At 45.5% G+C, this 72089-nt stretch overlaps 1 protein-coding gene across 2 annotated transcripts; it reads left to right on the top strand.

Annotated features, from left to right (window-relative positions):
• Window positions 1-26366: 26366 nt before the first annotated feature.
• ADPRH (ADP-ribosylarginine hydrolase) lies at window positions 26367-50821 on the top strand. Of its 2 annotated transcripts, none has more exons than XM_069733529.1 (4): window positions 26367-26408; window positions 39811-40165; window positions 45654-46014; window positions 47161-50821. In XM_069733529.1, the coding sequence occupies exons 1-4, from the start codon at window positions 26373-26375 to the stop codon at window positions 47546-47548; spliced, it is 1140 nt and encodes a 379-aa protein (XP_069589630.1). In that variant the 5' UTR covers window positions 26367-26372; the 3' UTR covers window positions 47549-50821. The 2 variants fall into 2 exon arrangements, with proteins under 2 accessions (XP_069589630.1, XP_069589631.1); XM_069733530.1 differs by having other exon boundaries at window positions 26396-26479; window positions 47161-50039.
• The last annotated feature ends 21268 nt before the right edge of the window (window positions 50822-72089 follow it).

Here is a 72089-nt window from a genome sequence, read left to right as displayed (position 1 = left end):
ACCTTTGTAAGGTGACATTAAGCCGACTTAGTAATGGAGAGGCGTCAATAAGACACCTATCCATTACTAATCCTATAGTTGTGAAAGGATTACTAAAACACACACATGCAGAACAAAGTATTTTAATGAAATAAACCACCACAGTTTTGTCATCTTTATTATACTGGTAATCCAAGGGAAGCCATCGATCTTCTGAAAAAAATAAATAAACCAACAGTATACTCCCTGATTAGTCGTAGTCCTGAATAACGAGTGTCCCATGACGAGTTCAGCTCTGCTACATCTGGATGCCTGACATCCAGACATAGCAGAGCTTGTAGATGATCACCGGAGATAACTCTCCAGCGATCACATACACTGCATCGTTCTCACAATCGGCTGACCGTGAGAACCAGACTAGTGACCGGAGATAACCCCCGGTCACTTGCACGGTAGTTCTCGTGGTAAGCTAAGTTATCGCGAGAACTGCAGTGGACGAGGGACTTCCGGCGGCGGGACAGGTAAGACCTTACTTAAATTTGTAGACATGCGTAGTAAGCTGTGTTTACGCAGTTATTACGCATGTGACTAATCATTAGATGCGGTTTTACTGCATCTAATGATAGTCTATGGTAAATTTACGGTGCGGCGACGGAGCGTCACCGCATTGTAAACAGACATGCTGCATTCTGGAAAGACGTGCCGCATGTCCATTTATGCGGGTCTGCCGCCTGCGTGTTTTACCGCATAGTGGAGACTGGATTTCAGGAAATCCCCTCCACTATGTTGTAACATCTGAACGCTGCGTGTTTGACGCTGCGGCTCTACGCAGCGTCAAACATGCAGCATTTCCTGACCGTGGAAACACATCCTTAGAGTGTCCATCTTTTTAGCAGAAACAAATGTGCAGCATGTTGTACCTGTTCTAGTGAATATGATGAAACTTACTACTGAGCCTCCTAAAAAATACAACACAAAGGTGTACCTAGCCTGGGTGCTGAAATTTAGAGTGGGCCCCTGGAGTCGGTTTCACTGGTGGGCCCTAGGCACCCCAGTCCGACACTGGTCCCAAGTCATGGCAGTTATCACTTGTTTGAGCACTAAGGTTGGCGGGGGTGCTAATGGTTAAAGTGTCTTCAGCTACCGGGGCAGTGAATATATCTGTCTCACCGGTGCCAGGATCTTGTTTTTCCATCGCTGGGGTCTGGATGTATGGTTGCTGCGCCTGGTCCGTGGGCTTCAGGGCCTGGTGCTGTGGCGTGGTCATCTCGGTTGTCAGCATCTCGCTTTCCGGCTGGGCCTCACTTTCCGGCTCCGTTGGGGGAGCAGTCGCGAGGTCCAGGTTTTCCATCGGCGGTGTTGTCTCACGTTCCGGCAGTGTCTTGCTTTCTGGCTCTGTCAGTGACGTAGGAGCGGGCTCTGGATCTCCTGCCTGTGGCCTCATCTCCTCCATCAGCGAGTCCTGTCTGGCTCCACTGAGGTCGACGATGCAGGCTCCTTCAGGGCTGGGAACATGGCTGGTAAGTGTTGGCGTGGTGGCTAGGCGGTCTTCATTCTCCGGACCAGGGAATCTTTCCAGACGGCCACCGCTGTCTTCTCGGTCTTCATCAGTTGCTGGGCCAGCTCCTCCATCTCTGCAGCGAGGAGTTCCGGGTCCAGGATACTTTGCAGGTCCGAGGTTTCTTGCTGCTGCAGACCGGGGACATCTTCTGGGGTTTCTCTTAGTTCTGGCAGCGTTTCTTCACTGTTTACCAGGGTCTTGACCAGGTTACACGCAGCCATCCTGCTGCCGTGCTGTTCCCGTGCTTCGTCTTTCTGTGCCTCACGCACTTTCCTGCCAGCTCCCTCTGGGGGCGGACCCGTCCTGGTGATGGACATTTTTGTTTAGCATTAGAGTCCCTGTGGCGGACTCAGACTGAAGAGGGACCCTGTGCAAGGACAGTTCAATGGCCACTTTATATGTCTGTGACAGCAGCTGCTTGCTGTTTTGGAGGTGTACCCCTTTATTTCTTAGGCTCTTATGCAGCTGCACAGGTTGCACCAATAGTACATCTGCTGCTGTTCTCAGTGTTTATATGTGCAGATTTGTATTATTTGTATATGAAAGCAATGTGTTTTTACAGGATGCATAACTATTTGTAAGATGAAAGTTGAAGTGAGTCACTGGGTGAGAAGATAAGAAGAGGGAGCTGTGGTCAGGACTTGGGAGAGAGGAGGCTGCCTGGGTATCTAATCCTGTTATGTGTGAAACTGTCTGCTGAGCTGTGACTCTAATCCTGCTATGTGTGGTATTGCCTGCTGAGCTGTGTATCTAATCCCATCATGTGTGATACAGTCTACTGAGTCGTGTATCTAATCCTATCCTGTGTGATACAGTCTGCTGAGCCATGTATCTAATCCCATCATGTGTGATACTGTCTGCTGAGCCATGTCTAATCCTATCCTGTGTGGTACTGCCTGCTGAGCTGTGGATGCTGAGCTGAGTATCTAATCCCATCATGTGTTATACTGACTGCTGAGCTGTGTATCTAATCCCATCATGTGTGGTATTGCCTGTTGAGCTGTGTATCTAATCTCATCATGTGTGATACTGACATCAGTTTGATCAGTATTTTAGATCAGTATTTGTAAGTCAAAATCAGGAATGGAGGAATCATAGGAAAACTATAATAGAAACATATGCACCACTTCTTTATCACCCACTCCTGGTTTAGGCTTACAAATACTGATCTAAAATACTGACCAAATACTGCTAGTGTGAACGTGGCCTGATACTGTATGCTGAGCCGAATCCTATCATGTATGGTATTGCCTGCTGAGCTGTGTATCTAATCCCATCATGTGTGATACTGACTGCTGAGCCATGTATCTAGTCCCATCCTTTGTGATACTGTCTGCTGAGCAGTGTAACTAATCCCATCCTGCATGATACTGGCTGCTGAGCAGTGTATCTAATCCCATAATGTGTGGCACTGTCAGCTGAGCTGTGTATCTAATCCCATCAGCTGTGGTACTGTCTGCTGAGCAATGTATCTAATCACATCATGTGTGGTACTGTGTGCTGAGCCATGTATCTAATCCCATCATGTGTGGTACTGCCTGCTGAGCTCTGTATTTAATTATTATTATTATTTATATACGACCATTAATTCCATGGTGCTGTATATGAGACGGGGTTACATCAAAATACAAATATCACTTACAGTAAACAAAACTAACAATAACAGACTTATACACAGGGAAGAGGACCCTGCCCTTGCGGGCTTACATTCTACAGGATTATGGGGAAGGAGACAGTAGGTCGAGGGTTGCTGTAGCTCCGATGGTGTTGAGGTGGCCGTGTGGTCGTTACAGGTTGTAGGCTTTCCTGAAGAGGTGGGTTTTCAGGTTTCTTTTGAAGGATCCAAATGTGGTGGATAACCGGATGTGTTGGGGTACAGAATTCCAGAGAATGGGGGATATATTCGGGAGAAGTCTTTGAGGCGATTGGGTGAGGAGCGAATAAGCGGGAAGAAGAGGAGGTCTTGGGAGGACCGGAGATTACGTGAGGGAAGATATCGGGAGATTAGTGTGGAAATATATGAAGGAGAAAGGTTATGGATGGCTTTGTAGGTCAGTGTTAGTAGTTTAAACTGGATAATCTGGGAAATTGGGAGCCAGTGAAGGGATTTGCAAAGAGGAAAAGCAGGAGTATAGCGAGGAGAGAGATTAATTAGTCGGGCAGCAGAGTTAAGGACGGACTGAAGGGGTGCGAGAGTGTTAGAAGCTAGGACACAGAGGAGGATGTTGCAGTAGTCGAGGCGGGAGATGATTAGGGCACGCACAAGCATTTTGGTAGAGTGAGGGTTGAGGAAAGGACAGATTCTGGAAATATTTTTGAGCTGGAGGCGACAGGAGGTGGCGAGAGCTTGGATGTGCGGTTTAAGGCCGGTTTCACACGTCAGTGGCTCCGGTACGTGAGTTGACAGTTTCCTCACGTACCGGAGACACTGACACACGTAGACACATAAAAATCAATGCATCTGTGCCAAACACGGAGACATGTCAGTGTTCGTGGGAGCGCACGTATTACACGGACCCATTAAAGTCAATGGGTCCGTGTAAAACACGTACCGCACACGGACGTTGTCCGTGTGCTGTCCGTGTGCCGTGCAGGAGACAGCGCTACATTAAGCGCTGTCCCCCCACTGGTGCTGAAGCCGCGATTCATATCTTCCCTGCAGCAGCGTTTGCCGCAGAGAAGATATGAATAAGTGTGTTTAAAATAAAGATCTATCTTCCCCCCCGCCCTCCCACCCCCTGTGCGCCCTCCCCCCCCCCCCCCCGGTGTTCTGAAAATACTCACCCGGCTCGCTCCCTCGCCGGCGCTGCTTCCTCTCCTGGCCGCATCTTCTCCTATATGCGGTCACGTGGGGCCGCTCATTTACAGTAATGAATATGCGGCTCCACCTCCCATAGGGGTGGAGCCGCATATTCATGACTGTAATCGGCGGCACCACGTGACCGCATACAGGAGAAGATGCGGCCAGAACAGGAAGCAGCGACAGCCAATGAGGGAGCCGGGTGAGTATTTTCAGAACAGCGGAGGGGCGCACAGGGGGTGGGAGGGCGTTGGGCACATAGATCTTTATTTTAAACACTATTATTCATATCTTCTCTGCAGCAAACGCTGCTGCAGGGAAGATATGAATCAAGGCTTCAGCACCAGATGCTGGTACGTGTGGCACCCAGCATGGTGCGTGTGGTACCCAGTGGGCAGGGTTACTCCGAGGCAGTGGATTTTGGGGACAGGGAAAAGTGTGATTTCATTTATTTTGACAGATACAGTTAGGTCCATATATATTTGGACAGAGACAACATTTTTCTAATTTTGGTTATAGACATTACCACAATGAATTTTAAACAAAACAATTCAGATGCAGTTGAAGTTCAGACTTTCAGCTTTCATTTGAGGGTATCCACATTAAAATTGGATGAAGGGTTTAGGAGTTTCAGCTCCTTAACATGTGCCACCCTGTTTTTAAAGGGACCAAAAGTAATTGGACAGATTCAATAATTTTAAATTAAATGTTCATTTTTAGTACTTGGGTTGAAAACCCTTTGTTGGCAATGACTGCCTGAAGTCTTGAACTCATGGACATCACCAGACGCTGTGTTTCATCCTTTTTGAAGCTCTGCCAGGCCTTCACTGCGGTGGTTTTCAGTTGCTGTTTGTTTGTGGGCCTTTCTGTCTGAAGTTTAGTCTTTAACAAGTGAAATGCATGCTCAATTGGGTTGAGATCAGGTGACTGACTTGGCCATTCAAGAATATTCCACTTCTTTGCTTTAATAAACTCCTGGGTTGCTTTGGCTTTATGTTTTGGGTCATTGTCCATCGGTAGTATAAAACGACGACCAATCAGTTTTGCTGCATTTAGCTGGATCTGAGCACACAGTATGGCTCTGAAGACCTCAGAATTCATTCGGCTCCTTCTGTCCTGTGTCACATCATCAATAAACACTAGTGACCCAGTGCCACTGGCAGCCATGCATGCCCAAGCCATCACACTGCCTCCGCCGTGTTTTACAGATGATGTGGTATGCTTTGGATCATGAGATGTACCACGCCTTTGCCATACTTTTCTCTTTCCATCATTCTGGTAGAGGTTGGTCTTGGTTTCATCTGTCCAAAGAATGTTCTTCCAGAACTGTGCTGGCTTTTTTATATTTTTTTTTTAGCAAAGTCCAGTCTAGCCTTCTTATTCTTGATGCTTATGAGTGGCTTGCACCGTGCAGTGAACCCTCTGTATTTACTTTCATGCAGTCTTCTCTTTATGGTAGATTTGGATATTGATACGCCGACCTCCTGGAGAGTGTTGGTCACTTGGTTGGCTGTTGTGAAGGGGTTTCTCTTCACCATGGAGATTATTCTGTGATCATCCATCACTGTTGTCTTCTGTGGGCGCCCAGGGCTTTTTGCATTGATGAGTTCACCAGTGCTTTCTTTCTTTCTCAGGATGTACCAAACTGTAGATTTTGCCACTCCTAATATAGCAGCAATTTCTCGGATGGGTTTTTTCTGTTTTCGCAGCTTAAGGATGGCTTGTTTCACCTGCATGGAGAGCTCCTTTGACCGCATGTTTACTTCACAGCAAAACCTTCCAAATGCAAGCACCACACCTCAAATCAACTCCAGGCCTTTTATCTGCTTAATTGAGAATGACATAACGAAGGGATGTCCATGAAATAGCCTTGGAGTCAATTGTCCAATTACTTTTGGTCCCTTTAAAAACAGGGTGGCACATGTTAAGGAGCTGAAACTCCTAAACCCTTCCTCCAATTTTAATGTGGATACCCTCAAATGAAAGCTGAAAGTCTGAACTTCAACTGCATTTGAATTGTTTTGTTTAAAATTCATTGTGGTAATGTCTATAACCAAAATTAGAAAAATGTTGTCTCTGTCCAAATATATATGGACCTAACTGTAGATCAGGTAGGGAAGATATGCAAGATGGAGGAAAGATAATTAGTTCAGATTTGTCCACATTGAGCTTGAGGAAGCGAGAGGAGAAGAAGGAGGATATGGCTGATAGACACTCCAGCATTCTGGAGAGCAGAGAGGTGACATCTGGGCCAGAGAGGTAGATCTGAGTGTCATCAGCATATAGATGATCTAATCCCATCATGTGTGATACTGACTGCTGAACCATGTATCTAATCCCATCCTGTGTGATACTGTCTGCTGAGCCATGTCTAGTCCTATCCTGTGTGGTACTGCCTGCTGAGCTGTGTATCTAATCCCATCATGTGTGGTACTGTCTGCTGAGCCATGTATCTAATCCTATCCTCTGTGATACTGTCTGCTGAGCCGTGTATCTGATCCTATCCTGTGTGATACTGTCTGCTGAGCTGTGTATCTAATTCCATCAACTGTGGTACTGTCTGCTGAGCAATGTATCTAATCACATCATGTGTGGTACTGTGTGCTGAGCCATGTATCTAATCTTATGTCTGGTACTGTCTGCTGAGCCGTGTATCTAATCCTATCCTGTGTGATACTGACTGCTGAGCCGTGTATCTAATCCTATCCTGTGTGATACTGACTGCTGAACCATATATCTAATCCCTTCCTGTGTGATACTGTCTGCTGAGCCATGTATCTCATCCCATCATGTGTGGTACTGTGTGCTGAGCCGTGTGTATAATCCCATCCTGTGTGATACTGTCTGCTGAGCTGTATATCTAATCCCATAATGTGTGGTAATGTCTGCTGAGCAGTGTATCCAATCCTGTTATGTGTGATACTGTCTTCTGAGCCGTGTATCTAATCCCATCCTGTGTGATACTGTCTGCTGAGCCCTGTATCTAATCTTATGTGTGATACTGTCTGCTGAGCTGCATATCTAATCCCATCATGTGTGGTACTGTCTGCTGAGCTGTGTATCTAATCCTATCATGTGCTGAACGGTCTGCTGAGCTGTGTATCTAATCCTATCCTGTGTGATACTGTCTGCCGAGCCATATATCTAATCCCATTATGTGTGATACTGTCTTCTGGGTCATGTATCTAATCCTATCATGTGATACTGTCTGCTGAGCCGTGTATCTAATCTTATGTGTGATACTGTCTGCTAAGCCATATATCTAATCCTGTTATGTGTGATACTGTCTGCTGAGCCATTTATCTAATCCTGCTATGTGTGATTCTGTTTGCTGAGCTGTGTATCTAATCCTATCCTGTCTGGTACTGTCTGCTGAGCAGTGTATCCAATCCTGTTATGTGCCATACTGTCTGTTGAGCAGTGGATCTAATCCTGCTATGTGTCATTCTGTTTGCTGAGCCATTTATCTAATCATATATGTTATACTGTCTGCTGAGTCGTGTATCTAATCCTATCCTGTGTGATACTGTCTGCCGAGCAGTGTATCCAATCCTGTTATGTGTGATACTGATGAGTGGTGTATCTAATCCTATCCTGCGTGATACTGTCTGTTGAGCCGTGTATCTAATCCTTTTCTGTGTGATCCCGTCTGCTGAGCCATGTAGCTAATCCTGATGTGTGATACCATCTGCTGAGCTGTGTATCTAATCTCATCATGTGCAATACTGTCTGCTAACCTGGTATCTAATCCTATCCTGTGTGATTACGGTCTTCTGAGTCCTGTATCTATCAAACACAACCATGAAGAGCAAGGAGATCTCCAAACACCACCTTGAAGACCAAGGCGATCTCAGACCAAGTCACGACAAAGTGGTTGAGAAGTACAAGTCAGCAGGGCCGCCATCAGGGCATTACAGCCATTACATGTGTAAGGGGCCCGGTGAGGAGAGGCAAGGAGGGAGGGCCCGGACTGACCAGACTCGCAGTCAGCATGTCTCATACACTTTGGGCCCCACCTCTTTTCCTGCTGGTCTGGAGGCATTATGAGGTGATCATCGCTCCTGCCTGATGTGGCCGCACTCACTGCAGCACACGCTGCACAAGGACCTGGGCTTTTGCTCTGTGCAGAGCTCGGTGCCGCCTCCAGCAGAGGCTCCGCCTCCATCATCTCTCACCCTCACCTAGTCCAGAACATAACAGCAGCAGTGACCGGAGCTCTGCAGGAAGAGATTGAAGCCAGGAAAGGTCAGTAATCCTGTGCTGCTGCCTCCTAGTGGCTCCAGAACTAGGGCTTCTCACTGGGCTGCAGGAGGGACCCCGGGGCCCCACTATTCCTGTGGGATCAAGCTGCCGGCACTAGGCTACACTTCTGTCCCTCCATAACACCAGTGCTAGGAAACTGCTGTGTAGGAAGTCTCCCTGTACTCATCACTTGCAGTCGGGACCGGGGGAGGGGGTGACCAAGAGTTTGCACTGGAAGAGGAAGCAGCTGCTCTTATTATAGTCTCCTGCTGTGCTGGGGGCTCCTATTGACTTCTGCCCTGGCTGTCTGCTGGCCTGGGATAATGGTGCAGGTGGTGAAGGCCCTGCAGCATAGGTAAGTATATATAATACTATGTGTATATAGTGTATGTAATATATAGTGTAGTGTGCAGTATATGTATTTTCTTGTTTGTAAATAAGTGTATGGATATACTGGAGATGATCCTTGTATATGTAATAGTGTATCTGCAGTATATAGTGTAGTTAATGTATAGCGTACAGTGTGTGTATATATATGATCCTTGTATCTGTAGTATATAGTGTACGTAATGTATAGTGTACAGTGTGTGTGTGTATATATATATATATATATATATATATATATATATATATATATATATGATCCTTGTATCTGTAGTATATATTGTACGTAATGTATAGTGTACAGTGTGTGTGTGTATATGTGTATGTATATATATTATAGTTCTATCAGTGTAGAGATGCCATGTCTGCAGAGGAGTGCTGCACCCTGTACCCTAATGCCAGCACACAATGCATGTGTGTATTTTTATGAATTATCTTTAATAACACACCTCACCTATAATGCGTGAGAAGACGTCATATACTGGTATACTGTATGTATATATGTGAGCATTTTACAGGACCGCCATCAGGGCATGACGGCCGTGACTGGCTTATGGGGCCCGGTGGGCAGAGGGGGCCCGCATCGGGCCCCGTCTCATCTGCTCACCGGGCCCTACCGGCAGCCGCAGGCTGAACCGGGCCCTTAGCGCCGACGCTGCAGCTGTTCAAAGCTATTGACGTGCGGGTGCGGGCCCTCACGTCAATAGTTAACAGCCGCCAGCCAATCTGAGGCTGGCAGCTGACGTCAGCCGCAGCGTGCGTGCATGTCGCCGGCGTCTGACATCATTGTCAGTCACCGGCGAGTGCACGCTGCAGCTGTGTGGAGACTTCGCCCGCCGCAGGAGCATGGCCAGGTAAGAAGAACTTTTTTTTTTTCCTTGAGAGCGGAGATCCGGGGGGCCCAGGGTAGAATGCTGGACAGAGATGGGGCAGAGTGCTGGACAGAGATGGGGCAGAGTGCTGGACAGAGATGGGGCAGAGTGCTGGACAGAGATGGGGCAGGATTGGAAACAGATGGGGCAGAGTGCTGGACACAGATGGGGCAGAGTGCTGGACAGAGATGGGGCAGAGTGCTGGACAGAGATGGGGCAGGATTGGAAACAGATGGGGCAGAGTGCTGGACACAGATGGGGCAGAGTGCTGGACAGAGATGGGGCAGAGTGCTGGACAGAGATGGGGCAGAGTGCTGGACACAGATGGGGCAGAGTGCTGGACACAGATGGGGCAGAGTGCTGGAAACAGATGGGGCAGAGTGCTGGAAACAGATGGGGCAGGATTGGACACAGATGGGGCAGAGTGCTGGAAACAGATGGGGCAGAGTGCTGGAAACAGATGGGGCAGAGTGCTGGAAACAGATGGGGCAGAGTGCTGGACACAGATGGGGCAGAGTGCTGGACACAGATGGGGCAGAGTGCTGGACACAGATGGGGCAGGATTGGAAACAGATGGGGCAGAGTGCTGGACACAGATGGGGCAGAGTGCTGGACACAGATGGGGCAGAGTGCTGGACACAGATGGGGCAGAGTGCTGGGCACAGATGGGGCAGAGTGCTGGAAACAGATGGGGCAGGATTGGACACAGATGGGGCAGAGTGCTGGAAACAGATGGGGCAGAGTGCTGGAAACAGATGGGGCAGAGTGCTGGACACAGATGGGGCAGCGTGCTGGACACAGATGGGGCAGCGTGCTGGACACAGATGGGGCAGCGTGCTGGACACAGATGGGGCAGCGTGCTGGACACAGATGGGGCAGCGTGCTGGACACAGATGGGGCAGCGTGCTGGACACAGATGGGGCAGCGTGCTGGACACAGATGGGGCAGCGTGCTGGACACAGATGGGGCAGCGTGCTGGACACAGATGGGGCAGAGTGCTGGACAGAGATGGGGCAGAGTGCTGGACACAGATGGGGCAGGATTGGAAACAGATGGGGCAGAATGGAGACAGATGGGGCAGGATTGGAGACAGATGGGGCAGGATGGATACGATGGAGACAGATGGGGCAGGATGGGGAGATCATATGGGGCAGGATGGGAGAACATATGGCTGACGCCAGGAATGAGACACACGGGGGCTAGGATGGCGAATATTACCATAGGGGCTAATTAAGGGATATTATTATTGCAGTGATGCATTTATTTTATTTTTTGAGTATACTGTTTTAAATGGGGGTCGTTCCTGTTACTGTGTAGAGTGATACTATGTCGCCTTCTTCATGTGGTGTAATGTAGAGGCTGGGAAAATTAAGTAATGTGTTCTACAAGCAGAACTCGAGATAACTGTGTTATTTCCTGCAGAGACGAGTCCTGGCTGGATGAAGTAATGGCGGTCTGTGCTGGATGAAAGATGAAGGACTTCACCTAGAGACGTCACTGGTGAGTCAGTGTTACCTATACACTGACACTATACACTGTATACTATATACAGAGGTCCTGTGTACAATGTCACCGGTGATCACTGTATTACCTATACATTATATACAGAGCTCCTGTGTACAATGTCACCGGTGATCACTGTATTACCTGTACACAGACACTGCATACTAAGTACAGATCTCCTGTGTATAATGGCACTGATGGTGATAGTATTGTGGGGTTTTTTTTTTTATTACTGATCAGTATTGTAGTATTCAGTCATTGGTGGTAATATGCAGTCTGGTCATGGTGTAGCGGTATTTGTTCCTTGTATTTTATATTATTCGATCACTGTGGTGGTAATATGTGGTCTGGTCATAGTGCTGTGGTATTTGTTCCTTGTATGTAGTATTATAGGTCATTTTAAAAATTGAAAAATAAATAAAAATATACCTAAATTGTATTGCATATTTTAACAAATATTTAATAGGTTACAGCAGAGTAGGGCCTGGCCAAAAGTGTCTACCGTGTTATGGTGGCGGCTTAAAAAATCTTTTGGCCAAAACAAAAGCTGCCGGCTATATGTGTGATCTGGTGATGGGAACTGTCAATGTGTGATAGGTGAGAAGTGGAGATTTTCCAAGAGAGGTGGGACTGCGGACAGTTCGAGGGGTGGAGCCTGGACGGTGTTTCAAGGGGGCCCCGAAAATTTTGCCAGTATGGGGCCCCGAAATTTCTAGTGGCAGCCCTGCAAGTCAGGGCTGGGTTATTAAAAAAATATCCCAAACTCTGATGATTCCTCCGGAGAACCATCAAATCCATTATCATCCAATGGTAAGAACATGGTACCACAACAAACCTGCCTAGAGAGGGCACCCACCAAAACTGTCAGCACGGGCAAGAAGGGTATTAATCAGAGAAGCAGAAGAGACCAAAGGTTATCCTTGAAGGAGCTGCAGAGTTCCCAAGCAGAGACTGCTGGAGTAACTGTCCATATAACCACAGTAAGCCATACACTCCTTAGAGTTGACCTTTATGGAAGAGTGGGCAGAAAGAAAGCCTTTACTGACGCACAAAAACTGTAAGGGTCATTTTGAGTTTGCAAGAAGATGTGGAAGACTCCCCAAGCGTATGGAGGAAGGTGCTGATGCCAGATGAGACCAAAATTGAACTTTTTTTTGCCACCAAACCAACACAGCTCATCACCCCAAGAACACCATCCCCACAGTGGCCGCATCATGCTGTTGGGACATTTTTTGGAGCAGGGACCCGGAAAATGGATGTTGCAAGATACAGGGATATTCTTGAGCAAAACCTGTTTCAGTCTGTCAGTGATTTGAGACTTGAACGGAGGTTCACCTTCCAACAAGGCACTGACCCAAAGCATACTGCTAAATCAACACTCGAGTGGTGTAACGGGAAACATGGAAATGTTCTGGAGTGGCCGAGTCACAGCCCAGACATTAATCCAATGGAGAATCTGTGGTCAGACATGAAGATTGCTGCTCACCAGTGGAAATATCTAACCTGAAGTTGCTGGAGCAGTTTTGTCTTGAGGAATGGGAAAAATCCCAGTGGTAAGATGTGGAAATCTCATAGAGACTTATCTAGAGGACTAATAGCTGAAATTGCGGCAAAAGGATGCTCTACAAAAGTACTGACTTTAGGTGGGGGGGGGGGTGAATAGTTATGCACACTGAAGTTTTCAGTTATTTTTTTCCTATTTGTTGTTTGCTTCACAAAAAAGGGATGATGTATAGTATGCACAGCACTGGTTTTTATTGGTATATTAATTTGTGTCTTTTGTATAGTTTTTCTACTGCCCAAGACCTTGAAGTTCTACCTGGCAAGAGGGTTTGTTGAACTATTTTCATTGTTAAGGCCCAGCTGTTGATTTCTGAAACTGAAACCATACAGTGAGTAGTATTCTTAAAATCCTTTAAGATTGCGGAGACCCGTGTCGTAAACAGAGCCTTCCCCCCTCCCACCAGTCCCGTAGAGACAATGCAAACAGGCCTAGATGGGTTGAACAGGTCGGTCACAGTTTATTAATTTAGCAAACAGAGAGTGGCAATTACATTTCACACCGGGCTCACAGCCCTGTCTGCGATCGACAGGCGAGCAGCCGATGAGCGGTTACGAACCTTTGCCCCTCTCTACACTTCCGCCACGGAGGATCCTGTGTATGCCCTACACAGGACTCTAACCCTCACCCATCAGTGTTAAGACCTGTTCAATTCCATCCTGCAAACCTGACAGAAATATGTCGAGCCCAATGTCTGTGAGATGAATACCGTTGGATCTCAATAACGCTGACTTGTCACCTTCCAATTGGTAGTTGCAAACTACGATGCTGTATTTTCCTTTTACGAATTTCGCCACTCTCAGGTTGACCTTTTTTCTTGATCTCTCTATGGCTTTTGTGTCCTTAGCTCCGTGCCAGACAGCTTGTTGCACCATTTCCGACCACACCAATATCATATCCGGTAAAAGAAAAATCGCTCAATATCATCTCTGTTTACACAGATCGTTGCCGCTGGCGTGTAAGACTAATATCACTGGCCCTTTGGCCCTCTTAGCGATGTCGACTATCTCAGGAAAGATCTTTTGCCACTGGAGTCCTCTGATCCCTCTCCAATTGACCTCCAGGTTCGGGAAGCCAAAATTTAAACCGCCCAGCTGAAGTTCGGCCTTTTTCTTAGCCTAATAGACGTACGAGTGTCCAACCACCCAAACTGCAGGCTTATGGATGCCTGAAAAAGTCAAAATGTGTTACTTGAGCAAGTCATGTCTTATATATCTGGCGAAGCATGCAGATTTCCAATGACCCATTCTCTGCACTTCGGCCTCCAAAACACCAGCCTTGGCTGCTTTGGTGACGGCCCCTATCCAGAAAGAATGTGTCCCGTACTCCTTTGGATTGACACCGACTGCTTCTAGACCATGGGTGTCAAACTGCATTCCTCGAGGGCTGCAAACAGGTCATGTTTTCATGATTTCCTTGTACTGCACAGGTGATAATTTAATCACCAACTCATTATTTGTGTAGGTGATTAAATTATCACCTGTGCAGTACAAGGAAATCCTGAAAACATGACCTGTTTGTAGCCCTCGAGGAATGCAGTTTGACACCCCTGTTCTAGACACTGTTTAAAAATTGCATACAACTGATATTTAGTAAGAGGGGACCCATCCGTATGTGACAGAAAGAATATGCTTGCGTGTCTTATTACCATATAGCATCTGACTATGTTAAATGGGCATACGGGACCATTTGACGAATTAACAAGGACCCACGTCCCTCTACCGGTGGGATCGCATTTGGATTTACGCACTCTAATGCGCAGAATGTCGCTGCAATGCCAAAAAAGGCATTAGCGAACGCAGAAGATACTAGGATTGACTCGTATTGGGACTTGCACACCAATGGAAAAATTGCGATAATATCGTGCAATAGACGGCAACATTCCTGGCTAGGTTGTTGCCTTTTCCAGCCTTTAAAAGCGTGTTATGTCCGCCCACCCCATTTGCTGGAAGAAAAAGGCTATTCCAGATAGATGACCCTGCGCTGATGTACCCGACGCGCCTCTGTGCTTGAGCTGATTCAAGAGTTCTTCCGCCATCTCGCATCTCGCCCAATCGCACCTATTGACTGGTCTTCCCTGAATTAATGAGCACCACTCTTTCTACGCCTTACTGTAAACCTGCCATGTAGCCGGTGTAACCAAAGCACGGATTAATGGCATCAGTGATTGGCTATCATGACTAAAAGAGATGTTGGACACTGGACACCTATGGTTGAGCTCTGGGGAGGAGGACTTTGAAGGCCTGCCAATTGGAAGATAACAGAGAGTTAGCAAGCTTATCATCAACAGCCAACATTAATCTGGCACAACACCAGATGTTGTGCTTTAGGCATAGTAATGCTAGGCGGCGCAAAAGAGCAAGTAAAGGCGAGGATGCAGAAGACATGCTGTTTAAGCTCTTTGGGGTTCCCACGTATTTACCCCCCGTATATACTCGAGTATAAGCCAACCCGAGTATAAGCCGACCCCCCCAATTTTGCCACAAAAAACTGGGAAAACTTAATGACTCGAGTATAAGCCTAGGGTGGGAAATGCAGCAAATGTCAAAAGTAAATGTCAAAAGTAAAAATAGATACCGTATATACTCGAGTATAAGCCGACCCGAGTATAAGCCGACCCCCCTAATTTTGCCACAAAAAACTGGGAAAACTTATTGACTCGAGTATAAGCCTAGGGTGGAAAATTCAGCAGCTACTCGTAAATTTCAAAAATAAAAATAGATGCTCCACACCGTTCATTATTGCCCCATAGATGCTCCATATACAACTGTGCTATATAGAATGCTCTATACCGTTCATTATGGCCCCATAGATGCTCCATATAAAGCTGTGCCACATATAATGCTCTGCACCGTTCATTATGGCCTCATAGATGCTCCTTATAAAGCTGTGCCATATATATATTGCTCTGCACCGTTGATTATGGCCCCATAGATGCTCCTTATAAAGCTGTGCCCCATATATATTGCTCTGCACCGTTGATTATGGCCCCATAGATGCTCCTTATAAAGCTGTGCCCCATATATATTGCTCTGCACCGTTGATTATGGCCCCATAGATGCTCCTTATAAAGCTGTGCTATATATAATGCTCTGCACCGTTCTTTATGGCCCCATAGATGTGCCATATAAAGCTGTGCCATATATAATGCTCTGCACCGTACTTTTTGGCCCCATAGATGCTCCTTATATAATGCTGTGCCATATATAATGCTCTGCACCGTTCTTTATGGCCCCATAGATGCTCCTTATATAATGCTGTGCCATATAGAATGCTGCTGGTGCTGCCATAAAAAAAAAAAATCACATACTCACCTCTCTTGCTCAGGACGCCGGCGCTTTCAATATTTACCTGCTCCTCGTGCGGCTCCGTCTCCAGCACTGACGCTCAGCAGAGGGCACGCACTGACTACGTCTCCGCGCCCTCTAACCTGAGCGTCACTGCTAGAGGACGCTGCAGACGGAGCCGCACCGGAGCGAGGAGCAGGTAAATATAGCGCAGCGCTGCGCTCCCCGTATACTTACCTGCTCCTGGCGCGGTCCCTGCAGTCCCTGGCTTCCCCGGCGCTGCAGCTTCTTCCTGTAATTGAGCGGTCACCGTTACCGATCGTTTACAGCAATGAATATGCGGCTCCTCCCCTATGGGAGGTGGAGCCGCCTATTCATTTCTGTAATGAGCGGTGCCATGTGACCGCTCAGTACAGGAAGAATCTGCAGCGCCGGGGAAGCCAGGGACTGCAGGGACCGCGCCGCAGCAGGTAAGTATAACTACACAGCCCCCGCTCCCCCTCCCCTGCCGACCCCCGGGTATATGACTCGAGTATAAGCCGAGAGGGGGACTTTCAGCCCAAAAAAGTGGGCTGAAAATCTCGGCTTATACTCGAGTATATACGGTACAAATAAAAGTAAAATTAATTGAGACATCAGTAGATTAAGTGTTTTTGAATATCCATATTGAATCAGGAGCCCCATATAATGCTCCATAAAGTTTATGATGGCCCCTGTTATGGACCTGGTGGTTAGGAGCACCCGGCACGACCTGATAGTTAAACTGACACAGGACAAGCTCTGGGATGTGGGAGCTCTGCTGACCGCAACCCCTAATCTTATCACACACACTAGAAATAGCCGTGGAACGTTCCTGACACTCCCTAGACATCTCTTCACAGCCTAAGAGCTAACTAGCCCTAGAGATAGAAAATAAAGCCTACCTTGCCTCAGAGAAATTCCCCAAAGGTAAAGGAAGCCCCCCACATATATTGACTGTGAGTTAAGATGAAGTCACAAACACAGAAATGAAACAGATTTCAGCAAAGGGAGGCCAGACTTACTAAACAGACAGAAGATAGGAAAGGTAACTTTGCGGTCAGCACAAAAACTACAAAAGACCACGCAGAGTGTGCAAAAAGACCTCCGCACCGACTAACGGTGCCGAGGGGCCACTCTGCATCCCAGAGCTTCCAGCTAGCAAGGCAGAATCATGATATCCAGCTGGACAAGAAAACAATGAACAAATTATAACTATCAGGGACTTAGCTTCTGCAGGAGCAGACAGGTAACCAGAAAGATCCAGGAGCGAACTGAACCAATGCAGGAACATTGACAGCTGGCATGGAGTAACGATCTGAGTGGAGTTAAATAGAGCAGCCAACCACAGGATAAACCACGTCACCTGTGTAAGGAACCTCCATAAAGATATTTGCCCCATATAGTGCTGCATAAACGATGATTATGGCCCCATACAGACACTTGCCCCATATAGTGCTGCACAAATGTTATGGCCCCATATAGTGCTGCACAAACGTTATGGCCCCATACAGTGCTGCACAAACGTTATGGCCCCATACCGTGCTGCACAAACATTATGGCCCCATATAGTGCTGCACAAATGTTATGGCCCCATATAGTGCTGCACAAACGTTATGGCCCCATATAGTGCTGCACAAATGTTATGACCCCTTATAGTGCTGCACAAACGTTATGGCCCCATAGATGCTCCATACAGACACTTGCCCCATTTGCTGTGATAAAAAAAAAATCACATACTCACCTCTCCATCGCTCAGGCCCCCGGCACTGTCAATATTCACGTGCTCCTCGTTCCGGCGCTGCTCCATCTTTAGCACTGATGTTCAGGCTGAGGGCGCGCACTAACCACGTCACCGCACCCTCTGACCTGAGCGCCACTGCTGAAGATGGAGCAGCGCCGAAACGAGGAGCAGGTGAATATCGCGCAGCGCAGTGCTCCCCTCCCCGTTATACTTACCTGCTCCTGGTGCTGTGCAGTCCCTGGCTTCCCCAGCGCTGCAGCTTTTTCCTGTAGTGAGCGGTCACCGTTGCCGCTCATTACAGTAATGAATATGCGGCTCCACCTCTACGGGAGGTGGAGCCGCATATTCATTACTGTAATGAGCTGTACCATGTGACCGCTCAGTACAGGAGAAAGCTGCCGGCGCCGGGAAGCCAAGGACCTGCAGGGACAGCGCCAGGAGTAGGTGAGTATAATTAGACAGCCCCCGCTCCCCCTCACCTGCCGACCCCTGGGCATGACTCGAGTATAAGCCGAGAGGGGGACTTTCAGCCCAAAAAAGTGGGCTGAAAATCTCGGCTTATACTCGAGTATATACGGTAGTTAAAAATCTGATGTTCTCGTTTTCTAGTTGTGTGCCCCAGAGCTCGACTGATGCTACTATAGCAAAGATTTCTAGCAGGGCTGGGTCGCGGCCCAAGCTGGCTGTGGTCCATAACGCTGGCCAGCTGCCTTTGCACCATCGGTTCTTGTAGATTGCCCCAAAATCGTCTCTGACATTTCCTACCACCGCTAGTCCTAAATCTTTGCTTAGCCTTTCGTGTGACATGCCGCAAGCATGATCATTGTAGGATTTTAGGAATGTTCTCCAGACCAGCAAATCTTCCTTCAGGGTGCAATTGAGCCTAATTCTATGACCCGGCTGGGAAATGCCCTTCGTTGCCAGCGATAACCGGCATGAGAAGGCTCTGCCTGCCGGCATTACACGGCAAGCGAAGTTGAGTAAACAAAGCAGGGACACCATTTGATGGAGGATAACTTTTTTTTAACTCCGTAGAAACCTTCTACCATTTGCAGTTTTTTTGTACTTTTCCTGCTGGTAGTCTAAAAACCATTGCCTTGGTATCTATTTTGATGGCAAGGAAAGGCAGCACATTACACGGGCTGACTATTTTTTCAGGTGAAAGTGGTTAGCTGAATTGTCTAGTTAAAAACTTAAATTTTTGGAGAAGGAAGGAGCAAAGTTTGGAGTCTTTTGGTCTAACGAACAAAAAATCGTCGAGGTAATGAACCGTCGAATCGCTGCCAGTTTCATAATGTACTACCCAACCCAGGAAAGAACTAAAACACTCAAAATAATGACAGGAGATGGAGCAGCCCATCGGTAACCACATGTCAAAGTAAAAAATCTGGTCCACCTTGCACCCTAACAGGTGGAAGCATTCGGGGTGGACGGATAATAGGCGTAATGCTGACTATGTCTGATTTAAAATCAGTGATTTTGCCAGTAAGGCACCGGGCCCAGCTGTGCGTACGAGTTCGACGGCCCTATCAAATGAAGCATAAGTTACGGACACTTCTTTGGGGAGTATTGCATCATTAACCAAATCGCCTTTGTCTGTTCTTTGTTAGGAACAATGCCTAACGGTGAAATTCTGCAATTCCTGAATGGCAAAGATTTCAATGGGCCCGCCATCCTGCCTAGTTCTACCTCTTTTTTGATTTTCGATGTAAAATCTCAGGGAATTTCTGCGCCGATTTTAGATTATTCGTCGATGTTGGTGTGTGACTAAATTTGAAGGAGATAAAAGCCAAATTTGAAGCTGTGATTGTCACAAAGTGACACAATAACAATGGTGGGCCCTGCGATAGGGAACGGGGAAATGGACACCTCCTGCACTCTCCTAAGGATGTGCCCTAATCTTCCTGATGTCCCTATACAGGTTCTTTCAACCTGTCACCGAGCAGGATACCTTAGCCCTTGCTCACCCTGCACCTATCCCTAGGTAGGGAATTGGTTAGTTAGAGTACTTGTCCAACCGCTGCACTAATAAAGCACAAAGGGAAAGTTTAGACATACAAGGTATAAGCAAACAACACTTAGCTGTCCCTCTGCAATAATTCACAGTACAGCAGAGTAATGCAGCAGGTATGAATATTCAGCAGAAGAACCACTGCACTCAGAAAACTCCTTCCACCTGCTTGGTTGATCTCCAGAAGGACCTGTATAACCAACAGTCAGCTGATGCACCAGGTGACCTTATGAAGGATGGTGGGAGTGGTCACCAACATCAGCTGACCCAGCAGCAATGCAAAACAATGCAATAACACCAGTGGCCACCAGGACAGGAAAACTGCATTAACCCCCGATGACCTGAAAAGAAAAAAGGTTTTAATCTGAGGGAAAGCAGATCTGCCACACATCCAAACCTGGATCGTGATAGTAATAAAGCTGCTGTCTCGCTTCTTTATTGGGGTAAAGTCTTAGCCAGGGGCTCATTGCAGTTATGTTCACCGGGGTTATACCTTGTAGGCGCTGTGTTTGCTTGGCATGTACACCTTGCTGCTGGGTGACCACCTCTGCAAGCTGAGCAGTCGTGCCTATATTTACAGGACCCATTGTTAAATAGCAAGCAGGCCCCTGGTCTCCGTACGATCACTGAATTTTGGCCTGCGGCCACTGGGTACTTATTGGCCATTGACAAAAAGAGGGGCTGTTTTTGGGATAGCATAAGTCATAACCATACATCCGTCGTTTTTACGCCCCAGTCTAGCTCGGGTTGCATGGCCAGCCACCTGAGGAACTCTTCGTCATACCGTCTCCTTGTGGATCCACCGTGGGACTTGTATGAACTATATATTAGGTCCTGGTAGATAAATAGTTCAGAACAGCGTTCTGGATGTTTTTGGCCCATAATGCAGCCTCTGACTGCGAAGGTCTGAAGCCAATTATTCATTGTTTGCACTATTATTGGTCTATTTCTATCGTATAATCGTTTGCCTGTTCTACTTTCCTTATCTATGGTCTGTTGGTCTGCGGATTATAGCGACCATATGTCCACGTAATCGTTATCTCATATTTTCTGTTTTGTCTCTAAGTCTACATGTGCACCTAGCAGGCTAATTCCACAGAAAAATGCATCTTTATGAAGGCTAGCTGAGGCGTTTTCTTTATGTCAGTTGATCTAGCAGGGCGAGTCAACTGGTGGACTGGTGACCTGATAGTAGATGCTAATTCGCTGTCTCATATGTTGTGAATGGCGTGGTGCTCGCTGAGTTCAGAACACTTACCGCTGTCAGACACAGGCCGAGTGTCTCCCGGGGGTGGAGGGACTCTGACTCCCGCCGTAGCAACGACTTGATATTGGCAGGAAGCCCAGGGAGGTAGAGATGGGGTTCCCTGGCCGGTAGCCAATGACGTAGCACATGGTTGTTGGAGACATCAATGGGCCTGAGTGCGAGTTTCTCCTCTGGCTCCCGTTGTAGCGGTACTTTGGTGTTGGCCGGAAGCCCAGGGAGATAGCGTGGCCCTTGGAGATAGGGGTGAGTCTCCCCGGTCGGCAGCCGAGGATGGGGTACGTGACATCAGAGGCTTGTCATTTGCCTGATGCTGAGCGATTGCCGCAGATGGTGGAACTCCGGCAATCATATGGTCGATGGTCTGGCTGGAGGCCCTGGAGGGTGAAGATGGTACCCCCTTCTGACGTCAATGGATAAAAGGGGGTGACCACCGTCTTCTCCAGTACCGCCTATCGTGGCTTTCAGAACCGTCGAACCATCCATATGTGGATGGGGAATGCCACCTGGAGGAACGAGATCTGTGGCGGCATCTATGTAAGCTGCATCTGCGTCAGTAGGGGGAGTAGCGAAAATAAGAGGGACAGCGAAGATGATGGTGGGAGTCTTCGGTGGAGGATGGGGAGGGTCTGTGCCGTATATGCCTGCGACTGACATAGTTAGAGAATGGGTTGGGGCAGTTATTTCGGGGCTAAGGGGGTCGTTATGCTGGCTATGGGCCGTGACTGGAAGTGTAGGGCATGATGAAAGAGATGGCGCTAAAATGGCGAGAGTAGCCACGTGTGATGTGCCTGACAGGACAGGGGTGGGTGGAAAATTGTTATCAATTTGTGTCTGAGTGTTTGGGGGTGTTGGTGGTGTGCCATTTATTATTGGCGTGTTCGTGTTGCGTGCGACAATGTCCGTGCTTGTGTCATACTGTATTGGCTTCAGAGCACGCTGGTCAGTCAGGTTGGACCAGTCAATGCACTCTTCAACCGTGTTGAGGGCTCTGAGACTTGACCCCGCAGACCCCCATGCAGGCATTGCAGCTATGCCTACAGGAGGGACATTGCGGGCCAGGTCGTAGCTGGCTGGTGGTCTGCGGCGGTGTAGCGGGCGGGTGAGCGGGACTTGCGAGCTTGGGAGCCCAGCCTGGGCAATGCGATGCCAGGTGAGGAAGTGGGCGGGGCTTCCCTGGTTCACGTGCGCGCTGGGCAGAAGCTCAGGCTTGCGGGCTGGATTTGGGCAGGGCTTGCCCAGGCCATGCGGTCATAAGGGAGGGAGCAACTGAGGATGGAGCCCGGTACATCCGGGCCTGTTGACCGGGCTTTCTGACGCCAGCAGTGGCACCCAGAGATAACCGTGCCACGCCCCCAGAGCGGGACACCAGCAGCGTGGCCATAGCGACTGGAAAGCACCGGCCCCTGCCGACATGAAGACGCTCGGGGGGCGGGAGGAGGGCACAAAGCGTCTACCTGCCCGCATCACTGCCCAATCGGGAGTGGATACACCAGTGGCTGCGGAAGGGACCGCTGGCTGACCAAGGGATGACAGATCACCCGCAAACATAGCAATGGTGAGTCTTCAGGCGGGGGATGGGAGGTTGTAGCCCAGAAGAGGGGACAGAGGGAGACCGAGCGATGTGGCCCATGTGACCCAAGGAGATGTTAGGAGAGAACAGAGCCCTTGGGGATGATGAGGGGGCCTGAGAGGAGGCTAGGGAGTCGTGAGAGGGCACAGCGCTACCAGATCCAGGTATGGCTTTGATAAAGATCATCTTGATCGAAACGCGTTGCCGTTAGTCTCTGTCACCTTGGGCACTCACCGATGGGAGTCTGTACACTATGGACATTTGGATTTTATGCTTGGATTCAATAAACGGATTGTTTTAAGGAGCTGGAACTCAATCTTTTTGTTCTCCCTGATGATCGTCACATCTACCTGCAGCGGAGTTCCGTGCACCTGCGGTGATTACTGGTGAGCTGGCTACAAACTTTTCTATACATATCCCAAATTACTGCATCACCTGGCAGAGAAGTGGGGGGGGGGATTGGGCACTGCACAGATTTTCCTTCCAGCTTTCCCATAGAGGCTCCACAGTCAGATGCACGTTCCTTAGTTAATACCGTGCCTGCCATTCTACTAATACAGAACTTTAACAAGTGTAAAGATCGATGTTTCAAATATATTCCTATTTAAAAGTGTATGCATTTTACATGTGTCTCAGGTTAGGCTAGTAAAGAGTACGGCTGGTTTCACACTTAGGCCGGCGTCACACTCGGCGTAAGACAATACGGTCCGTATATTACGGCCGTAATACGCTGAAAAGTCCCCAAAATAGTGGTCCGTAGCTCCTCCGTAGGCAGGGTGTTTCAGCGTTTTTTGCGCATGGCATCCTCCGTATGTAATCCGTATGGCATCCGTGTAAGATGTAAATCCATCTGAAGGGGTTAAAATATTTTACAGCCAGGAGCTCTGCTAATGCAGCGGTGCTCGTGGCTGCAAAACCCCGGGGAATGAAGGTAAAGTAGGTCAATGACCTGTAGCTACCTTCATTTGCGGTGAGGCGCCCTCTGCTGGTTGTCCTCATATGAACTCGAGCCTGGGAGCTTTCTAGGAAATTTCCCACGCTCCAGGGACATCCAGCAGAGGGCGCCTCACCGCAAGCAAATGAAGGTAAATATAGGTCATTGACCTACTTTACCTTCATTCCCCGGGGTTTTGCAGTCACGAGCACCGCTGCATTAGCAGAGCTCCTGGCTGTAAAATATTTTGACCCCTTCAGATGGATTTACATTGTGGGACGTTACAGATCTTCAGAAGGTATGTATATTGTTGGTTTATTATTTTTTCTTTGTTACAGAGCGAGTGTCTTCTGATGGATTGAGCGTACAATAAAATATTACAACAACCTTTCTTTTTATTTCATTAAAATACTTTTAAATAATGTGTTTGTGTCTTTTTTAACCCTTTACTACTATTAGATTAATAATGGAAAGGTGTCATAATTGACGCCTCTCCATTATTAATCTGGCTTAATGTCACCTTACAATAGCAAGGTGGCATTAACCCTTCATAACCCCATATCCCACCTCTACACGGGAATGGGAAGAGAGTGGCCAAGTGCCAGAATAGGCGCATCTTCCAGATTTGCCTTTTCTGGGGTGGCTGGGGGCAGATGTTTTTAGCCAGGGGGGGGGGGCAATAACCGTGGACCCTCTCCAGGCTATTAATATCTGCCCTCAGTCACTGGCTTTACCACTCTGGCGGAGAAAATTGTTCGGGAGCCCACACCAATTTTTTCCGCCATTTAACCCTTTAATTTAATAGCTAGAACGGCCAAATTTTGCAGATACACACTACTAACATTAGTAGTGTGGAACATGCAAAAAAAATGGGGATATGACATGGTTTACTGTATGTAAACCATGTCTCAAATCATGTCGGGTTTAGGAAGGAGATAGCAAAAGCCGGCAATTGAATTACCGGCTTTAAAGCTATCTCGCGCTGTATGAAATATTAATATATATACATATATGTGTCTACTGACATATATATATATATATATATATATATATATATATATATATATATATATATATATATATATATATATATATACCTATTCTATGCGTACACATTTATTCTACCTATTCTATTGTAAGCTGTCAGTGTGATTTTACTGTACACCGCACTGAATTGCCGGCTTTTCTCTCTAACAGTGCTGCGTATTTCTCGCAAGTCACACTGCTGGTCCGTGTGTAATCCGTATTTTTCTGGCTTCCATAGACTTTCATTGGCGTATTTTTTGCGCAATACGGTGACAAACGCAGCATGCTGCGATTTTCTACGGCCGTAGAAAGCCGTATAATACTGATCAGTAAAATACGGCAGACAGGAGCAGGGGCATAGAGAATAATTGGGACGTTTGTTAGGCGTGTTTTACGGACGTATTTTATGCGCTCTTACATCCGTAAAACTCGCTAGTGTGACGCCGGCCTTACATAGAGCATAGCTGCGGAGAGCTGCGCACTTTCTCATACTTTCACCGTTAAGCCCCACCAACTGCTGCACCTCTTCCATTCATATCCGCATACATCGGCATGCGTCCTGCTGCACCTGTCTTTAATATTGGGTACGCAGGCCATGCGAATGTATGCGGATGCCTCCGCATGCGCCGTTTTGATGCTGTGCCGAACACAACAGGTTGAATTTTTGACAAGATAAAAATCTATGGTGGCTGCAGTGCATGAACTCAGACAAAGGGCATATAACATGGCTGAGTGTTTTATCGGATAGCACTCGGCCCAATGTTATTCTATGGGGCAAGCAAGCGATCATGCGCACCCATACAAGTCTATGACTGCCTGTGAAACATCGAACTGCACTCTGATGTCATCCGAGTGCAGTCCAGTGTACGAGCGCAGAGAAGATGGAGAAATTATTTTCTCCGTCTTCTCCGCACCTGTGCTGTGGTTCTGTCACGTAAGAGAATTGGCAAACACTCAAATGACACACAGCTCAAACTCTGACAGAGTTTGAGCCGAGTGTTATTAGCAAAATCAGCATGATTCTCTCACCAATATATACGTCAGTGCGAGCGAACCCCAATACCCAGCATCGCCTCTATGAGAAGTATGGAGAAATGTCTGGTAAATTATTAACTGCTCAGCAATTGCACTGTACCTTTTATTGCTACTATTATTCATTATTTTTTTTATTTATTACTATTTTTTTAATAAAATATTTATTTAGTTTACAATTATATATTATGGGGGAAAATATATTGTGTCCACATCTGATTCTTTCATACTTGTGTGGAAAAAAAAAGAAATAAAGAAAAACACATTTTTGATCACTTATGGATTGTTTACTGACAACTTCTGAACTTGAGATCTTACTTTTTGGAAAATTGTCTTGATTGTATAAAAAATATTTGGCTGGGCCTGTTTATCTTAAGGACAGCCCAACTTTAACTGCTCATGATCATTCATAACACTATTTGTGTATATTTACGTGGAATTTCTGTACATTCACCATGCAGACATAACTGAACAGATAGATCTTTAAATCGTACTCTTTTTCTGCCACCAGGTGGCGCTGACACTCTCTCTTGCTGATCTGTTGTAACAGCTGTGCTCATGCGCAGTGCTTCACTTCCTTCATGTTCAGCAGGAAAAGAAGTTGGGAGTTGCTTCTGGTGAGTAACACGCAGAATATAAGGCGGCCTCTGCTTCTAACACGTGAGGTTTAGGTAGATTCCAGTGCAAGGTAAGAGGCTGAGGAATGTCATTATTGTTACTGTCAGGTGTGAGCAGCTGTCTGTGGTCACCAGTAGTGATGAGCGAATGTGCTGGGATAACGTGTTCTCATGCTCGGGTGCTGTCCGAGTGTCTTTGGCATGCTCGAAAAATATGTTTGAGACCCCTCGGCTACATGTCTCATGGCTGTTCGACAGCCGTAGCTCATGCAGCTATTGCCTGTATGTTTTTGCTCGTCACTAATCACCAGCCGGATTTGCAGATGTTTGAAGTCTCCATTTATAAGTTTGGAGAGACAGACTGAAGAATTCTGATGAATCACATACAGGAAGGAAAGAATAACGAGTAATGTTTCCTTCTAATGTTTCAAGAGTCGGATTCCTAAATATATGTAAACCATATAGTGACACCCAGAGGTGAAAAAGACCAGTATGTCATTATGGGAGTCAATCATTTTCTATTATTTTTGTATCTGTGTAAAAAAAGGAGAAAAGTTTATAGCCCACAGAGACCCCCATGGGAAACCAGATAATGTAATATAGTAAAACCGCACATAGGGCTGATAAGTGTCAAAGGCAACGATAACGCAGCACAGAGAATACTATATTATTACAGCACAAAGATACTCAATACGTTAGAAACACATAATCTAAACTAGAGGGGCACCACAGTATGCATCCCACTCTCAGACCCTAACCCCCTGCCAACCATCGCATAAACATGTACACGTCTCAACAATAAAATGAAAACACCAAGAAGGTGTCCTAAACTTGCTACCATGGCCTGCAGCATCTCCAGACTTATCTTCCATCGAGCACATCTGGGACATCATTGGTCGACAATTACAAAGGGAGCTGCCAGCAGTGGATCTTGATGATTTACCCAAGAGCATTCCTCAGACAACCATTAATAATTTCATTGATGGCATCCAAGTTGTGTAAGTGCTGGGATTTCCTCACGTGGCACTGAATAAATCAAGATTTTTTTTTTTAATTTGTTTCCATTTTTACATCCTTTGCATATCATTAACATGTCTATCCATCCTGTGATTTCCATAATACCATGACTTTTCCTTCTTGATGCTGAGAGTTTCAATGTTGAGGCATGTGTACCCATGTCTGCAGAAAATGAAGTCTACTACAGTATGACCAATGGTGGGCAATTAATTTTCCGAGTGTGTTCCAATTTTTTTTCTCAGACCAATAGACATGAATGGTTGAATGTGATTCGATGATTGGATGTAACTAGTTCATGATGTGAAATTTTTTTTTTTTTACAATCTGTGCATTTGACATGTACTTGACCACATAGAATAACATGGAGATGAGTCCCATACGACGGATAGCACTCGTCCAATTTTTACAGTTGTGTGCACGAGCCCTAACAGACATCAGGAGCAGCAGAGGAGGTTCAATAATGAAACTGGGAAGGGAGAGTAAAAGCTTATTCAGATGTACATTTTTTTTTCTATGTACGAGAAAAATTGTTTTTGTTTCATCAGTGATTGTGTTCAGAGTTTCATTAGTCAAAGTATCTTTCGATTTTTGTCTGAGATTCATTCGTTTTTCTCTGATAGGAAAATAACCTTTTTTTTCTTACATAACAGCCAATGGCATCAGAATGTTGTCTTTCTGTTTTCCCCTTCACAGATCCATACATTTGCATTCCCAAGTTTGATATGACACTTTAATCAATATCGGACATACTGCCTTGATTTTGCAAGGACCGCTCGGTCTGCAAAAACAATCGCACATATGAACAGCCCCAAGGACTATACTATGAGTGCTGTCCATGACAAACATTGATAGAACTAGTATATAAAAAAAACAAAAAAAAAAAAAACAGACATCTGAATAAGCATTAAAGAACTTTTTTTTTTTTTAATGAACTAGGCTTCTCCATCGTATGCGTGACTCTCCCGGTCCCCTCGTATGCGTGGCTTCTCCATCGTATGCGTGGCTCTCCCTGTCCCCTTGTATGCGTGTCTCTCCCATCATATGCATGGCTCCCCCATCCTCTCCTGGCGTATGCGTGGCTCTCCCGGTCCCCTCGTATACGTGGCTCCCCCGTCGTATGCATGGGTTCCCCTGTCCGCCCCGTCATACTCACCCTCCTCGTTCCGTTGCTGAGTGTCCCTGCATCTCCGTTGTCCTGGCGCAGCAGCTGTTCCTGTAATGAGTGGTCACGTGGTACTGCTCATTAAGGCAATGAATATGCGCTCCACACCTATGGGAGTGGAGACACGTACATATTCATTACCTTAATGAGCGGTACCACATGACCGCTCAACACAGGAACAGCTGCTGCGCCAGGACAACGGAGATGCAGGGATGTTCAGCGAGTATATACGGTAGTTAACATTATATTAACTCACATATAATGCCATCCAAAGGCAGAGACCAGCGTTATCCTGGAAGGTGAATGTGTTATGTGAGACATACTGTATATTTTGGGTATGGACTGGGGCTGAAATTCAGTCCTGGCATTTGAAATCACACAGGCCCATTCTGTCCCCGTCCCCAAGCACCAGATGGGATATATTACTAATATTACCCTAGATAGAGGAAAGCAAGGTTTACTACAAGACCAATATCCCTAATGATACCCATGGCCTGCTGAGCCCTGGCCTACTGTTAAGGCCAGTCTCACACGTCCAGATATTTCCGGTACCGGAAGAAACGTTCCTGGAGCTATCCATGTCCGTGTGTGCACGTAGGCCATCCGTGTGCTATCCGTGTGCTGTCCATGTCCGTGTATTAAAGCAATTTGTTTCAATTTTAACCCTATGACTTTAACCCCTTCATGACCCAGCCTATTTTGACCTTAATGACCTGGCCGTTTTTTGCAATTCTGACCAGTGTCCCTTTATGAGGTAATAACTCAGGAACGCTTCAACGGATTCTAACGATTCTGAGATTGTTTTTTCGTGACATATTGGGCTTCATGTTAGTGGTAAATTTAGGTCAATAAATTCTGCGTTTATTTGTGATAAAAACGGAAATTTGGCGAAAATTTTGAAAATTTCGCAATTTTCACATTTTGAATTTTTATTCTGTTAAACCAGAGAGTTATGTGACACAAAATAGTTAATAAATAACATTTCCCACATGTCTACTTTACACCAGCACAATTTTGGAAACAAAATTTTTTTTTGCTAGGAAGTTATAAGAGTTAAAATTTGACCAGCGATTTCTCATTTTTACAACGAAATTTACAAAACCATTTTTTTTAGGGACCACCTCACATTTGAAGTCAGTTTGAGGGGTCTATATGGCTGAAAATACCCAAAAGTGACACCATTCTAAAAAATGCACCCCTCAAGGTGCTCAAAACCACATTCAAGAAGTTTTTTAACCCTTCAGGTGCTTCACAGCAGCAGAAGCAACATGGAAGGAAAAAATGAACATTTAACTTTTTAGTCACAAAAATTATCTTTTAGCAACATTTTTTTTATTTTCCCAATGGTACAAGGAGAAACTGAACCACGAAAGTTGTTGTCCAATTTGTCCTGAGTACGCTGATACCTCATATGTGGGGGTAAACCACTGTTTGGGCGCACGGCAGGGCTTGGAAGGGAAGGAGCGCCATTTGACTTTTTGAATGAAAAATTGGCTCCACTCTTTAGCGGACACCATGTCACGTTTGGAGAGCCCCCGTGTGCCTAAAAATTGGAGCTCCCCCACACGTGACCCCATTTTGGAAACTAGACCCCCCAAGGAACTTATCTAGATGCATATTGAGCACTTTAAACCCTCAGGTGCTTCACAAATTGATCTGTAAAAATGAAAAAGTACTTTTTTTTTCACAAAAAAATTCTTTTCGCCTCAGTTTTTCATTTTCACATGGGCAATAGGATAAAATGAATCCTAAAATTTGTTGGGCAATTTCTCCCGAGTACGCCGATACCTCATATGTGGGGGTAAACCACTGTTTGGGCACACGGCAGGGCTCGGAAGGGAAGGCGCGCCATTTGACTTTTTGAATGGAAAATTAGCTCCAATTGTTAGCGGACACCATGTCGCGTTTGGAGAGCCCCTGTGTGCCTATGCATTGGAGCTCCCCCACAAGTGACCCCATTTTGGAAACTAGACCCCCCAAGGAACTTATCTAGATGCATATTGAGCACGTTAAACCCCCAGGTGCTTCACAGAAGTTTATAATGCAGAGCCATGAAAATAAAAAATAATTTTTCTTTCCTCAAAAATGATTTTTAGCCTGGAATTTCCTATTTTGCCAAGGGTAGTAGGAGAAATTGGACCGCAAATGTTGTTGTCCAGTTTGTCCTGAGTACGCTGATACCCCATATGTGGGGGTAAACCACTGTTTGGGCGCACGGCAGGGCTCGGAAGGGAAGGCACGCCAATTGGCTTTTTAAATGGAAAATTAGCTCCAATCATTAGCGGACACCATGTCAAGTTTGGAGAGCCCCTGTGTGCCTAAACATTGGAGATCCCCCACATATGACCACATTTTGGAAACTAGACCCCCAAAGGAACTAATCTAGATGTGTGGTGAGGACTTTGAACTTCCAAGTGCTTCACAGAAGTTTATAACGCAGAGCCATGAAAATAAAATAAAAATTTTATTTTCTCTAAAATGATTTTTTAGCCTGCAATTTATTATTTTCCCAAGGGTAACAGGAGAAATTTGACCCCAAAAGTTGTTGTACAGTTTCTCCTGAGTACGCTGATACCCCATATGTGGGGGTAAACCACAGTTTGGGCACATGTCGGGGCTCGGAAGTCAAGTAGTGACATTTTGAAATGCAGACTTTGATGGAATGCTCTGCGGGCGTTACGTTGCGTTTGCAGAGCCCCTGATGTGGCTAAACAGTAGAAACCCCCCACAAGTGACCCCATTTTAGAAACTAGACCCCGAAAGGAACTTATCTAGATGTGAGGTGAGCACTTTGAACCCCCAAGTGCTTCACAGAAGTTTATAACACAGAGCAGTGAAAATAATAAATACGTTTTCTTTCCTCAAAAATAATTTTTTAGCCCAGAATTTTTTATTTTCCCAAGGGTTACAGGAGAAATTGGACCCCAGTAATTGTTGCCCAGTTTGTCCTGAGTACGCTGATACCCCATATGTGGGGGTAAACCACTGTTTGGGCACATGTCGGGGCTCGGAAGTCAAGTAGTGACGTTTTGAAATGCAGACTTTGATGGAATGGTCTGCGGGCGTCACGTTGCGTTTGCAGAGCCCCTGGTGTGCCTAAACAGTAGAAACCCCCCACAAGTGACCCCATTTTGGAAACTAGACCCCCCAAGGAACTTATCTAGATATGTGGTGAGCACTTTGAACCCCCAAGTGCTTCACAGACGTTTACAACGCAGAGCCGTGAAAATAAAAAATCATTTTTCTTTCCTCAAAAATGATGTTTTAGCAAGCAATTTTTTATTTTCTCAAGGGTAACAGGAGAAATTGGACCCCAGTAATTGTTGCCCAGTTTGTCCTGAGTACACTGATACCCCATATGTGGGGGTAAACCACTGTTTGGGCACACGTCGGGGCTCGGAAGGGAAGGAGCACCATTTGACTTTTTGAATAAAAGATTGGCTGGAATCAATGGTGGCGCCATGTTGCGTTTGGAGACCCCCTGATGTGCCTAAACAGTGGAAACCCCTCAATTCTAACGCCAACACACCCCTAACCCTTATCCCAACTGTAGCCGTAACCCTAACCACAACCCTAACCGCAACACACCCCTAACCACAACCCTAATTCCAACCCAACCCTAACCCTAAGGCTATGTACCCACGTTGCGGATTCGTGTGAGATTTTTCCGCACCATTTTTGAAAAATCCGCGGGTAAAAGGCACTGCGTTTTACCTGCGGATTTACTGCGGATTTCACCTGCGGATTCCTATTGAGGAATAGGTGTAAAACGCTGCGGAATCCGCACAAAGAATTGACATGCTGCGGAAAATACAACGCAGCGTTTCCGTGCGGTATTTTCCGCACCATGGGCACAGCGGATTTGGTTTTCCATAGGTTTACATGGTACTGTAAACCTGATGGAACACTGCTGCGGATCCGCAGCGGCCAATCCGCTGCGGATCCGCAGCGGCCAATCCGCTGCGGATCCGCAGCCAAATCCGCACCGTGTGCACATAGCCTAATTCTAAAGGTATGTGCACACGCTTCGGAAAACGCTGCGGATCCGCAGCAGTTTCCCATGAGTTTACATTTCAATGTAAACCTATGGGAAACAAAAATCGCTGTGCCCATGCTGCGGAAAAACTGCACGGAAACGCAGCAGTTTACATTCCGCAGCATGTCACTTCTTTCTGCGGATTCTGCAGTGAAATGCGCAGAAAAACCGCGGTAAATCTGCCATAAATCCGCAGCGGTTTAGCACTGCGGATTTATCAAATCCGCTGCGGAAAAATCCGCAGAGGACCAGAATACGTGTGCACATACCGAAACCCTAACCCTACCCCTAACCCTACCCCTACCCCTACCCCTAACCCTACCCCTAACCCTAACCCTAACCCTACCCCTACCCCTAACCCTACCCCTAACCCTACCCCTAACCCTAACCCTAGTTCTAACTCCAACCTTAGTGGAAAAAAAAAAAATTCTTTATTTTATTATTGTCCCTATCTATGGGGGACAAATGGGGGGGGTCATTTACTGTTTTTTTTATTTTGACCACTGTGATAGATTATATCACAGTGATCAAAATTCACATTGGAACGAATCTGCCGGCCGGCAGATTCGGCGGGCGCACTGCGCATGCGCCCGCCATTTTGGAACATGGCGGCGCTCGGGGAAGAAGACGGACGGACCCCGCCAGGATCGGTAAGTATAAGGGGGGGAGATCAGGGCACGGGGGGGGGGAGATCAGGGCACGGGGGGGGCGTCGGAGCACGGGGGGGGAGGGATCGGAGCATGGGGGAGAGTGATCGGTGTGCGGGCGGGTGGATCAGTGTGCAGGGGGGGTGGATCGGTGTGCAGGGGGGGTGGATCGGAGCACGGGGGGGATCGGAGTGCGGGGGGGTTTGATTGGAGCACGGGGGGTGTAATTGGAGCACGGGGGAGCGGACAGGAGGACGGGGGAGCGGAGCACAGGACGGAGGGGAGCGGAGCACAGATCGGGGGGCTGGGGGGGCGATCGGTGGGGTGGGGTGGGTGCACATAAGTGTTTCCAGCCATGGCCGATGATATTGCAGCATCGGCCATGGCTGGATTGTAATATTTCACCATTTTTTTAGGTGAAATATTACAAATCGCTCTGATTGGCAGTTTCACTTTCAACAGCCAATCAGAGCGATCGTAGCCACGAGGGGGTGAAGCCACCCCCCCTGGGCTAAACTACCACTCCCCCTGTCCCTGCAGATCGGGTGAAATGGGAGTTAACCCTTTCACCCGATCTGCAGGGACGCGATCTTTCTGTGACACAGCATATGCGTCACAGGTCGGATTGGCACCGACTTTCATGACGCATACGCTGTGTCACAGGTCGGGAAGGGGTTAAAAAAGCACACGGACAGCATCCGTGTGCGGTACGTGATTACATGCACCCATTGACTTTAATGGGTCCGTGTGATCTGTGCGCTCCCATGAACACTGACATGTCTCCGTGTTTTGCACACGGACACACGATCCGTGAAAACTCGCTGACATCTGCAGAGACACATTCATTTTAATGTGTCTACGTGTGTCAGTGTCTCTGGTATGTGAGGAAACTGTCACCTCACGTATGGGTGTGTTTAGACATGGACTCTGTTAACAATGTAGCAGAAAAAGCAACCCACAACCAAACAGGCCCTTCTGGCATTTGCCAGATGGCCAGTCCAGCCCTGGCATATTTCCTATTTTTAGCCTTTTTCTTATCAAGAATTTAACCATTAAAGGGAATCTGTCACCTACTTTTTGGTATATAAGCTGTGGCCACCTCCGTCAGGGGCTTATCTACAGCATTCTATAGTGCTGTAGATAAGAATTCCCCCCCCCCCCACCTGAAAGATAAGAAAAACAAGTTAGATTATGCTCGCCCAGGGTGGTCCCGTTGCAGTCCGGTCTTACTTTATCTGCCCTCTTGAAGGCAGAGCCAAAGTACCGCAGTGCGCAGGAGCTGGGCCTCTCTGACCATTCCCGACGACAAGAAGCAAGGAAGAGGACTTCATCACATGAAGATGGGAGGCACTGGACCCGGACCGCACCGGACCGCCCCCGGGTGAGTATAATCTAACTTGTTTTTCTCATCTTTCAGGTTACATCGGGGGCTTATCTACAGCATTACAGAATGCTATAGATAAGCCCCTGATGGCGGTGTCCGCAGCTTATATACCAAAAAGTAGGTGACGGACGTAGCTGTGGCAGAATGCGTTACTGCCCTGTTTTATATGCATGCACCAATGGAGGGTAAATCTCCTGAGCTGATGCCAATGTGCTTCTCTTATTGTTTTGAATTGTTCTTATTACTCGAACACTAGTAGATTACAGTATTTTATCCTGTCTGATACATGCCATCCACTGACCTACATAAGATATCTCCTCCTTCTCTTCCGCCCAGTTATTCGCAGCTTGCAATAGACAAGCCGCACTAAAGGGATCTGAGGATCAAGTGCTCATTGACAAATACTAACCATGGGCATGCTGTTCCCTGAGACACTGGTGGGAGCTGTGATTGTCGAGTCCTCACGGACGCCCTGCATGTGTGTCATGGAGGAGGGGACAGTCTTATTTTAGCAGTTATGTCAGGCGTACATAAGCTGACTGTAACCACAAGCATTAGAGGACACAAGGATTTCTAATGAAACTGTGCAGCACTACAATGAAGAGGAGAGTGTTTACCACAGCAGCAGTAATTGTGAGCTCTTCTGTCTAATGTGTGCCTGAGCATGACTAACTCCCTGACAGGAACTTCCTTGTTTGTGTGACTTTAAGGTGGGTTTCCAGCAATGGACATTTATCACCTTATCTACAGGGTAGGTGATAAATGTTTGATGCCATGAGACGCCCAGGATTACAAGAAGAGGGGCACCGAGCCTCCCAATGCTCTTCACTGCGCAACTACTTCACTGCGCACTGAGCCGTGATCAAACGTGTTCTTTGCCCATACGTCCTTTGTCCATGGGGCTGACCAAGACAAAAGTCCAGTGCTCAACTCTTTCTGTCAGATCCATTGACTTTCAGTGGCTCCACACAGCTTGTGCTCAACCGCTGCTTCATTCAGGATCCTGATTGCGGGTGGGAGTCCCAGCCATGTGTCCCCAAACGACCACACCTTTTCTAAACCTATTCATTGGATAAGGTGAATTACAGGGCATCTTTAAGACTGGGTTCACATATTGCGTATTTAGTATAGATTTTAGCCTAATCTCATCCACGTGCTGCGGGTTCTATTTGGCACAGAATACATGTGCAAAATGTCCAAACACGTGTCTTTATCCCCCCATCTAAAGGATGGGTAAACAGACCATCTCTGCCTAACATTCTCTTCATAAAAATACCAGCTCAAACTACCAACTTTTTTATAAGCTTCTAACACTATCTCAACATGTTGAAACAGACCAGAACATTTACTGGGGAATTTCTCACCCTTAACACTGTCATAAATACAAAAGGCTTGTAGCCAATTGTTAAAAGACCTACCATAGGTATAGGTCTATGTCTATCCTCGTCCTTCTCCAGCCTTGCCAAACATTCCTTAGAGGCTGGTAGCAAAGGCAGGATCTCTATAAACTCACTACGCCGAATGTTTTCTTTAATTGCCTTGGGAAAGTGATATCCCAGGAGTGAGACTGAACAAACTAGAGCTTCTTTATAGCAATCTTCACCCACCCCTTTCACCCCTGACACTATTGGGGTTACTATAGATTCCTGCTCCTCCCCCCCCCTAGACCATTATCTAGGGGTCTCCATATCTCTGCTACACCTGGGGCTCTAACAACTGGCTAGCTGACATTGAAAGTTCAGCTGAGGGTTGCAGTAAATCTTTTAAAGATGATAAAAAAAAGACAATTAGTCTAATGTGTATTGTACATTAGGAGGGCTCTTCTTACCACCCTGGGTCACGCCTGAAGACCTCACTCTCTGTGGGCTCTTTAGCTTATGGACTGGCAATCCCAGGATCTGCAACGGCTTCCTCCAATTGGTGGTCATCTGAGGCCAGCCAGGTCCTGTCATGTGAAGAGGTGTCAGCTGGACCCCTGCATCCCCGCCGCATTCCGGTGGTTCTCTGAGCTCAAAGGTGATGGGAAATACAGGACTCTTCTCCTTTTACTCCTGCAGCCAGTACGCATGCCTACGCCACCAGATGACAATGCGACTTAGGTTCGGCTGCTGCGGCTCGTTCGTCCTATTCCCTGGTCAGGCTGTAATCGGCACTCAGCCCTGGAACATCGTCTGGCTGTCCAATGGGGCAGCGATGGAGACATTCCATGGCACCTTCCACTCCCATTCTTCTGCAGAGTTCATCCAGCATCCATTTTTCTATACAGGTACAGCAACCCTTCTTCATGCATCATGCCCTATCAGCAGGCCTTGCAGGGTGGAGAAACACAATCTTCCCCTGTGACGCACAGCTGACTGGCTATACACTCCAACCAATCCCTAACTTTCTCCCTGTAGGGAAAAGTGGGAAGACCAACCTTGACGGGAAACCCATTCCTGCCATTTTATCCCTACAGGAGAGGAACACTAATGCATGTTAATACCATGTGTTCCCCTCCTAAAGATACGGGTTTGGCAATCTGCTGGCTAGCCATTGTTTTGGGGTTTTTTGGTGTGTTTCTGCAAATAAAGAGGGAAAGTAAGCCTTGATTTTAGATGCAGAAACGTTGTGGGTTTCTGTTTATAAATCAACACCAAATGCCTAATGGCTGAAACTAGCCTAAAGGCATTGGATAAACTTTTTATTAAAATGATGCCAGAAAATCACAGATATTGTACTGCCGCTCTGTCAACTGTATAGTGGCCAAGGTGGGTACTGCACATTGATTCGAATCAATATGGAGGCGGATGTGCAAGGCTCGGCCGTGGCCTCTATGCAGTTAGTGGAGCTGTGCAGTTCCCCTCCGCACCTGATCATATTAGTCTGGCACCGGTAACAGCTGATCAGTGGAGATGTTGGTTGTCACACCTCCATCGATAAGCTATTGATAACCTGTCGTGAGGATAAGCCATCATTATAAAAGCCCTGGAGAACCCATCTCTCGTACCATACATCTTGGGATAGTTCTGGTTCAGAGACCAGATAAGGAAGGAAACATTCATATTTGATAATTAGATGTTTTAATCAGACAAGTAAGACTCTGAGGTGAAAGACATAGTAGGATGTGGGGATTTTATTTGGAATCACTGGCAGCATCATTTAGGGATGGGCTCCCTCATTTAAGGCCTCTATGTTTAACCTTCAGTTAGTCGTGCATCAACATATAAGCAACATATATGAAAGAAGAATCTTTATTTAGGAACTTAAGGTACAACATCTTAGCTAAACGATAATACAAACTTTTATCAACAAAATTCAAACATCAACCTATGTGTTATAAAAAAAAAAAAAAAACAAGTACTTATTTAGCACAAGAATCCCATATCATCTTATGGTTCTCATTGCACGTATGGTTTTGGTTTTTCTATCACTTAGGCTACTTTCACACTGGCGTTTTTTTTAATACGTCGCAATGCGTCGTTTAGGGGAAAAAACGCATCCTGCAAAGTTGTTTGCAGGATGCGTTTTTGCCCCATAGAGTAACATTACCGACGCATTGTGACGTATTGACACACGTCGCAACCGTCGTGCGACGGTTGCGCCCTGCTGTGGCGGACCGCCGGGAGCAAAAAACGTTAAATGTAACGTTTTTTTGCTGCCGACGGACCGCTTTTTCCGACCGCGCATGCGCGCTTGGAACTCCGCCCCCACCTCCCCGCACCTCACAATGGGGCAGCGGATGCGCCGGAGAAATGCATCCGCTGCACCCATTGTGCGGCGCATCAAACGCTAGCGTCGGAATCTCGGCCCGACGCATTGCGACGGGCCGAATCCGACGCTAGTGTGAAAGTAGCCTTACACACAAATGACATTTGACAGGACTTTGGCTACTTCCAGCACAAGAAAGGTCACCAACAAAGGACTACACTATTCCTCATCACTATCCCCCTTCACACATCCGCTTAAAAAAACGTAAACGTGAGATGTTCAGTTTTTACTGTACGTGTGGTTTTCTATTGGCCGTACGTGTGTCATCCCGTATGCCGTCCGCGTGACACGTACCGGAATAAAATGCATTCAAGAAATTACTCATTTTTGTGTGTTAAAGATGTACAAAGATAATAAATGATCGGCACAAATTTATATATCTGACGGATATTTATCTATCTTATCTTTGCACATAAAAATCAGTAATTTCTTGGATGCATTTCATTCTGGTATGTGCCATGCGCACGGCACACAAAGGTCATCCGTATGCCGTACGTGTGTACATGGACCCATTGACTTGTATTGGCCCCTGTCCACCATACAGCCGCAAGAAAAGACATGTCCATGTGAAGATCACCATTGGTTTTAATTTTTCCATGTGGAAGCATGTCTCTTGTACGTGTGAAAACGAATGTAAAATGTACCAGAGACACGAACATGTGAAGGGGCCTTAGTCGCGCGGGTTCCATTGGACTCAAAGCCCCTCGTTGTGGAATGTGTAGTCGACACCATCTCTCACAATGCACTGAGGAGGGACGGGCGCCTGGGCTAGGAAGCTATCAAAACGGACAATTGCCTACCATCCATATTTGCGGAAATATGATGAAAACAAACTCGCTGGGGCTGCCATGGACCCGATGCGACTGATAAAAGGTTAACTCTGTAATGCTGTAGTGGGAGAAGTGTGGTGCGCTTGCTTATCACACACGGGGTGTCAACAGTGAAAACCCATTAACTACTGCAGTAAACCTGTTTGCATCAGTTTAGAGCTGTTCTTTGCCTGAAAGCCCTTGCCACATGGCTGATCAGTGAACATAGGGAGGCATACAGACGTAAGGGTCTTCACAGTTTTGTAGATTGCTGCTAGGGAAGCATATTTCTCATCGAGCAAGTCACAATTGTAGTTATTTATTTTTGTACCTATCCTAGTTAGCTATTTATATGTTCATCCTGTTATTCCTGCTTCATAAATTCATAAATACATTATGCACGAAACAAACAGACTGTAATAAACTGGCTGAGCAGATGTAGAAAGGAAATGGACTTCACAAGATGGCATTTCATGGACTTGTATCTTAAATTTTCTTAGTAATTTTTTATATGGAAATGCTCACATGTAAACTTTTTCCACAAATTTTGAAGAGAACCTGAGAACATTCAAAGCATTAACTGTAACGTTCTGTTCCCAGCTCTTGTTTACAGGTCTCTGTAAACCTCTTTCTGGAGCTGGCATGTGTTCTGCATTAGTGGAGAATTATGTGGCCGCCATGGTCCTCAGCGCAGCCGGAGATGCCCTCGGTTACAAAAATGGCAACTGGGAATTCTGCAGGCGGGGAATGGAGATCCATGCTGAACTGGCCAAACTAGGCGGCATCGAGAACATAGATGTCAAGAATTGGATTGTAAGTGATGACACCGTTATGCATATTGCCACAGCAGAAGCTTTGGTGAAAGCTGGGAAAAACATCGAGCCTTCCAATTTATATCCATTACTGGTGAAAGAGTACAAGGAATGTATGGAGGACATGGACGGCAGAGCACCAGGTATTATTCATTATGGCTCATATGCATACAAAATAAAGAGGTGACTTTGCAAATAATCCTTCTCAACCCCTTACACGCATGGAGTTATCTGTAGGCTCATGGTAAAGAAGCCTTAAAGCAAATGGAAGTATGGCTATGTCCTTTGGATGACATGGGCACAGGAGCTGTGTGTGCTCTGGCTATAAGGGATGACAACTATAATGTGTGGCTCACATCCCCCTACAAGGGCTGAAACCAGAGTCACCCCAAAATATGGCCATTTAAGCACTTGATAACGCAAGCTCCCTCTTCTACTATCCCCAATGACATAACTGAGGGGTGTCTGTAGATAACCAACGGCCTCTGTCGCAGCCTCCTAAATTGGCAGTTTGTTACAGACGGGCTGTAATACATTGGTTTACAGAGTATTCCCCCTTCAAAAAAGAAAAAAAGTTAATGTTTTATGTAACTCAAAGTAAAAAAAAAATGAAAAAAAAAATGGACCCATCGAGCAGCGGGGGCATTACAGCACGCTCCTATGTAGTGAGCGCTGACTGCTCACATACCCCAGCAATGGTCCCATGACTGGAAGCGAGAGGCTGCAGGACTAGAACTTCATTTACATCCAGTTAGAGTGCCACATACTGTATGTTTAAAACTGTGCTTACCTGCAGATTAGCACTATAGCTGCTGTTAAATATCGTTTTTGTTTTAGGTTAAAACAGGTTCCCTTAAAAAAAAAAAAAAAAAATACAAAATTGAAGGTGTATTCCCTTCATGGAAAGAGTGGATAAAAGTTAATCAGTCATATGAACACCAAAATGATGCAATTGATAAGTATCATTCATCTTGCAAAAAATCAGCCCTCATACATCTACATAGACAAAAGAATCTAAAACGTTGTTCTGGAATAATTTTTGCTGTTTGTTGTAGAAAATAACTGCTACAGGAATACTCCCTCTCCACGAGTCCAGCACTGCCTCCCCGCTACTGCTCCAGTCTTGGATGACAAGCTGCAACAGTAACACCAGTGCATGTGGCCATTGCGCGTGCGCGATGGTGTAGCGGCGTGTGGCTGGGGGATCCGGCGACGCCGTCCCCGGCTTCCGGGCGCGTCCGTGAGCGCTCTAGCCGTTTCCGGAAGTGACGCGGGGGGGTGGAGCCGGGACCGGAAGCCAGAAGCCGGCCGGCTTCAGCTGGGGATGCCGCGGTCCTGCATGCGGTGGGAGCGGCAGGGGGAGAGCGTTCAGGGGCGGGGGAGGGTGGAGCAGGGTCCGGTACAGGGGGGGGATTGATTACTATCAGTGGTTCCGGAAGGAGAACAGGGTAGTGATTTTTACTCTCCTCTATTCCTAATAAGTAAACCGGACGGCTCCTTCAGAACAATTATTAACCTTAGAGCGCTGAATAATTTTCTGACCGTTCAATCCTTTAAAATGGAAACTATTAACACCGCAATAAAGCTGCTGTTTAAAAACTGCTTTATGGTAGTATTGGATTTGAAGGACGCCTATTACCATATCCCTATTTATGCAGGTCACCAACAATACCTGAGGGTGTCAATATGATCACTGCACCCCTAAATGAATTAATTGGGGAGTGTATTTTGTAAAATGAGTTCTCATATGGGGAGTTTCTGTTGTTCTAGCACCTCGGGCTCTGCCAATGTGACATGGCACCCTCAAACCATTCCAGCAAAATATGGTGCTTCTTCCCTTCTGAGCTTTGCACTGTGCATCGAAATAGTATTACCCCATATATGGGGGATCGACATACTCAGGAGAAATTGCTCAGCAAATTGTATGGTACAATTTCTCCTGTTACCCTTGTGTAAATAAAAAAAAATTGGGGCTAAAATAACATTTTTGTGGGGAAAATGTGATTTTTGATTTTCATGGCTTATTGTTTTCAACGTTACAAACTACTGTGAAGCAATTGGGAATTCAATGTGCTCACCACACATCTAGATAAGTTTCCTGAGGGGTCTAGTTTCCAAAATGGGGTCACTTGTGGGGAATTTTTACTATTTAGGCACATCAGGGGCTCTCCAAATGCGACATGGCGTCCACTAATTGTTCCAGCAAATTTTGCATTCAGTCAAATGGTCCTTCTTCCCTTCTGAGCTCTGCCGTGCACCCAAATAGTGGTTTTCCCCCACATATGGAGTATCGGCATGCTCAGAAGAAATTGCACAACAAATTTTGTGGTCCATTTTTTTTTCCTATTGTCCTTGTGAAAATAAAAAAATGTGGAGTCTAAACTACTTTTTTGTGTGTGAAAAATAGTTAAATGTTCATTTTTTTTCTACATTCCAAAAATTCCTATGAAGCACTTAAAGGGTTAATAAACTTCTTGAATGTAGTTTTGAGCACCTTGAGGGGTGCAGTTTTTAGAATGGTGTCACTTTTGGGTATTTTCTATCATGTAGACCCCTCAAAGTCACTTCAATAGTGAGGTGGTCCCTAAAAAAAGGTTTTTTTAAATTTTGTTGCTTCTCAACTTTTTATCCTTGTATCTTCCTAACAAAAGTTTCAAAATTGTGCTGCTGTAAAGTAGGCATGTGGGAAATGTAGTTTATTAACTATTTTGTGTGACCTTTCTCTCTGATTTAAAGGCATAAGAATTCAAAGTTTGAAAATTGCTAAATTTTCCAAATTTCCGTCAAATTTCCATTTTTTTTCACAATTAAAGGGAACCTGTCACCCCGTTTTTTGAGATTGAGATATAAATACTGTTAAATAGGGCCTGCGCTGTGTGTTACTATAGTGTATGTAGTGTACCCCGATTCCCCACCTATGCTGAGAAATAACTTACCAAAGTCGCCGTTTTCGCCTGTCAATCAGGCTGGTCAGGTCGGGAGGGCGTGTTCACAGCGCTGGTTCTTCCTCAGCTTTACGTTGGTGGCGTAGTGGTGTGCGCCTGTTGAGGTGACTAATCCACTGTGGGCACGTGAACAAGCAGTGCGCGATCTGCGCTGTCATCCCTTTCGTCGGTGGGGGCGGCCATCTTCCTGGGGCCGCGCGTGCGCAGATCGAGTGCTCTGCTGCACGGGGTTTCAGGAAAATGGCCGCGGGATGCCGCGCGTGCGCATTAGAGATCGCGGCGGCCATTTTCCCAAAGCCGAGTTTGCATCTCACGTGCCCAGAGTGGATTAGTCACCTCAACAGGCGCACACCACTACGCCACCAACGTAAAGCTGAGGAAGAACCAGCGCTGTGAACACGCCCTCCCGACCTGACCAGCCTGATTGACAGGCGAAAACGGCGACTTTGGTAAGTTATTTCTCAGCATAGGTGGGGAATCGGGGTACACTACATACACTATAGTAACACACAGCGCAGGCCCTATTTAACAGTATTTATATCTCAATCTCAAAAAACGGGGTGACAGGTTCCCTTTAAATGCATGTTATATGGAAGACATTTTATCAGTATCATGAAGTACATAATGTTATGAGAAAACAGTCTCAGAATCACTGGTATCCATTGAAGCGATCCAGAGTTATTACCTCATAAATTGACAGTGGTCAGAATTGTAAAAATTGGCCTGGTCATTAACGCACAAACCACCTTGGGGGAAGGGGGTAAAGGACTTAAAAACATGAAATGCTTATAATTGTACTTCAGTTACCATATAAACATTTGATTAAAAGATTTAAAAACACCATAGCAGCAAACTGTGTAAAAAAAATAAATAAATAAATTTGTTTGTCTCAAAACTTTTGTCCACGACTGTAGAGCTGAAGTCACTTGTTCTATGTGATAATAATATTATTGATAAAGCACTAACATATTCTGCAGCACATTAGAAGTCATCAGAGAAATTAACAGTTCAGACAATAAAAAAATTGGAAAGTAACATATAGTTCAATAAATACAGGAGGAGTGAGGCCACCATAGGTAGAACGAGCGTTTTATGTATGGTAGTCATCATTATAATAGGGCATTTAGGTCATCAGCCAGTATCTGTATAAGTACAGTAAAGGTACCGTCACACTGAACGATATCGTTAACGATATCGTTGCTTTTTGTGACGTAGCAACGATATCGTTAACGAAATCGTTCTGTGTGACAGTGACCAACGATCAGGCCCCTGCTGGGAGATCGTTGGTCGCTGGGGAAAGTCCAGCACTTTATTTTGTCGCTGGATCTCCCGCTGACATCGCTGAATTGGCATGTGTGACGCCGATCCAGCGATGTCTTCACTGGTAACCAGGGTAAATATCGGGTTACTAAGCGCAGGGCCGCGCTTAGTAACCCGATGTTTACCCTGGTTACCATTGTAAAAGTAAAAAAACAAAAAACACTACATACTTACATTCCCGGTGTCTGGTCATGTCCCTCGCCTTCAGCTTCCCGCGCTGACTGGTGAGCACCGGCCGGCCGTAAAGCACGCTGTGCAGAGGTGACGTCACCGCTGTACTTAACAGTCGGCGCTCAGTCAGTGCGGGAAGCTGAAGGCGAGGGACATGACAGACACCGGGAATGTAAGTATGTAGAGTTTTTTTTTTTTTTTTTTACATTTACAACGGTAACCAGGGTAAACATCGGGTTACTAAGCGCGGCCGTGCGCTTAGTAACCCGATGTTTACCCTGGTTACCCGGGGACTTCGGCATCGTTGGTCGCTGGAGAGCTGTCTGTGTGACAGCTCTCCAGCGGCCAAACAGCGACGCTGCAGCGATCGACATCGTTGTCTGTATCGCTGCAGCGTCGCTTAGTGTGACGGTACCTTTACTTGGTGCTATTGAGAGCATGGAGGATGTGCAAACAGATGAATAAGAGGAACCACATGCTGAGGAAAACTTGGAAAGGAGCAACAGGGAAGAGTTAGATCAGTGAGGTGATAGGCTTGTCTAAAGAGATGTGGTGGCTAGGTATTTGTTGGGTTGTCTGGGGTAATGCATTTCAGAACACTGGCACAACACTATGGAAGTCTTGGAGATGAAGGTATGAGGTTCGGATTATGGAGGATGTTAATATTAGACCAGTTGCAAAATGAAGAGGAGATGTAGGGTGGTGCAAAATTGTGGAGAGCTTTGTGGGTGAGAGAGATACCTTTTATATTGTATTCTGTAGGAAATGGACAACCAGTGTAATGACTGGCACAGGATGGAGGTATTGGTGTAGTGGCTTGACAAAAATACGACCCTGGATGCCCCATTCAGAACAGTAAATATAAGATTGTCACATTGTGAACCACATAGACTTGTTTAGTCAGTGTGGGATCAGGATAGTCGGAGTAAGGGTCAGTTGGTTCAAACTAGAATGAAGCTCATAATGGCTTCAAACAGTAATTGGTTAGACATCTCAAAACAAAATTATTTACTGGAGATAGTTTTTAATCTAAGGAAAAGATAAAATGTTTTACTGGATTTGTGTCTTAAAGACATTAAAAGTAAAAAAATAAAATAAAATTAAAAAGTATAGAGTAGACCTGTCAAGCAAGGCTGAAAAAAGTGTTCAATAACATGTTATTGGCTAATCTGATACATTTTCTGTGTGCCTCTAGGAGGAACCTGCGTAGACAATGCACATTTGCTAAGTCCTGAGACACCAGACGGATGGAAAATCCCGTTTCAAAGACACGCTGGAGGATGTGGTGCGGCTATGAGAGCCATGTGCATAGGATTGAGGTTTCCACGTCCAGAGCAGCTGAATGACCTGATACGCATCAGTGTAGAGAGCGGTAGGATGACACATCATCATCCTACAGGCTATCTTGGTTCAGTGGCGGCCGCATTGTTCACTTCTTATGCCATAAATCGTAAGCCTCCACACGAATGGGGAAAGGAATTGTTGGCCGTGTTGCCTTTGGTAAAAGACTATGTCATAGATGCTGGGCAATATGTCTCCGAAAACCTGGATGCATGGTGAGCATAGAGTCATGATCATATAAAAACACATCTTCTTACTGTCTGTTGTACACAGGATACTGACACAACAGCATTCACAGCAAATGGAACAACTCACAGTTGAGAATACAATCTATACATTGACCCAGCAAAACAAACGTCACTTAATCCATGGTTGTATTAGTATGTACATAGGCTGTAAGAATGAGAATACTGATTTGTACTACCAGCATATTCTATTACAACCAACATTTTGGCCATTAAGACGTACAGACTTGCAAGCTTGAGATTGATATCCACCATTATTCTCCTCTAGATGGTGGTTTGGTTTTTTTTTGACAAGCATCAAACTTGCCGTAAATGATCAATTTGAAAAATCAGCTGTGACCCTCAGAATTTCTCCTTCATGCTAGTCTCTAGAAAGCTTTACTTGGGACCCTCACATTAGATACCTTTTTTTTTCTTCTGCCATCCAGGAACATTGTGGTCACCAGTGACTTTTTTTCCTTGGCTCACATGGTCACAGACACGATAATTTACTTCTGGAACGGCAGAGCTACTGCTTATTTAGGGAAATGATGTTACCAGTGCTCACAATGTTCCCTTCATTGCACATCTGGACACCAGGGTTGCCAACTGTCCAGAAATTCCAGGACAATCTGTAAAAAAAAAAAAAAAATGTAAGGTGCCCATTTTTGTTAGCTTCTTCAGCCTCAAAAGCAAAAAAAAAAAAAAAATTTGTTGACTGTATATATCATCATTTTACGTTGAATGCACAGAATGTATTCATATCAGTTATGTGCTGTAGACATGTATCACTTATAATCATTTTATTATGGTTTTTCAATGTGTCCGTAAAAAATATTGTTTGTCTGTGATTTTTTGATAAGCTGTCCAGAAAAAATAAATAGTCAAGTTGGCAACTCTGCTGGACACACAATTCAGAGTCATATTATTCTATTTTTTACCTAACATTTCTGAGTGTGACAAAGAATAAATGGGATACTGAGATTAACTGTGTTAACATCTGAACTGTGATATTTGTACGGATTGAGATTTTAGTATTTTAATTGCTTGTTGGGTTTGGTGGCTTGGCACACCAGCAGAGAATATGTATTCATATATGAAATGGTAATGTTAACCTTTATCTTATATGTTGTCTAGGTCTTACTTTGAAGGACAGTGGAATTCTTATCTTAAAGAAAGGGGAATTTTGGATGGAACTTCTCAGCCGAAGTTTCCAGAGAAGTACGACGTTCAAGAACGAGATGAATTTTACAAATCGGTCAGCTACAGCGGATGGGGTGGAAGCAGTGGACACGATGCCCCTATGATCGCTTACGATGCAATCCTTGGTTCTGGTGACAACTGGACAGAACTTTCTCACCGTGCATTTTTCCACGGTGGCGATAGTGATTCCACTGCAGCCATTGCAGGTGCTTGGTTTGGAAGCATGTATGGATTCAAAGGTGTCCCCAAAGCCAACTACAAGAAATTGGAGTACAGAGATAAACTAGAAAAGCTTGGAAAGGATCTCTACCATCTTGCATAGAGCATGGGCTTCATGTTTCCACAAAGTATTAGGTTCCTTTCACTTAAATTAAATGTATACTATTAACAAGAGCAATTCCCAGTAAAATTATCTTCTGATAAGTCATAGACAATTGGGGGAAGTCTGTGCTCTCCGACCACAATGCTTCTTTACAATGAAAGTCATCTATGCACCACTCAAACCTCTTTAGTATTGCTCCTAGGTTTCTGTAACTGGAAACATAAAGCAACATTGTAAGAAATGGAATATTGATTACAATGAATCTACACTATAAATCTGGAAAGTGCAGAAGGTGACTCTACAGAACCATGTGGAAATAAGGTCCAGTATTACAGATGTCACCAATATGATCTCATCGCATATTTCTATTACTATATATGTTGCAAGAAGATTTTCGTGGTAATCTGTGAGATGCTACATAGCGATTGATTTAGTTTTTTTTATCGTAAGTCTTAAAGTTCCTTAATGCCAGTTTCTCTATAAGAAGAATTTAAAAAATGAAATGTCACATGCCAAACCTCAGCGAAAGGAATTTTATACTGTAAAGATTATTTTCATGTATTTTACATGCCCCATGGCCTGATGGATGGACCACATACCTTAACCATTTGCTGACTGTCTTTTAACCATATACAATACATAAGACTAGCTTCCAATAGCTATTCAGCGCTGTTTAAGAGCACTGCACAGTCTGCAGCTGTACAGGTAAATGTATCAGCGGGAGGAAAGAAATTTCGACAGCTGGATCCATGAAAGTGAAGAGCTGATTGTCTTCCTGATCATTTTAGGATGTCACTTGCTGTATTCGTCCCAGCAATCCCAGTAGGGGATGAAACCAGCAGTTCTATCTTTAAACAAGTTCAAGATAAAATAACTCCAAAAGGCTTCCTACAGTAAAATAATGTGAACAGCACGTAGGAAACAAAGTATTGAAAAATATAAGAACAGCTGACACCAATGTGGCAGCCCCTGCACCGGTGACCAAAAATGGAAAGGGGAATCCACGTTGTAAACTTCTTTTAGTCCAGCAGTTTCTGGGGAAGGTTTATACCCGCTAAGATACAAGTATATACGTTTGCATTCTCGCACACGCACGCACGCACGCACGCACGCACCTGCACCCACCTGTTGTTTATATACTGTATGCTCTTGTTGTAAGAAGATTTGAGTATTTCTTGAAACAAATTATATACGGTATATTCATTCACCTCTTTTGCTGAAATCTTTGGCTAAGAACAAATGGTGTCGAAATGCAAAACACGAGCAATTCACAAAGATAGTTCCCTAGAGGTTCTACAACTTCATAATCTAAATATATTCATATCATTAGAGTATACGCGTGCCTATACTTTAGGGCAGGGATCACTGAACCTGCTGTGAAAATAGAATTCCTATAATACTTGGGCATTTATCATATAAAAAGTGTCTACTGGAGACATAGTAGTAAATTACACTGAATATAAGAAATGCCACATATAGTATGTAAAATAATATTCTCTGCAGATATTGAGGTCAAAATGTGTGTTCTATATTAAACGTATACTATGTGCATATAGCTCTGACAAATGACTAAGTTAAGCAGTAGCTAGAATTGTAGAAACCTTTTTTTGATAGTATTAATCAAATCTGGCACTAAATTCATGTGGCCTGAACCTCGGACAGCATTGGCTGAGACACTGGGTGCGGAGTTTCAGAGAGAACATAGCCGGTTACGATATGGAGAGACGTTAATATTCCAGTGTCGACTCTTGCCAACTTCTCCTGTTTTTGCTTTTGGTGATTGATAGGTTTCTCCAAATATACGCACAAGAGAGAAACCTGTCAATCAACTAGAGTGGTGGAGGAGAAGCCAGCTGGACTAGTCACTTTTCTCCCCATGGTCTTTTCAAACTTTGTTTTCTCAGAAATGAGGCAGCCAGCATCTGATTCATGACTGAATGAGGTTCAGGCCACATGAATCTAGTGACAGATTCCCTGTAAGTTGCCCTGAATTGCTTTGTTCTGTGTCCTAGCCTTTCATCATTTGTTATAACATTTACGCTGGATCCTTGATCCATCAATGTTTCATCAATAATGAGTAATCTTCATCTTATACGTTTTTTTTATTTTTACATTTATTCTAGAGGCTACAAAGTGCTGCGAGTGGTGTTACAGACCCATAGAATTAGTATTGAGCCTGTACACCACTCCGTGCTTTCTCTCCTGCAGGAACCGTACACTTCAGAGCAGTGATTTGAGTGATCAATGAGGGCCTTGAGATCTGGACCCCCAGTGATTGACAGCACTTTACAGACCCTAGAATAGATAACAGAACTTATGGAATGATAATTAGCTTTTAAGAATATGGTGTAAAAAAACAAAAAAAGATGCTTTTTATGACAGTACCCCAAAATGTAATACTGCTCTTGGCTTATACTAGTAAATGTTAAAAAAAAAGGACTTGTATTTATCTGATGTCTTTTCCTAAGCAATATAAATTCTGAAACGTTTATATTGTAGTGAAGTGTTATGTGGGCAGATGGCGAGTGTCACTTGTTAGATTAGGATGTCATGGCTGTATAAATATATTTGCCGTTATCATGTGGGGCCTGGTTAAAGGTTTTTCAAGAGTTAGAAAGGAAAAATTGAGGAACAAAGGTAGAAAAAAAGTACTTCTAAATAATCAAGTGCTCCATCTCCAATGCTCCTGCGGTTCCCAAGTCCCTCCAGGTATTGTCCGCAGCAGTCGCTTTGTTGCTACCAGAATGTAGTAGACCCAGACTAGTTGGAGGCCGCCACCATTTGTGTGGGAGCTGAAAGGGATAATATTTCTTTTAAAATTCTTGGATAACTTTGCTCTTGGTGGTACTAGATGCATCAGATCTTCTGCTTGCAGTTGAACTTGCAGTGAACGCTTAGCCTTAAAAGCCTTGACATTTTCTCCATTTATTCTGAATTCTGCATTGCAGAGTCTTTTTTTTTTTTAAATAATAAACTACGGTAAGTAAAATCAATGAAAGAAGCAACAGCCGTGCTGCACTACTGGCTTTGTCCAAGATCGCTGACATGAGAACCATATATTAAGTGCACTTATTCCACTATTGCAACTCTTTTAATAATATAAAGTTCTTGGGGCAAATTTTTAGCAAAGAGTGTGAGCCAATCTGTCACAGAGCCTTATCAAGCCTTATTCTAAAGACTAAGCCACAAATGGACTGAGAGAGAATAGTATTAAAAAAAAATCAGTTCCCAATATAGTCACTTTTATTTTCAATAAAAGACATAAGTCCTTCATCCATGGAGTCTGTCAGTTTCTTGATCTGTCAACTTTTTGGGCAGCACCAACCACAGCCTACCAGACACTAAGAGGTGACTTTTTCCCTCACAGTAAATATCCTGCTTAAAGGAAACGTTTCACCAGTTTTTGAACGCTGTATGTAAATAAAGGTGGTCTGATTAGCGTCCTCGCTGCGGCGCCTGTGCCTCCTCTCTGCTCCTAATCGTGTTCTCCTGCTTTGATTGATGTGGACACATCATCCACATTGCGACCCGAGTTATTTCACCTGCACAGTAGCCTCATAGGACCGCGTGGGCGCACTCTGCTCTGCCCTGCTGTGAGCAGAGCATAAGACAGCACTACGCAAGCGCCTAGCCTTGATTGATGTGACTAACGTCTCTACCGTATGTGTGAGCTTTGTGTATACGGTAAACTATTATTCATTCTAGTGGGCAAAGGATATCAATCTATTTGGTCGCAAATTAAAGTGGCATACATTTTTCAAAAATCATAATAAAGATCAGTGTAAAAAATTGGTGATTGAAGAGGGGGACTTGGAGGGGGGCCAGACCCTTGTAGACCTAATGGATGACAGTATAGTAGAGGTGCAGTGAATGGTCCTTTTAGTGGACTTATAAAAGAAGAGTACCAAAATGCACCGTGTAGGAGAACTAAATAGTATTGACATTTTTCCAAGAGTGGTAGAAGATGATTTTAGAAAAATCCAATAACTAAACAAGAATTTGGAGTCTAATCTCACTAATTGATGGAAGCATTAACAATTCTGGAAAGAAGTCATCAGATAAAGGGGTCAACGTAGTCATGCTTGAACATGCTAACTATCTAGATATGTGTAACTCCATTCTCCTCGATAAATCAACTTATGAAACTCTGATGAGGGATCCAACACAATCATTTAGCGATTCACTTTTGGAGATACTTGAGGAAGAATTGAATCTCAGGGTTATCTCAAAGTGCGAATTTGACTTCTGGGTTCCTAAGACACCAACTATTACTACTTATTACTCTGTCCAAGGTCCATAAGGGTCTGGACCAGTTCAAAAAGGCAGACCTATCGTATCAAGGATTAATTAAATCTCCCAAAATGTAGGGATCTAGATTGACAAAATATTATGACCATTTCTGACATCTCCTACTGAAGATTGAATCTATCGTGATGTCTTCTGATACACTATTATGCTCTGTGGGCTTTGAGGCACTATACAGCAGCATTCCACGCTGCTGCTTTAGATCATTACTGCAGATCAAGATCGAACCGTTATATGGAGTATAGTTCAAGTTCACCCTCCATCATAACTATATCATATTTGACGGGAAATTCTACCACCAATTCAGGGGCATGGCTATGGGAAGCCCCTGTGCCTCCTTATATGTCAGACTCCTCTTGGGCTGGTGTGAAGAATCAATAGTCTTCCAAGAATGTACCTGGTGGCTTCCTAATATCATTATGTGGACCAGGTATATTGATCATGTTTTCATATTGTGGTCAGGCACTGTGGAAGACTTTAAATATTTTGTCGATAATTTAAACATCAGTGATATTGGCCTATCCTTTGCCTCAGAATACAATCATATAGAGTTACACTTACTTGATTTGATAGTTAGAAAAGTTAAACAGGGAAAATTAATTACACGCGTGACTTTCGTACACAGGCTTTGGATCTGAAATATAGATTCACAGAAAGGGGATACCCCAGAGAAACATTTGCTACAGCTTTCCGTTATGTGTTAAATCAGAAGAGACACTCAGTTACTACCAAAGATAAAAAATTAATGTAAGGAACCAAAACGCCTACTGGGCACCTATGATAGTCAAGCAGAAGGACTGTACCAAGTAATTAAAAAACATTGGGGTATACTCAGAGCAGATTTTAAAGGATGTGGCAAACCAAAATTCACCTACACAAAGGGACAATCCAATCGGTAAAGAGTCGATCCACTGGTGCACAGTTTATGAAAAGGGCCAACAAGTCCAGGAACATGGCTAGATCGGAAAGTTAAGGGAACCGTAAGATGCGGTGATTGCCCCTTTTGCAGCTCGATGAGACCCTGTGAGAGCTTCACCGGTACTTCTGGAAAAACCTTCGACGTGCGATTTTGCTTATTGCAAGATGAGCTGGGTAGCATTTATGGCTACTTGCCAATGCCCCTATATTTATGTAGGAAAAACCAAGAGGGAGTCCAGGAGATGGATTGGTGAACACATAGGGAACATGAGAAATGGTAAGGATACCCCAATTGCTAGGCATGCAAGGGGATTTCATGGAGGGGACAGTTGGACCTTCAATTTCTGCATATTGGAGGCCATTAGACAAAATGTCAGGAAGGGTGACTGGGACAAACTGATACACCAAATGGAGTGTCATTGAATTTTTCAACAAGGATCTCTGATACTCAGGGGATTAAATGAACAATTATCCTTCAGCTGTTTCATTTATATATGTGAATGTCTCCACTCAAGAGAGACCAGATATATCTTTTTTAATTCAATATTCAAGGATTATTTTTCTTTATCTATATACCTATGAATCCCACCCTTTTGAAATTCTCTACTCCTATAAACATGAAGGAGTTGCTCCCGGAATTAATTTTACTGCCTCTCTAAAAAAAAATGCGATCTCCCTCAATATTACAGTATATCAGCATGTACTATTTATCGGTTCTCAAATCCATATTGACCAAATACTACACCCTTTATTATGATGCATCCTTTGATGCTGAGAAGGATGGTAATTATGATTAGTCTTAGAAGTGCAATAAAAGGCACTGTTACTTTTTGTTATTTAAAAAAAATTTTTTGCAGAATTTGTATTATATACTTACTTTAAATAACAATATAATATCTTATCAATAAGATGTATAATTCTAATAGGTTGGTGTTGGGTATGAATATAGCCAATGTTGAAGTTTCGACCTCTGTGTCTTCTTCAGTGGTGGTCTTGTTTCAGCCTCCCTTACATTGGCCATGTCTCTGAGCACTGAACACCTTGTACCTCTGAGTGTTCCATGAAGGTTGTAGTTCTGCAATATGACAGCACTGGAGGATAATGGATTCTGGTCACTACACTTTCAAGACTTTTAACAATTTTTGGCTTTTCAGAGTAAGTTAAATATTTTTTTTGCCTATTTTGCCTGAGGGAAAACAAGCTGCCTAATAATTCAACACAGGATTCACTAAACCATCTGACAGATGTCTCTCTCACATATGTCTATTTGAAGACTTCCATTGAAGGAGAACTCACGATCTCTCGTGGTAGACTGTTCCACTACATTGATCATCCTCACTGTAAAAGTTTTTTTTTCTAATATCTAATCTATCTTCTCCCTTTCAGTTTCATTCCATTGCTTCTCGTGTTTCCATGAGCAAATGAGAATAATGATGATTCCTCTACACTGTGACATCCCTTCAGATAATGTAGACAGCTAGTAAATCTTCTCTTAGCCTTCTTTTTTGCAAGCTAAACATTCCTAAATCCTTTAAAGGGACACTGTCACCTGGATTTGGAGGGAACAATCTTGCCTTGCGCAGGCGTGTACTATGGAGGACAGAGAATGAACTTCAATCCAATATTGCAGCCAGCATGCAGCCAGCGGGTAAGGAAAGGGTGAATCAAAAACCCCAAAACCCCGCCTCCATGGCTGAAGATTGTTCCCTCCAAATCCAGGTGATAGTGTCCCTTTAACCGTTCCTCGTAGGACATGCTTTGCAGTCTGCTCACCATCCTGATCACAGCTGGTTTCCTGGAAAAACCAAGCTGTCTACCCTCTTTTCTTACATTCGCTCATAGTGCTCCACAATGGACATAAGAATGGCCCAGGATCCAAATTAACAGAGATTTGGAGCATGAAGCGAAAATGCAAATGGTTTAAAAACAACATCTTCTACCATGAGAACCCTACCACAACTCCACCTTAGCTATGAAACTCTGCCTCTAAACCCTAAGGCCTAATGTAACGATAGTGCCTAGAATCCCACCTCCCAATCTGCTGCACTGTGCAGGACTAAGCCCACACACCGCTGCTTTCATTGCAGCCCCAATACGAAAAGAGTGAAGTGCAAAACGATATGCATCCAAACCTAACAACTGTAAACCCTTCCTAAACTCTGCAGTAAACTGATATTGTGTCATGCCGATGGGTCTTTCCTGTCCAAATAAATGACTCTCATGACTAGGCTGTATCACATTAAAAAGCTGTGAGCAACATAATGGACACATAATGGATTCCAGAACTGTTCCTAAAACTACCCGCTTATTCTTTCTCTCCTGATCCATTTTTGTCCTCCGAATCCAGAATTTCATCCCCTTTGTTGTAGCCACACCATCCCTAGCTAGAAGCCCACCTACTTTTCTTTTGGTAGGAAACACAATCTCCCCAACCCTTAGCACCCCAAAGAAATCAAGTGAAAAAGTTAAACGAAACAAACAAGCCTCAAACTCTGAACTACAGAAAACACTCAATAGCACCCAACCTTTCTAGAACGTTAAAAGAAACTGAACGTCTAGAGTCCTTTCAACTACTTCCCCTATGAAACCCTTTTACCACCTGCTTAACCAAAAACATTTTTGCTAAATCCTTCTGACCCCGCAATCTAAAACTGAATGCCAGGGCCGCGATAACCCGCGATACCTTAGCCGATGACCAACTTTCCGCTGCCACCTGACTTAACCACATCAGCAGCACTCCTACCTGGTCCTCATCATTCAAATGATAATCACCTGAAGCCAACCATCCTTCCCATAAACACCATACTGACTGTTAAGTGGCCCACGTGCTGGCAGCCAAGGAAGACCTAATCAGATTCTGATTCGGAGACCACGCTTCAAAGCTCCACCAGATACTCCAATCCCTTGTCCTCCGCATCCGGGGTCAACAGCCAAAACCGCTACCACTGTAAACGAGAAAGTGAGTCCGCAATAAAATTCTGCACACCTGACATGTGAGACGCCATAACATAGGCATTTATGGATAGACACCAACTGCCGAAGCACACAAATCACCAGAAGTGATGCTGCAGTAAGACTTATTAATTGCACACGCTACCCCCATGTTATCCCAGTTGAAGCACACCCTCCTGTCCTGAAACTCCCGCCTCCACAAATGAACAGCCACCAAAATGGGAAAAATCTCCAACAATGCTAAATTTCTAACCAGGCCTTACAAAAAAACAATCTTAAGACCACCTGGATGCATACCACTGACCCCTGAAGTACTCTCTAAAACCAAAACCACCTGCCGCATCTGTATATTAATTCAAAGCACAGTTATCTACTACCTCCTCCATAAGCAATGAACAGCCATTATATTGCTCCAAAAATGTACCCCAAACCACCAAATCTGCTTTGTGATCTGTAGACAAAGAAATGTAGCACTAGCAAGAGAAGCAATAGTGGTCACACCATACAAGTACCCTCTGGCTCAAGACAGAATCAGCTGTGGAGGATATCCACTAAATAAAACATAACCTTTAATGATAAAATGCTAAAAAATGCGCACCCAACAGGACACAAACAACGAATAAAGTGCTCAGGTGAACCAGTGCTCAATATAAAAACGTAATGGTTTGATCTCACCCAAGCTGCCGGACACCGTATACTTCCAAACGACACAAAAGAGATCCAGGGTTGTAAGGCAGAGGCAGGGTTGGGGTTCATATATCTACCCTGTAGCCCCTGTGTAACTCCTTTCCTGACAAGGACAGGCCCCAAATGGACCTCACTATAGGGGACCAACACACCCAATGCATATGAAGGCAGAGTCCTCAATCCTTTAAAGTCCAATTTCTTCCTCCCTACGCGTTTCAACTCCGGTCATGGAGAATCATCAGGGGAGTCACATAGAAGGAAGTGCCAACAGGCACATAAATTGTCAGAATAAGTCCGTGCAAAGTAAGGGGCCTGCAGTGGCTAGGCATCCCAAGCTGGAAGCGACCGTCTGTGTCCACAGTCTCTGGTAGACAAACCAGAGACTGTGGATCTCTTTTGTGTCGTTTGGAAGTATACGGTGTCCGGCAGCTTGGGTGAGATCAAACCATTACGTTTTTATATTGAGCACTGGTTCACCTGAGCACTTTATTCGTTGTTTGTGTCCTGTTGGGTGCGCATTTTTTAGCATTTTATCATTAAAGGTTATGTTTTATTTAGTGGATATCCTCCACAAATGTAGCACTAGCCAAATGATGAGAAAAAACCCTCCCCATCTAGATGATGTGGCAAGCAAAATTAAGTTTTCCGAGAAGCGACTGAACTTCTTGCAACAACAATTTTTTCTAATTCTGGGCTCTGGCAACCTCCTCTCTCAACACTACAACCTTCTCCTCTGGCAATCGAAGTTTCCAATTAACAGAATCAATCACAATGCCTAAAATACAAAGACACTTCCTCGGGCCTTCCATTTTGCCCATGGCTAAAGGTACCCCAAACCACTCCGCCACCCACTCTACTAAGAATGGTTTCACAACAAGCAGAATCACTAGGACAAAATACATAAAAAATTGTCCAATCAATGTATCAGTGAATTAAAACATGATACATTACAAACAGCACATTGTAAAAATGAACTGAAGGTCTTAATTGATGCACAAGACAGAGAACAGCCCAAGGAAAAACATCTATCAATGTTTCTCCTCTGCCGTCACTCCAATATTCCTGCGCTTTCGGTGCCACCCCCTCAGCGTTGTGTCCATTTCAAAACCGGTGCATGCGCAGTGTACTGCTGTGCTGCGCAGACGAAGTAAGCTCTGGCCGTCTGACGTCCCAGCCAGGCTTGCAGACTGCACCTGCGCAGGCATTGCGGCCAGCCACCTTTGGAATCCCCGCCCCACACTGTGCATAATTCATAGCACACTGCGCAGGCGCCGGTTTTGAAACGTACACAGCGCTGAGGGGGCGGTGCCGAAAGCGCAGGAAGATTGGAGTGACGGCAGAGGAGCGGTTAGAGCTGGGGAGTGAGGACCCGCCTCCCTGGCTAGAGACAGGAATTGTGGCTAAGTATAAAAATGCTTTATTTGGGGTATACTTGAACCTAAAACTAAAAGAGCCACCTTGTTAGAATGCAGCATTACTGTTGCACAAGGTGGCTCTTTTAGTTTATAATGGCTGGAGGGGGGTGACAGTGGCCCTTTAACTAATTTGTGTGGCGTAATCAGTTTTGGGAGCATACAATTTCTCACGGGCACAGTCCAGCGGCAAAATGGCCGCTCCTTACTCCCCGCAGTCAGTGCCCGCTCCATTCTCCCCTCCAGTCAGCGCTCACACAGGGTTAATGGCAGCATTAATGGACCGCGTTATGCCGCGGTGTAACACACTCCGTTAACGCTGCTATTAACCGTGTGTGACCAACTTTTTACTATTGATGCTGCTTATGCAGCATCAATAGTAAATAGATCTAATGTTAAAAAATAGTTATATACTCACTGTCCGTCGGCCCCTCGGATCCAGAACAGGCCTTTCCTGTTCCTCGCGACGCTCCGGTGACCGCTCCATGCATTGCGATCTCGCGAGATGATGATGTAGCGGTCTTGCGAGACCTCTACGTCATCATCTCGCGAGACCACAATGCACTCTTGGGACCGGAGTGCGCGAGAAGCATCGGTAAATGCTTCGCCTGGATCCGGGGGCCAATGGAAGGTGAGTATATAACTATTTTTATATAACTATTTTTTACTTTAATTCTTTTAACAGGGATATGATGCCCACATTGCTATATACTACGTGTGCAATATACTACGTGGGCTGTGCAATATACTTATACTACGTATTCTAGAATACCCGATGCGTTAGAATCGGACTACCATCTAGTGGTACATAAGTTGAGTTTATTTTTATTTTCTCAAATATCTACTTATGGGGGCATTATGCTGAGTGAAGGGCTGTGAGTGCCAACATAATATGTGGGGGATATGCAGTGGGGTATCATTAGAACTGAAGGTATTTCGCGGGTATTATATTGAGTGAGAGGCTGTTGGAGCATCATACTGTGGGGACAATGATACTTGAGTGTGGGAGCATCATATTGAGTAGAGTCCATTAGACAAAGCCAAGACCATCATACTGACCAGTCATCATACTTTGTGGGGGAACTATGTGGATATCATACTTTGAGTGTGAGGCATTTTAGAGTCTTCCTATTATAGGAATATTATACTATGTAGGGGATACTGTGGGGGAGTCATACTCTATGTGGCATAGAGGACTATGGAGTGAATTTGTGAGGCGGGGATTCACTGTGAGGATATCATACTCTATACATGTGGGTAGGGGTATTTTTAGGAGCATCATACTCCCTAATAGCTATGAAAAGCGTATTTTGGGAGAGAACAAAAGGGGCGCTTTAATAGGGACATATTTACTGTATACGTGCCATAATACCTGTGCTTCTCCAGGTTTATAAAAGTTGAGAGATATGACCCCACCTACTTCACTGAATATTTTGGGGGAAGACAAGGTGTGAGAATCCAATTAGCAAAAGTTCTTTGTGGCTTCGATATTTCTATATATGCCCGTGACCTGAGCACTGAAATTCTGGATCTTCTCAAGTGATTCTGGAAATGTAATGGTTCTGCAGAATGGATTCAACTCTGCTTTTGATTTGAATGGCCTTCTGCTTTGTCTCGGAAGTATAGCAATGGAAATTGCTGAGTAGAGTCAAAAAGGTTTAAGCTCTGTATATAGAGCCCTTTCATCCTGGAAATTAGATGAGTGGGTGATATCATTGTACTGCAGAGTGAAATAAATGTACATGTCATCCCTCAAACTGCTGTGTATTAAAATGTCCCACTCTTTAGCTCTTGTACTACTTTGTATTTTCCACAGTATGTACTCCATTCTTCCCTACTTAAGGTGGTGGACTGAAGTCCAAATTAATTTTCATCCTAAATTCCTTTGTATTTAATGCCAAATCTAAATTATTTTCTAATATACTTGAATTAAAATTTCCCTCTTCTTAACTACATTATCTGAGGCACCCTTCACACGTCATTTTTATGTCCATACGCGGTTCATTTTTTAAGGAACTCAAATACGGACATATGTATTCAATTGTGGTGGTGCGCAAATGTCAGATTTTTCACACAGACCTTATGTTCGTGTGAATAACCTGCAGACATGTCCTTTCTTTAAATGCAGCACAGACAAAATGTGTGTTGCATACTGGCACACTGGTGACACACAGATGATATCCGTGTGTCATCAGTGTGACACGTACTGGCGCCTGGAAAAAAGCAGTACATTTTGCACTGTTTCCAGGCGCTGGGTGCTCAATTTAAGGGCCCCTTTCCACTTGTGTGAGAAAAAAACGGTCCAATTTACGGACCGAAAAAACGGATGTAACGTGTGCGATTGTCATGCGAGTGTCATGCGAGTGTAATGCGATTTTTTAATCGCATCATCCGTTTTTACATCCGTATGCAATCCGTTTTTTTTCTCTGCAACTATTTTTATACAGTCATTTACAGGACTATTTACAGTGTTCTGTGCCACAGAATGGTAAGGTATCCGTAAAAAACGGATGGAATACGGATGGTCCGTATTCCATGCGTTTTTTTTCTCGCACCCATTGACTTGCATTGGCGAGTCTCGTCCGAGAATCTCAGCAATACGCAGCATGCTGCGATTTTTTTCTCAGCCGACACAGATTTTTCTCAGTCCGATTTCGGCTGGGAAAAAAATCGCAATTGGAATGTCACCTATTGAAAAACATTGGTCCGAGTGCAATCCGATTTTTTATCGGATTGCACTCGTCCGTTTTTCTCACAAGTGGAAAGGGGCCCTTACTCTCACTATTCTTGCCTGTTCTCCCTGCGATCAGTGAGACCAGGTGACTCTAATGCAATATAGTAATGGCCCATCCTGGGACAATGTAAAAAAGTAGAAAAAAAATTGTTTCACAAAGTGTAAAAATATTTTTTAAAAATCCCTAAATAAAGAAAAAAAATATTTTTCCAATAAATACATTTATTTATGTAAATAAAAAACAAACAAAAGTACACATATTTGGTATTGCCATGTCTGAAACAACCCTCTCTATAAAACTCTCACTGTTAACCCCTTCAGTGAAGACCGTAAAAACAAAAAAGGCAAAAAAACAACAACTTTATGATCATACCACTGAATAAAAAGTGCAATAACACGTGATCAAAAAGACGGTTGTAAATAAAAATGGTACTGCTGAAAACATCATCTTGCCCTGCAAAAAACAAGCTGCGATACAGCTCTATCAGCAGAAAAATACAAAAGTTATACCTCTTAGAATAAAGCGATGCAAAAATAATAATTTTTTCTATAAAACAGTTTTTGTGTAAAAGAGCCAAAACATAGAAAACTATAAAAATGAGGTGTAATCTTACTGACCCAAAGAATAAAGCGGTTTTACCAATTTTACCACATGTGGAACGGTATTAAAAAAAAAAAAGAAATTCCTGAATTGCTGGTTTTTGTTCATTCTGTCTCCCAAAAATCAGAATGGAAAGCAATCAAAAAATGTCATGTGCCCAAAAATGGTACCAATAAAAACGTCAGCTCGTCCTGCAAAAACCCTTTCTTTCAATTGGATTAATAATGGATAGGTGTCATAATTGACGCCTCTCCATTATTAATCTGGCTTAATGTCACCTTACAATTGCAAGGTGGCATTAACCCTTCATTACCCCATATCCCACCGCTACACGGGAATGGGAAGAGAGTGGCCAAGTGCCAGAATAGGCGCATCTTCCTGATGTGCCTTTTCTGGGGTGGCTGGGGGCAGGTGTTTTTAGCCAGGGGGGGCCAATAACCATGGACCCTCTCCAGGCTATTAATATCTGCCCTCAGTCACTGGCTTTACTACTGTGGCGGAGAAAATTGTGCGGGTGCCCAGGCCAATTTTTTCCGCCATTTAACCCTTAAATATAATAGCTAGAACGCCCAAATTTTGCATATACACACTACTAACATTAGTAGTGTGGAATATGCAAAAAAAATGGTGATATGAGATGGTTTACTGTATGTAAACCATGTCTCATATCATGTCGGGTTTGTGAAGGAGAAAGCAAAAGCCGGTAATTGAATTACCAGCTTTAAAGCTCTCACGCTGCATTAAATATAAATATATATATATATAGGTGTCTCCCTGACATATATATATATGTATATATACCTATTCTATGTGTATATATCTACTTTCATCTAACCTGTCAGTGTGATTTTACTGTACTCTGCGCTGAATTGCCGGCTTTTCTAAGGACACGGGTGTGTAAAAATCGGACAGCACTCGCATGGTGCGAGTGCTGTGCGTTTTTTTTCTCGCACCCATTGACTTGCATTGGCAAGTCTCGTCCGAGAATCTCAGCAATACGCAGCATGCTGTGATTTTTTTCTCAGCCGACACAGATTTTTCTCAGTCCGATTTCGGCTGGGAAAAAAATCGCAAATGGAGTGTCACATATTGATTAACATTGGTCCGAGTGCAATCCGATTTTTTATCGGATTGCACTCGTCCGTTTTCCTCACAAGTGGAGATGAGCCCTAAGGCTCAGTACACATTTATGCTGTGCTCTGTAATGAGCACTTACACTGGGGTTTACATGTAAATCTCTGAAATACGTGATTCAGACAGAGCCCCCAATGGAAAATTTCCTATAATGAGGCAGATGGAGGCACTGTGGACGCCATAGGACCTGTGATCCAGCGGTGTCCGTCTTTTTAGGATTGCAGAAAAATGCTGTCGGTCACAGTTTTGTGCACTTCTAAAAAGGACACCGCTATACAGAGGCCAGACTGAGTCCTGAGTAACATTATAGTGAATGGATCCCTTGAGATTTTTATCTGTCAAGTCACTCGGAGATTTAGATGGAAACTCCAAAGCAAGTGCTCAGCGTAGACCTCCAGATAAATGTGATCCCAAACGTTATGTAAAATGTTCCCAATAAAAGCTTCACCTCAATCTACAAAAAAAGCAAGTCCCCACTTGGATCTGTCATCTGTTAACGGAAATATAGAGGGCATCTACGTTATTGGTAGTACAAAGGCTCTGGAAAAGCGAAATGGCTCCTCACTGCCCAAAAGAAATTCAGCAAATTCTCAGCTCCCAAATACAAATGCCGCCCTCCCTCCCTTCTGACCCCAGTATGCCTAAACCACATTTAGCGCCCACATGTTTGGCATTTCTGTAGTGATGAGAGCCCACCAAATTTACAGATGCGTGTCTCCAGAAACATAAGCTAGGCATAATGTACTGGTGACTGCAATGTACTAGTCACTACAGCATATTGGTCACTACAATGGCAGTGCTCAATTTTCAGTAAGCAACATCCAATGCTGTCTGTTTTTGGAAAACACCCATGGAGTCAAAATTGTCACTACATCTGTAGATAAATTCCCAAAGGCTTATCATTTCCAAAATGGGGTCCCTTATGGGGGGTTCTGCTGTTCTGGCACCTCGGTGGCTCTGCCAATGTAACATAGCACCCTCAAACAAGTGCAGCAAAATCTGCACTGTAATATGGTGCTACTTCCCTTCTGAGTTTTGCACTGTGCTTCAAAAGTCATTTTCAACCACATATGGGGTTTTGGTAAACTTAGGAGAAATTGCACAACAAACTTTTCTCATTTTGCCCTTGTGAAAATATAAAATTTGTAGCTAAAAAAATTTTCGGGAATTTTTTTTTTTATTTTCACGGCTTAACGTTATAAACTTCTGTGAAGCGACTCTGGGTTCAAGGTGCTCTATACACATCTAGATCCTAAGGGATCTAGTTTCCAAAATGGTGTCACTTGTTGGGGGTTTCCACTGTTTAGGTACATCAGGGGCTCTCCAATCGCAACATGGCAACTGCTAATTATTCCAGCATATTTAACATTCAAAAAGTTAAATGGCACTCCTTTACGTCCAAGCTCTGCCGTGCACCCAAACAGTTGTTTTCCTCCTGGGTATCTATGTACTCAGGATAAATTGCACAGCAAATTGTATGGAACAATTTATTTTGTTACCCTTACAAAAATGAAAAATTTTGAGCTAAAATAGATTTATCTGGGAAAAATTTTGATTTATTTTTTCATTTTCACATCTTAACGTTATCAACTTCTGTGAAGCACCTGTGGGTTCAAGGTGCTCAATACACATCTAGATAAGTTCTCTAAGGGGTCTAGTTTCCAAAATGATGTCACTTTTTAGAGTTTTCACTGTTTAGGCACATCAGGGGCTCTCCAAACATAATATGGCATCCACTAATTATGCCAGCAAATTTTACATTCAAAAAGTGAAATGGCGCTCCTTCCATTCCAAGCCCTGCCATGTGCCCAACCAGTAGATTTCCCCCACATTTGTGGTATCAGCATGCTCAGGAGAAATTGCACAACAAAATATATGGTCCATTTTCTCCTTTTACCCTTGCAAAAGCAAAAAAATTAGATCTAAAGGAAAATTTGTGACAGAAAAATAAATGTTTATTTTTTTCTTCCATATTCCAAAAATTCCTGTGAAGCATCTCAAGGGATAACAAAAGTTCATGAATATGGTTTTGAGCACCTTGAGAGGTGCAGTTTTTAGACTGGTGTCATTTTTGGGTATTTTCTATCATATAGGCCCCTCAAAGTGACTTCAAATGTGAGGTGGTCTTTAAATAGAATGGTTTTGCAAATTTTGTTGTAAAAATAAGAAATCGCTGGTCAACTTTTAACCCTTATAACTTCCAAACAAAGAAAAAATTATGTTTCCAAAATTGTGCTGATGTAAAGTAGACATGTGGGAAATGTTATTTATTAACTATTTTGTACGATATAACTCTCTGATTTAAGGGCATATAAGTTTAAAGTTTGAAAATTGCGACATTTTCAAAATTTTCCCCAAGTTTCTGTTTTTTTCACAAATAAATGCAAGACTTTTCAAAGAAATCACCAGGATCCATCGAAGCGTTCCAGAGTTATGACATCATAAAGTGACTGTTGTCAGAACTGTAAAATTTGGCTTGGTCAGGAAGGTAAAAACAGGCTTCGGGATGAAGGGGTTAAAAGGATTTTATCCTGTGTGTCTTTATTACACTTGACCAGTAGCGTAGCTACCGGGGGGGGGGGCAGAAGGGGGCATCGCCCCGGGCCTCTTGCTCAGAGGGGGCCCACCTGGAGCTACTCTACTGTAAAGGCCCCTTCACATTAAGCGACACTGCAGCGATACCGACAACGATCCGGATCGCTGCAGCGTCGCTGTTTAGTCGCTGGAGAGCTGTCACACAGACCGCTCTCCAGCGACCAACGATGCCGGTAACCAGGGTAAACATCGGGTTACTAAGCGCAGGGCCGTGCTTAGTAACCCGATGTTTACCCTGGTTACCATCCTAAAAGTAAAAAAAAACAAACGCTACATACTTACCTACAGCTGTCTGTCCCCGGCGCTGTGCTCTGCACTCCTCCTGTACTGGCTGTGAGCACAGCGGCCGGAAAGCAGAGCGGTGACGTCACCGCTCTGCTTTCCGGCTGACCGACGCTCACAGCCAGTACAGGAGGAGTGCAGAGCAGAGCGCTGGAGGACAGACAGCTGTAGGTAAGTATGTAGCGTTTTTTTTTTTTTACTTTTAGGATGGTAACCAGGGTAAACATCGGGTTACTAAGCGCGGCCCTGCGCTTAGTTACCCGATGTTTACCCTGGTTACCAGTGAAGACATCGCTGGTTCGGTGTCACACACGCCGATCCAGCGATGTCAGGAGGAGTCCAGCGACGAAATAAAGTTCTGGACTTTATTCAGCGACCAACGATCAGGCCCCTGCTGGGAGATCGTTGGTTGCTGAATAAAGTCTAAACCTTGCGATGACGGATGGGGGGCCCACTGCTGGCACCAATCCCCCCTGCCTACTTAAGGGCCCCATAGCGGCAGAGCAGGGAGATCGACACTCCCTGCTCTGCCGCAGAATGTAACTGTATCAATACAGTTAAGGTACCTTCACACATAACGATTTCATTAACGATATCGTTGCTACGTCACAAAAAGCAATGATATCGTTAACAATATCGTTATGTGTGAAGGTACCTTAAGTAGGCAGGGGGGATTGGTGCCAGCAGTGGGCCCCCCTTCCGTCATCGCAAGGTCAGCTGTATCAGCTACGCTCCTTCTCCCATCATCCCCCTGTCAGCGTCTGACGTCACCGACACAGACACTGACAGCGGGCACGATGACGTCAGCACCCGACGCCCGCTGTCAGGAGATGAGCGGGATCTCGGAGAGCAGCGGGAACAAGGAGGAAGAGAGGTGAGTATTTATTTTTTTTGTTTATGGGGTGCTTCCTTATACTACAGGATCTGCCTATGGGGGTGCTACCTTATACTACAGGGTCTGCCTATGGAATGCTGCCTTATGCTACAGGGTCTGCCTATGGGGGTGCTGCATTATGCTACAGGGTCTGCCTATGGGGGTGCTGCCTTGTGCTACAGGGTCTGCCTATGGGGTTGCTGCCTTGTGCTATAGGGTCTGCCTATGGGGGTGCTGCATTATACTACAGGGTCTGCCTATGGAGGTGCTGCCTTTTGCTCCAGGGTTTGCCTATGGTGGTGATGCCTTATGCTACAGGGTCTGCCTATGGGGATGCTGCCTTATGCTACAGGGTCTGCCTATGGGGATGCTGCTTTGTGCTACAGGGTCTGCTGCCTTATACTACAGGGTCTGCCTACATGGGGGCTTCCTTCTACTGCAGGGTCTGCCTATGGGGGTGATGCCTTATGCTACAGGGTCTGCCTATGGGGGTGCTGCCTTATGCTACAGGGTTTGCCTATGGGGATGCTGCTTTATGCTACAGGGTCTGCTGCCTTATACTACAGGGTCTGCCTACATGGGGGCTTCCTTCTACTGCAGGGTCTGCCTATGGGGGTGCTGCCTTGTGCTATAGGGTCTGCCTATGGGGATGCTGCCTTTTGCTACAGGGTCTGCCAATGGGGTGCTGCCTTATGCTACAGGGTCTGCCTATGGGGGTGCTGCCTTATGCTACAGGGTCTGTCTATGGGAGTGCTGCCATATGCTACAGGGTCTGCCTATAAGGGTGCTGCCTTATGCTACAGGGTCTGCTTATGGGGGTGCTACCTTATGCTACAGGGCCTGCCTATGGGTGCTGCCTTGTGCTGCAGGATCTGTCTATGGGGTGCTGCCTTATACTACAGGGTCTACCTATGGGGTTGCTGCATTATGCTACAGGGTCGGCCTATGGGGGTGTTGCTTTGTGCTACAGGGTCTGCTGCCTTATACTACAGGGTCAGCCTATGGGGGTGCTTCGTTCTGCAGGGTCTGCCTATGGGGGTGCTGCTTTGTACTACAGGATATGCCAATGGGGGTGCTGCCTTGTGCTATAGGGTCTGCCTATGTGGGTGCTGTCTTGTGCTCTAGGGTCTGCCTAAAGGGGTGCTGCCTTGTGCTATAGGGTCTGCCTATGGGGGTGCTGCTTTATACTACAGGGTCTGCTTATGGGGGTGCTGCCTTATACTGTAGGTTCTGCCTATGGAGGTGCTGCTTTATACTACAAAGACTGCCTATGGGGGTGCTGCCATATGCTGCAAAGTCTTCCTATGTAGGTGCTGCCTTATGCTACAGGGTCTGCCTATGGGGGTGCTGCCTTATGCTACAGGGTCTATCTATGGGGGTTCTGCCTTATACTACAGAGTCTGCCTATGGGTGCTGCCTCATGCTACAAGGTCTGCCTATGGGGGTGCTGCCTTATACTACAGGGTCTTCCTATGGGGTGGTGCTTTATACTACAGGGTCTGCCTATGGGGGTGCTGCTTTATACTACAGTGTCTGCCTATGGGGGTGCTGCCTTGTGCTACAGGGTCTGACTATGCAGGTGCTGCCTTGTACTATAGGGTCTTCCTATGGGGGTGCTGCCTTGTGCTATAGGGTCTGCCTGGGGGGTGCTGCCTTGTGCTATAGGGTCTGCCTATTAGGATGCTGCTTTATACTACATGGTCTGCCTATGGGGGTGCTGCCTTACACTACAGGGTCTGCCTATGGAGGTGCAGCCTTATACTACTACAGGGCCTGCCTATGTGGGTGCTGACTATGGAGGTGTTGCCTTATGCTGCAGGGTCTGCCTATAGGGGTGCTGCTTTAAGCTGCAGGGTCTACCTATAGGGGTGCTGCCTTATACTACAGGGTCTGCTTATGGGTGCTGCCTCATGCTACAGGGTCTGCCTACGGGGGTGCTGCCATATGCTACAGGGTCTGCCTATGGGGATGCTGCCTTATGCTACAGGGTATGCCTATGGGGGTGCTGCTTTATGCTACAGGGTCTGCCTATGGGGGTGCCGCCTTATGCTACAGGGTCTGCCTATGGGGTGCTGCCTTATACTACAGGGTCTGCCTATGGGGGTGATGCCTTTTGCTAGAGGGTCTGCTTATGGCAGTGCTGCTTTCTGCTACAGGGTCTGCCTATGGGGGTGCTACCTTATGCTACATTGTCTGACTATAAGGGTGCTGCCTAATACTATAGGATCTGTCTATGGGGGTGCTGCCTTATACTAGAGGGTCTACTTATGGGGTTGCTGCCTTATGCTACAGGGTCTGCCTATGGGGGTGCTGCTTTGTGCTACTGGGTCTGCTGCCTTATACTACAGGGTCTGCCTATGGGGGTGCTTCCTTCTACTGCAGGGTCTGCCTATGAGGGTGCTGCTTATACTACAGGCTTTGCCTATGGGGGTGCTGCCCTTGCTACAGGGTCTGCCTATGCGGGTGCTGCCTTGTGCTATAAGGTCTTCCTGGGGTGCTGCCTTGTGCTATAGGGTCTGCCTATGGGGATGCTGCTTTATCTTATGGGTCTGCCTAAGGGGGTGCTGCCTTATACTACAGGGTCTGCCTATGGGTGCTGCCTCATGCAATAGGGTCTGCCTACTGGGGTTCTGCCTTAAACTACAAGGTCTGCCAATGGGGGTGCTGCTTTATACTACAGGGTCTGCCTATGGGGTGCTGCCTTGTGCTACAGGTTTTGCCTATGCGGGTGCTGCCTTGTGCTATAGGGTCTTCCTATGGGGGTGCTGCCTTGTGCTATATGGTCTACCTTGAGATGCTGCCTTGTGCTATAGGGTCTGCCTATGGGGGTGCTGCTTTTTACTACAGGGTCTGCCAATGGGGGTGCTGCCTTATACTACAGGGTCTGCCTATGGGAGTGCTGCCATATGCTACAGGGTCTGCCTATAAGGGTGCTGCCTTATGCTACAGGGTCTGCTTATGGGGGTGCTACCTTATGCTACAGGGCCTGCCTATGGGTGCTGCCTTGTGCTGTAGGATCTGTCTATGGGGTGCTGCCTTATACTACAGGGTCTACCTATGGGGGTGCTGCATTATGCTACAGGGTCGGCCTATGGGGGTGTTGCTTTGTGCTACAGGGTCTGCTGCCTTATACTACAGGGTCTGCCTATGGGGGTGCTTCGTTCTGCAGGGTCTGCCTATGGGGGTGCTGCTTTGTACTACAGGATATGCCAATGGGGGTGCTGCCTTGTGCTATAGGGTCTGCCTATGTGGGTGCTGTCTTGTGCTCTAGGGTCTGCCTAAAGGGGTGCTGCCTTGTGCTATAGGGTCTGCCTATGGGGGTGCTGCTTTATACTACAGGGTCTGCTTATGGGGGTGCTGCCTTATACTGCAGGTTCTGCCTATGGAGGTGCTGCTTTATACTACAAAGACTGCCTATGGGGGTGCTGCCTTATGCTGCAAAGTCTGCCTATGTAGGTGCTGCCTTATGCTACAGGGTCTGCCTATAGGGGTGCTGCCTTATGCTACAGGGTCTATCTATGGGGGTTCTGCCTTATACTACAGAGTCTGCCTATGGGTGCTGCCTCATGCTGCAAGGTCTGCCTATGGGGGTGCTGCCTTATACTACAGGGTCTTCCTATGGGGTGGTGCTTTATACTACAGGGTCTGCCTATGGGGGTGCTGCTTTATACTACAGTGTCTGCCTATGGGGGTGCTGCCTTGTGCTACAGGGTCTGACTATGCAGGTGCTGCCTTGCACTATAGGGTCTTCCTATGGGGGTGCTGCCTTGTGCTATAGGGTCTGCCTGGGGGGTGCTGCCTTGTGCTATAGGGTCTGCCTATTGGGATGCTGCTTTATACTACATGGTCTGCCTATGGGGATGCTGCCTTATGCTACAGGGTATGCCTATGGGGGTGCTGCTTTATGCTACAGGGTCTGCCTATGGGGGTGCCGCCTTATGCTACAGGGTCTGCCTATGGGGTGCTGCCTTATACTACAGGGTCTGCCTATGGGGTGATGCCTTTTGCTAGAGGGTCTGCTTATGGCGGTGCTGCTTTCTGCTACAGGGTCTGCCTATGGGGGTGCTACCTTATGCTACATTGTCTGACTATAAGGGTACTGCCTAATACTATAGGATCTGTCTATGGGGGTGCTGCCTTATACTAGAGGGTCTACTTATGGGGTTGCTGCCTTATGCTACAGGGTCTGCCTATGGGGGTGCTGCTTTGTGCTACAGGGTCTGCTGCCTTATACTACAGGGTCTGCCTATGGGGGTGCTTCCTTCTACTGCAGGGTCTGCCTAGGAGGGTGCTGCTTATACTACAGGCTTTGCCTATGGGGGTGCTGCCCTTGCTACAGGGTCTGCCTATGCGGGTGCTGCCTTGTGCTATAAGGTCTTCCTGGGGTGCTGCCTTGTGCTATAGGGTCTGCCTATGGGGGTGCTGCTTTATACTATAGGGTCTGCCTAAGGGGGTGCTGCCTTATACTACAGGGTCTGCCTATGGGTGCTGCCTCATGCAATAGGGTCTGCCTACGGGGGTTCTGCCTTAAACTACAAGTTCTGCCAATGGGGGTGCTGCTTTATACTACAGGGTCTGCCTATGGGGTGCTGCCTTGTGCTACAGGTTTTGCCTATGCGGGTGCTGCCTTGTGCTATAGGGTCTTCCTATGGGGGTGCTGCCTTGTGCTATATGGTCTACCTTGAGATGTTGCCTTGTGCTATAGGGTCTGCCTATGGGGGTGCTGCTTTTTACTACAGGGTCTGCCAATGGGGGTGCTGCCTTATACTACAGGGTCTGCCTATGGAGGTGCTGCCTTATGCTACAGGGTCTGCCTATAAGGGTGCTGCTTTATGCTACAGGGTCTACCTATGGGGGTGCTGCCATATACTACAGGGTCTGCCTATGTGTGCTTCCTTATGCTACAGGGTCTGCCTATGGGGGTGCTACCTTATACTACAGGGTCTGCCTATGGAGGTGCTGCCTTATGCTGCAGGGTCTGCCTATAGGGGTGCTGCTTTATGCTACAGGGTCTATCTATGGGGGGTGCTGCCTTATACTATAGGGTCTGCCTATGGGTGCTGCCTCATGCAACAGGGTCTGCCTACGGGGGGTTCTGCCTTAAACTACATTGTCTGCCAATGGGGGTGCTGCCTTATACTACAGGGTCTGCCTATGGAGGTGCTGCCTTATGCTACAAGGTCTGCCTATAAGGGTGCTGCTTTATGCTACAGGGTCTGCCTAAGGGGGTGCTGCCTTATACTACAGGGTCTGCCTATGGGGATGCTGCCTTATGCTACAAGGTCTGCCTATGTAGATGCTGCCTTATGCTACAGGGTCTGCCTATAGGGGTGCTGCTTTATGCTACAGGGTCTATCTATGGGGGGTGCTGCCTTATACTATAGGGTCTGCCTATGGGTGCTGCCTCATGCAACAGGGTCTGCCTATGGGGGGTTCTGCCTTAAACTACAGGGTCTGCCAATGGGGGTGCTGCTTTATACTACAGGGTCTGTCGATGGGGTGCTGCCTTGTGCTACAGGTTCTGCCTATGCGGGTGCTGCCTTGTGCTATAGGGTCTTCCTATGGGGGTGCTGCCTTGTGCTATATGGTCTACCTTGGGATGCTGCCTTGTGCTATAGGGTCTGCCTATGGGGGTGCTGCTTTTTACTACAGGGTCTGCCAATGGGGGTGCTGCCTTATACTACAGGGTCTGCCTATGGAGGTGCTGCCTTAAGCTACAGGGTCTGCCTATAAGGGTGCTGCTTTATGCTACAGGGACTACCTATGGGGGTGCTGTCATATACTACAGGGTCGGCCTATGGGTGCTTCCTCATGCTACAGGGTCTGCCTATGGGGGTGCTACCTTATACTACAGGGTCTGCCTATGGGGATAATGCTGTATGGTACAGTGTCTGCCTTTGGGGATCCTGCCTTATGCTACAGGGTCTGCCTATGGGGGTGCTGCCTTATGCTACAGGGTCTGCCTATGGGGGTGCTGCCTTATGCTACAGGGTCTTCCTATGGGGATGCTGCCTTATGCTACAGGGTATGCCTATGGGGTGCTGCTT

The sequence above is a fragment of the Ranitomeya imitator genome, chromosome 7 (genome assembly GCF_032444005.1).
Source record: "Ranitomeya imitator isolate aRanImi1 chromosome 7, aRanImi1.pri, whole genome shotgun sequence".
Classification (NCBI taxonomy): Eukaryota; Metazoa; Chordata; class Amphibia; order Anura; family Dendrobatidae; genus Ranitomeya; species Ranitomeya imitator.
Note: the sequence above shows the minus strand (reverse complement) of the source record. Positions and strands in the feature narration are given on the sequence as shown.

Excerpts from the sequence above, each read along its gene's own strand:
- ADPRH (XM_069733529.1), top strand. The coding sequence starts at position 26,373 with ATGTTCAGCAGGAAAAGAAGTTGGGAGTTGCTTCTG. Across the intron at positions 40,166-45,653 it reads CATGGACGGCAGAGCACCAG|GAGGAACCTGCGTAGACAAT; the intron begins GTATTATTCATT and ends GTGTGCCTCTAG. Across the intron at positions 46,015-47,160 it reads TCCGAAAACCTGGATGCATG|GTCTTACTTTGAAGGACAGT; the intron begins GTGAGCATAGAG and ends TATGTTGTCTAG.